The 72,089-nt window shown below is 36.0% G+C and overlaps 2 protein-coding genes across 2 annotated transcripts; both read right to left on the reverse strand.

The window, feature by feature from the left end:
• Positions 1-13,966: 13,966 nt before the first annotated feature.
• Positions 13,967-18,587, reverse strand: LOC134804721 (uncharacterized). The gene is made up of 2 exons (XM_063777888.1): positions 17,599-18,587; positions 13,967-14,497 (listed from the first exon to the last, which is right to left on the reverse strand). Exons 1-2 carry the CDS (start codon positions 18,565-18,567, stop codon positions 14,480-14,482), a joined length of 987 nt encoding a protein of 328 aa, XP_063633958.1. The 5' UTR covers positions 18,568-18,587; the 3' UTR covers positions 13,967-14,479.
• A 45,935-nt stretch (positions 18,588-64,522) lies between these two features.
• Positions 64,523-65,998, reverse strand: LOC134801173 (uncharacterized). The gene is made up of 2 exons (XM_063773723.1): positions 64,819-65,998; positions 64,523-64,713 (listed from the first exon to the last, which is right to left on the reverse strand). Exons 1-2 carry the CDS (start codon positions 65,996-65,998, stop codon positions 64,523-64,525), a joined length of 1,371 nt encoding a protein of 456 aa, XP_063629793.1.
• Positions 65,999-72,089: the final 6,091 nt, after the last annotated feature.

Consider the following 72,089-nt stretch of genomic DNA (forward strand, 5'->3'; position numbering starts at 1 on the left):
ATGCGTTACATTATAAGCTTTCAGTTGATACCAAAATTTTCAGAATCGGGTATAGAATTACAAAGATATTGGGTGCGGACGAAAAAATGCAAAGTGATGCGATACTTTTGCACGCGAGTGTAGTAGTGGTGGTTCAAGTGCTACAGCTATTGCCTACTTTCCAGCTTGGTTTTAGACCATCTATTGCCACATTTCCGAACAGTGGCGTGAAAAATTTAATTATTTATTTCACACCAGCTCGGAAAGGCTTACTTTGCACTTCAAAGACTGAGAGCAAAGTTTCATTTTATTCACAAGTGAGGCAAAGGAATCAAATGCAAATTTTGAGTTGTTTTCTTATGTTTGCTGGTAGAATTGACTTTTAAATCATAAATATTTAATAAAATTCATTTGTATTTGATTTTGTATGATATTTTTACATTTAATATTTGCTTCGGGTTGGTGTGGTGAAACATTTTGTGTTTCACTTGGGGCAAATTTTGTTTAACCCTCGTGCTTTGAAACCCTCGCAACGCTCAAGATTCCATGTTTCGAATGTTTTACTTGCTCAAGTATCAATATTAGCACGAGCGGTTAAACAACAACTTTGCCCCCTTGTAAAATAAATAACTATTTCAATATAGTCAGCTAAACTGAGGTACAAATTCAAAAACTCACCAGCAGTTTAGCTTCACGACCTTCCAGATGGAAAAACAGCATGCCAATGACTTGAAAATTTGCCTTGTATAACTGACAAAGCAACCTGCCTGTGTGGTGGGAGTGTAGGAGCGAGGGACGTATATGCTAGAAAAGGGCAATACGACCTACGATAGTGTTGCCACTCTCAATTAGAAATGCAATGGATAGTTGTTTGGTCGGATACCGGATATTCGGCCCGACCGTCGGCCAAATATTCGGTATCCGACCGCCGAATCTTCGGCCGGCGGAACAATAAAAAAAATAAAAAATCATTTATTTCAGACCTTGGTTCATACACTTAGGGGCTGTCCATAAATTACGTCATCGATTTTTGACGATTTTGGACCCCCCCCCCCCCCCTATAATCATCCAAAAATCATGCTTCAAATGACCCCATTTCCTCCTACTTCATGCTACCGTCATCCGATGTCCAGACCCCCCCCCCCCCTAATTTGAAATGACGTAATTTATGAATAGCCCCTTACACCAAAAAACTAATTAACTACAAACTAAATTTAACAATACCTACATTTCGGTTTTTAGGTGCGCATTGTGCAGGTTTTAACCTGTTTCGTGAAGAACATTGGCGCGGACTCATTTCTATGTTCGAAATGAGTAGGTACCTACGCGTGCAAGTGAGTGGATGTTTAAATTGTTTTGAAATAATAAACGAGTAATGTACAATATGACCGTGACTGTTTCTTAAATCCAATTTGTTTACTCTGAAATCAAGCAAAGTTACTATCCGGTATCCGGCCGGGTATATTATTCTGAGGTTCCAAATATCGGTACAGTTGTTTAATTGTTGCTTAATTTGGAGATTGACCCCAATTTCATTTCTGATCAAATCGGTCGATTTGATTATTCCGTCTGGACTTCACTTAACAGCCGTAACACATTACCGCGCCGTTCAGGGTCACGGTGCGCCAAACCATAGCCTGATGTCATGTAGGTTGTATAATGTACTTAGTCCAAAATTATGTTATTTACTAATTATGTTATTTATATGCATTAAACGTTAAATCTGAACCAATTCGATTACTATTCTATAGTGAAACACATTCAGCTTGACTAGAAAAAGCGCGGCAAATTTAAAACATGTATAAGTAAAAAGCATCTGAGGTTTCAATAGCGCTCAGAGACCTGACTTTTATCTCGATATCGTAATTTTCTAGCGACAAATCCATTATCTATACAAAACTGTCGCAAAAATGTTATCGCTTGTATATCGTGGTACAGGATAGGATGGAGCCATATACTTTACTACTTGCTTGCAAGTATCGTAATTAAACAGTGCTAAGTAGTTAAATACGCGCAATGTATTTTTATGTCATAAATAATGTATTTATTTAATGTTAATTTAGTATTAATTATAGTATGTATATTGTTTTATCCACAAATATGAATAATTGTAGTTAATTTACCAATAAAACATAATTTATACGGCCACAAATAAAATATTAAATGCTTCTAAAGTCTGTTTGGTTATTTCTACATGGAAACGAAGTCATTTCAAATTATAAAAACATTAACTGAACACCTTATTGCCGCCTGCAGTCACCGCTCGCCGCTCAGCTATCCGCTGTCGTTAATACCACGGCCTTACGTTTTATGACACTGAGTCGCGTCAGGGGAGCGACACGGTTCGGTGCGCTTGCGTTCAGTCGAGTTTTGGAATATTACTGCAAATTTTTGTTGTTTGTTAATTTGTTGGTTATTGTTGTTTGTTAATTTGTTGGTTGTGGTGTCGACTTTTATTGCCCTAGTCGCCAAATGATGTTACTAGTGAAATTTTAACCGACACCACACGGTAAAAATAAGTTTAACAATAATTACTTAATTAAAAATCGAATAAAAACGGTATTTCTAATGCATAACTTATATTTTTTGCTATTCAATTAAAGAGTACTAACAAAATCCTAACTCAATTAATTAGTGCAAATATTTTAAGGTTTGCGATTCCTGCTCGGCCTTGCGTCGCAAGGTGCCCGGTACCACTGTATTGCAGCATTAACTAGAAATGCTTACTTTGGGGAACATTAGCAACTGTCGTTTTTGATAATTACATTTTAGTGGTGAGGGGTGGTACTTAAATGACCGCTATTGAAACCTAAAGTTTAAACTTATAGGCGCGAAGATTTGATTTCCCTAAGAAAATTTTAATTTCACGTCTTTTTCTGCTATCAAATTGGGTGTGTGTCAGTATAATAGCCCTATATAATTGGCCTATTATTGTATTAAATTTAACGTGCACGCAAAGACGGAAAGCCTGCAATTACGTAAAATTTACTTTCTTATTTACAGCACTCTTGCCCAGATTAAAGCTGATAATTAGTTCGAATCTAGTCTCCCATATTTTTTACGTTCACTGGTACATATGTTTTGACCGAGTAAATAGTAAATATACTAAATACTTTTTTAAATATTCGCGCTCGGGGCGATGGAAGTTTCATCGTTCCGTCGCCCCGCTCCATGCAATGACCAATCGCGTTAGCTCGCTGGCTCGTGCGCGGCAACTTTAAAGCAACTTTAACGTTTTTGATGGTTTTTTGTGTTACGAATCATATTTCAAGCCGATTTTTACAGTATTCGATGAAGGAGAACTCATAATAAAAATCCCATATGATATTGATCTATTACCATTTTTAACCAGGCAATTAATGCACAACCCCATAAAACCTCCCATACGGTATTATTTAGTGTACGATTAAATTGCAACGCTTGTACTTATTGTAATTTGGAAATAATGAGAGAAAAAATAGCCTATTACCATTTTTGAGGACGGAAATATACTGAATTTAATAATAACCGTAGGTTACTTACTTTAAATGTAGGATACAGAATTATTTTTTGTGTGATTCATGCTTAATGTCATAAAGCAAATATTTCTCTATGAGTATAAATTTAAAAAATGTTATTAATATTTTTTACAAACTTTCTGTGATTTTTTATATTTTTACATTTTTTTTTAAATACCTAAATGTAATATATTTATTTGGATTATGTGTCGACGTAATCACTAGATTTATTATCTGTCCCATACACCGAAAATTTCAGCTATTACTAATTATTTCCATTCCGCCATACTAGCCGAGCGTACCTTTCTTGGCCTACTATTCTAAAGCATCTTATCGTAACAGTACATTATTTTCGCAATATTAGATTGTTAAGCAAGGGATGAAATTCACTTATTCCTTACAAGGAATATAAAAATGAAATAAAATAATAGCTCAATTCTCTTCTTTTTTATTTTTAAATGGTATTTGAAACTTGGTACTCTAGCAGTAATTTAAAATATACTTTGTGTAAACTTCATCATCGTCTCCGTCACAATACACTTGTGTTAGGTATATCAAACAAAAAGTTATTAAATGTTCTATTATTCATTAAATGAATAAATTTTATACAAATATAACGCGTAGTTTAAGAGCTGTAATGTAATCAAAGAAATACCACCTTTATTTTTAGCTAAACTAAATACTTTATAATAATGTGGCGTAAAGCTGAATAGCTGTTTTCTTTTCTATTAACTATATAATTTTATAAAGTATTTAAATTTTAGATTTCCGATAATAACTTTGAAAGTTCTGCATAAAAGCCTAAAGCGCGTTAACAGTTTTTCATACAATGCGCTCATACCAAAAGTAGATCCAGACCGTTGTTTTTATAGGTGTTTGATTATTAATAATTATATTAAATATTCCAGTTCCACGGCACATAGTACTACGCAGTACGAGTATTGAATAGGGAAAGCCATTTGTGACTCAGACAAAATTAAGTGATTAACTGCAGCGTGTAGATACCATTAGTATCTGTCGATAGATTATAACAAAACTAGTTTTCTTAACTTCAATTTCACGTTATTGCTTAGTTTAAACGAATTGGATAGAATTATCCGGCTGTCCATTATTAAACCGTCAAACAAACTAGTAGTTTGGTTGATAAATGCAAAGCAGATACAAATAACTGAGATTTGACATTTTCGGGGCATTTAAAGTAGTATGGTTATGTTTATTATTATTAGTTTTGATTCGTTCGTTTTACAATAACACTTTTGCTATTTACAAAGGTAAGCGAGTATAGATAAATATTGTGTATAGCTTGTGTGTACATATATAATAAAAGAATCACCTAGGAGCGATGAAACAAAGGTAAAAAATTAAAGCCCCTGTTGCATGTGTGCAAATATTTTATAAAAACACAATAGCGTTTGTTTAACAAGGAATAGGTATTGAAACGCTAAATTTTAGACGCAAGCAAGCAAAAGATTCAGGAATTAAACCACGAGCGTAATAGTTTTTCTGTAAAGAAGCGCTTTCTTTTTATATCACAGTAGGTATTAGCAAACTTCGTGTTGCTCCCGCAGTATCCTATCGTGCTCGAGTTTGCTAACCCGTGAAATGGCACAATTTCTCAAATTACCATACCCACAAGCCGTACAACCATTAGCTGCAAACTACATTCAATTACCAATATCGCAAACAATAACTCTTGCCTTCAGACCTGCGCGCACGCAATTACAATATATCAAACACACGGACACGCGGACACGTTGCGTACTAGTTAGATTATTTGGCTTTGCATCTAATTTCTACTTCCTATAATGTAATATTTTATTGATATGATAACGGAATTATTCATTCAGAAACAGTAGTTCACAATTTGGAATGCTTTCGCATACGTCATTGGTATGATTGTCCTTGGTTTCTCGAAATATTTTTCGAGACGTGTCATTTTGCTACGTCTCTTCTATGGTTACTACGCATGATATAGGTATTTCTAAAATGTGGTATGTGAGTAGGTTGAGCAAAGAGAAGTTGTTCAAAAGATTCCGTCCTGGACGGCATAAATCACGTTCACATTGATTCGGATAATTCGGATTAAATATGTTATTTCTAACCAAGCAATTTGCAATTTGATATCTTTACATACACTTAATCTTTGATTTTAATTACAGCCAAAACACCCCAAACGCGTCGTTTTCAGATTCATTATTGATTATAATTAAATCACGCGATCTTCAAATTTATAAGCCGACGACATAACTGGTAATAATTAACCAATTTGTGTCGTTGACAAGAGGAGAGGGGATAAATTAATGTTATAAATTATAAATGAGTTGGATGATGAGCCTGATGTACGCAAGTTTGATTTAACTGATGGGACCAAGCGAAATTATACCCTTAGTTTATTGAATTATATTTGCTGGGCGAAAGTGACAATTTATAGAAAAATAAAAGTAATTCCGAATTTCTGACAATTTAAGAGGTAGGTAATTATTTTAAAAACGGAGTAGATTTTTACCGTGTATCTATATAAACTCTTCTGACATTTCAGCACTGTTGCAAAAACCATCTTAGTAGTTTAAAGGATGACTCACCTTAGACCGGGCCGTGTCCGGGCTGGAGCTTCCGGCGCTTCGTTTTCTATGAAAATCATCACGTGATCATCTGTCATAAAAAGTAAGCGCCAGAAGCTCCGGTCCAGACACGGCCCGATCGGCCCGGTCTAACGTGAGTCATCCTTAACTGCCTCAACTAAACTTGCCAACTTTTCTCAAAACTAAAACGAAACTAGGAAATAGTACATTATTGTCGAGGCTCGGAAGTAGCTACTTGCAGGCTGAGGATTCGTTTTAAACGGACGACCTTGGGAGTCCGTTTAATTGAATCCGAAGCCAGCAAGTAGCCTTCCAGCCGAGTCATATATAGTGCTTTTCTCAAAAATGGTGCAAGAAATATAAATATCATAGAAATATTTTACAAAAGCAACTTTCTTACGTATATATTTTCACAGAAAAAAGTAGAAACAATTGAAAAAATTAGCTTTGCCGCCTTTTTATTTTTTTAATAAAAAAATAGAAGTGTATTTTTCTGCCGAAAATACGCCAACCTATTTGAGACAGCTAAATAGTCGCGGTACTAATCATCTGTTTGGCTGTTTAATGGGCCTGTGCCTTCATTTGATATGGCCATTTCAACTTTTAAAAAGTTTGGAACTCGACAAATAATGGAATTTGTATGCAACATTGCAGTCCCAAAATCGAGACTGCAATGTTTTTAACTTTTTAATTTTTGACTGACCATAAACTACGCGCTTCGCAACCTATTTTTTAAACGGCAAAGTCGACTTTGCCGTCCATTTTTGAGAAAAATCTGTTACAAGATAGCGTCACGTATCAATCGTCAACTACCCTCTGCTTTTACCCTTTTACCACACGTTTAATAAAACGCGTGTTGTCGCTGCGTCATAAATCGTTGCGCCGAAAGTTTAGCATTTTCCGCGCACGACGTATGCGCCATGAATAAGGCATGAGGCAATTATCCTGAAGGGGCGTAGACTAACTGATAAACAAAACAGAGTGGTCTAGATTTAATGTAGGCACAATTCCTAGTTTGTCTCTAATTTGGTCCATGACAAATACCAACTGAGTTACTACTGTATTCGCACACTTTATTTTACATATTTATTTTGAAGAATTTTCCTAAATATATAAACCTACTTACTTATTTATCGTTTAACCATTTGCTTGTACTCTTATCGTTAAAATTAGTTTACGTATAGCGAAATTTAAAACCATTTGACGTATATGTTGTCCGGTTTGCAGTTAACCGCAAACAGACACTGGCCATAGGTTTTTTTTTTATTTAAGTAAATCTGATTTTTAAATGTTTTTCTGAATTTGTTTAAACTTGACACTACTTTCCCGTTAATGTACAGTCAACGGTAAAAATATGGGTGTAGACAACTTACTCAAAAATATGTCCCATAGTTCTTAATTCACTGACATAAGAGTTATGGGACATATTTTTGAAATGATTTGTACACCCATATTTTTACCGTTGACTGTATGTATGTCTAGAAGGTAACTAATCTTTGACCAATACTTAATGTCCCTGTGACTGCGGAGCAATCTAATGGTTCAGAGCTTTAACAACTAGTTCATGGGGCGAGCTTAGCCTGTTCGATCTAGAACTTATTTCACAAGCATTATCGAGCGCATCTCAGAAGTACCAGTATTCGTGTGACATCTGATTTCAAATGCTTATTACGGATCTTGAGGTCAAAATATATTTGAGAAAAGTTCAAAGTAAAGACGGAACGTTTTGTGAATGATGTGGCCAGATCTCTTAGTTGATTCCATTCAGGATTAGAAAATCGAAGTTGTGACTAAAATTTGGAGAGATTTGCAGTTGAACGTTATAGCTGCCCGATGTGGCTGTGTGTAATACGAGTACGAGTATATGCGACATCCGAATTCGCTTTAATTAAGCTATTCGAAGCTGTATACGCCAAAGTTTTATTTTACCTTATTAGAATCTAATACAAATAAGTTGACTACTTTCTAAGCCAGATATAGGAATAATTGCGTGACTGGGTACTATGTAGTTATATTTTTAAAGGTTACTTCGTACGTCATACTCCGTTTCTTAGTAATAAAAATAAGGGTGCTCGGAAAATTAAACCAAATACGTGATATAGCGGCATAATCAAAAAGCAATCTTCTCCGGAATCCTTAAGAAAATGAATTTGAATATAAATAGCCCGTTTCGTGACGTGTGCTCCCTATAAGAGTTTTTACATAAGTTATGTAGGTAGGTACATAGGTAGGTAGGTATAGCTTATTCCTTGAAGTTTTCTTTGAATCATGTATGGCTCGATTACGGCAAGATCATTTCTTTGTACCTACATGTGAGTAATCTAAAGTCTCGTCTAATACATATTTGCGATGTAGAAGTAGACTCGTATTTAATGAAGTAGCTTTTGTTTTAATATAATTCTTGTTAAACTAGGATTATTCAATTTATTTTCACATTGCGAGTAACATTATTCAATTGCGATTAAGTATTTAATCAGTTTCTTGTTTTTTTTTGTAAATATGTAATACAACGATATACTTCGCAATTTATTTCTTCATTCGCAAGATATTAGCACCTAAAGAATGAGAATGGCCATTAATGTCTAATGTTGTTTTTATGGCACACAAATTCATAAACATCTACACAACTTCTGCAGCCAACAGAATGCTGAGAATTGTTTTTGCTCGCTCTGAAGATTACTTTAAAGCCTTAGATAAGGGAATGTTACGCATACCTGTTAATTACATGCAGTTTGTCCTAACGAATATCTCGCGATGCACTATGCGAGCAACACTACGCAATATTACACATAGTATATAAACGACATACAACAGATTATTTAATTTTCGAGAATCCTCATACTCAAATAAAAAAAAATGTATTTATGTTTCTGGCCAATTATATGAAAACTGGATTAGCAATGAATACTCAAGATGTAGTTTTAGATCTTTTGTAGGTAGTGTATGAGACTATGGTTTGTCCGGTGGGTGGTATCCTATTGAGTTTCTATTGAAATATGGCGTGATGTAGGTACCTGCCTTCCAAAGATTCGTTTATTTAACCTTTTTATTTAAACTTTATTGAAGAAAATATAATCGTACAAAGAATGCTATACGGCATTCTCTACCAGTCAACCTTTGGCCAAAGCAGAGAACTTGTAGGCGATGCAACATTATGATTGATTACCTATACAAGATAATAAGGTATATATTCGAATTTATGCCGTAGTATCTACGTTTTTCCCTCAAACTGACAAACTCATAATCCTTAAATACGTATCAGTAAAGTGTTAATACTTAAGTGCCACTTATAAAGGTGCAAGCTTCAAGATCATAACTAAAATGCATGTAAGTGGTTCTAACGCATCTACCTGACAGTTCATCTAGCAACATAGTTCGGTATCTTGGTAATTAGGGACACCTGAGTCAGATAAACGCCTTTAATTACCTCCCCCTACCACTTTCACAATCTTTGTACCTCCTCACCACCTCGCTCGCCTGATTGCAGTGCTTTAAGACTACGCAGGCATTAAGCGTTTTCAGAAGAAGGTTTTTGACCTAAAAATCATTAATAGTACATTGTGCAACGTGGGGGGTAAGCGAGATTTTGTAAACGAGGTCTATAATACTCGAGTTTACAATATGCTTACCCCCGGAGTTACACACAATGTTTTTCATCACACTTGCGAAGAAAAAACTAAATTTTAAGCGAAATAATTCTTAAATACGGTGATATTTCAAACATTCGTCCGCCATATTGTCTTGTTTTGGCAGGTTAGGATTCGAAGGCACAGACCCACCCGGATTCAGCCATAATTGAAAATTGTGTAAAAAATAATTTAAACGACTATTAAATTAATCAAATTAAATATTTTTAAACATACCCATAAAAATAATTTATAAACGTCAGTATCTTCAATGTAAAACTCATTTAAAACAACTTTTTTCGTATAAATTAGTAACATAATTAAAAAAAAAGCCATAACTCACTCGTGAATTATAGCTTTTTTTTCAGAATCTATAACTCCCGCGGGAACAATATAGGCCTTTGTCCTTCAGTACACCTGCTTCATGCAGATAAGATCTTTTTCGAGCAAGTGTGATGAAAAAATTATTGTTTCATACCTACCTAAACTCGTAGCTAAAGCCGTTTCAAAAATAGATATTTACAAAGGCATTATTTCCGATTTTGTTTGAGAAAATAAAAGAAGCTTGAAAAGATTTATAACACAACTTATATACGAACTTCTATGCAGGGCGGGGCGGGGTAAGTACCTTTTCTCTCAGTGTGACTACAAAGTTGATATAAATAAAGGTAGGTATTAATTAAACATCTTTTGCCGAAATTCGCAGAGTGACGAAAACCCAATGTTTTGTTTTTTATTTTTTTTAAGCATTATGAGTGCAAAATAACGACCTACATATATAAAAAGATGGTAAGCTTTTATTCAAAAATACACGTATAACTTTGTTTAAATAGAGCACCAATAAGCTTTACCTTGTTTTTCTCTCTCTCTCCTTCACGTTAACCGTAAATTACGTTAGAGAGCGTTTACGAGATAGGTTATTCTATCCGACCGAAATGTTTTTATAATTAAAACATATACTTGGTAAAGCAGATCTTGTCAGTAGAAAAAGGCGGCAAATTTGAAAAATGTAGGCGCGAAGGGATATCGTCTCATAGAAAATTTGAAGTTCGCGCCTTTTTCTACTGACAAGATTTGCTTGACCGTCTATATAATTAAGTTGTTTCGCTTTTACCGTAGGTGTGGTATTATAGTTGATAAGTTGATTTAACATGGATTCTAGATTTTCTGACAAAGTATTAGATGAATGCTCCCATAGCTATATGCTATATGTACCTATTGCTTAAAATTCGACGTAGTTATAAAAAAAGTTAATCAATATGCTGTAACTGGCACTTGGAATGTAGGTACCTACTCGGCCGCTCGTAAGGTACTTTTAATTAATTATTTTTTTTTATAAAAAAGGGAAATTACAAAGTATTATTGCTACTTATCTGCAAAACTGCACAGCAGTTTGTGGCAGAAAACTTATTCTATTCTCCACCATTGTAAAGTAAATTATTACTTAGATACATAATGTAGTAGCTGTGGAAGTGTCTGCTGTGACGTATGCCATATTAGGTATTTACTTACATGATTGTTAAAAAAAATTAAAGCAAGATTTAATGGGATTTATTCTAATCTCCACAGTTACAAACGTAATTGTGTTTACTGTTACAATTATTGTTGCGCAAACGTTTACTGCTGGAAATTAGATATTAAATAAGGGCAATGTGGCTAATTCCGTCATATGTAGGGGCTATTCCGTCCACGAGTGTGTATTTATGTGATTTTCAATCGTAGGAAAAAATCCATTTGCTTTTGATTGCTGAAACTAAAAGCAATCGCTGCTTTGTCGACGAAATTAACAATGTTGTTCGTTGTTCGAGAAAAACGCTAGTGGCGGAATAGTCCCTACGACGGAATAGCCACATTTACCTTACATAAATATTTTCGATGATGAGTAATCTCGTAGTTTTTCTCTGCCGATAACAATTACAGAGCGTGGGAAAACAAAACAACGTACAACACGAGGTTCAACACAAGCACACCCGTGACAGTATTAATACATGTATTGAATACCTAGGTATAACGTTTTCCACGCAATACTAAAACCGCGCTCATATTGTTTTGAGAAATGTTTTGTTAAGAGGGAAGTATAGCACGTGATCGTCCATACAAAAAAAGAAAACGTTTTTCCACTTCTAAATATTTTCCATTCTCCATGATTTTTAGTATGTTAGGTACTGGCCCAATGAAAAACTAGGTTTATAGGTTTTCCTTTTTTCAAAATTTACAATGCAATATATTTATTTTTTAATAAAAAAAAGTGAAATCTATATACCTAGAATATATTATGCTGAAGCGATCGTAATCAAACTCAAAGTGATAAGTTAAGATTTAGTTACTGGAAAACGTTTTCTCCCGAAATGGAAATTGTATGAAAGAAATACCCTTTGTCAGTAGCTATACTTCCCTCTTAAGTATACATTTGTGTTCTCATTTAGTTTGCTAAACTTATTATTTGTTCACACTTTGTAAATAAGTATAATAAGTCGGGGGCGATCTAAATAAGGCATAGACCATTTTGTGAAATAAGGTATTGAGTCTATTCTCGGAGCAGCCGATTAACGTTTAGTATTAGATTACTAACCTTTATTTGTTCCAAATAATATTTTTAAGTGAATGTCTTAATTTTTACCTCCTACGTTTGATTCTATAAGTATATTTCGAAAAGATTTTAAGGCTTAAAGTTTTGATAATATAGAATAAATACATATACTTAAATAAACATCACGCATATAAAACATACCCTATATCTCGCGTGTTCCACGCCATTGACGCTTCCAGCCATCGACTCGGTTACAAAATATTGCCGTTTCGTATCTTAATACACTTTGCACTCGCAACTTCAACACAGTTTCATTAACCAGTTAGCGACTACGCAATTTATTACTATACGAATCTAATACTAAGCATTTCAAGCGTGAAAATGAGAATGAGTGCAGTAGGTATCGGTCGATTTAATTTTGTTTAAATTATATGCAAACTAACAGACGTTTAAACTTTAAAGCTTACATGTCTCTTGACTTTATCTATAAATTATGTCGGAAAATACGAGAAAAGTCAGCCCCAAATGGTTGTGTAAAATACGAACCACTATACATATATTATAAGAACTATGTTGATGAAGGTTTTTCAAATTCGACCCAATACCAAAAAAAACGGTTTAAGTAATATTTCCATCCCAATCTTCATAATTCCTCAAAAGGTCGACCTTTCTATATTTCGTTAGTTCCTTTTTATGCAAAAAGATCCAATTTCGGGTCTCAATCGGGATAATACGAGGAATGATCCGAATTGAATTCGTTTTGCGACAAGCGAGGCTTAGGCCCCGGCGAGCGTCCAAAGGGCTGGAGGATACAATTCAGCGTTTTCTTGCTCCGTTAAGCTCCTACGATTTTTATTAAATTTGCCGCGACAGTGCGTTCGAAGATGAAGGTGGTGTTGTGTGCAGAGTTTGGTACTGTATTGAAACTAATACATTACTCCTCAAAGATACAATACAATAGTAAAACTTTCCGCTAACTAACCATCGAAACGACAAGTAAGTTGAACATAAGTATGTTAGGTACATAATTTATACTTACGTTATATTACCTACTGGGGGGTGATTCGAACTTTAAAATCTTGTTAACGTTTTATGGTTATGGATATTGTTAACGTATGTATAGGGATGCGTCAATAAAACTACGTGCTCGGATCAAGACTGAATCATATATTTCCAGCTCTTACCCACATGCATATTAACAATAATCACAACCTACCCACAACTCCCTTTTTTTACTTTTCATTTTACAATTTCTATATTTGGCTCAAGTTATACATTAAATCATTTTATTGACTAAAACGCAATAACAAATATAATATAAGTACCTACTCATTCTCCTTTTACACAAAAAAAAATTTGGTAATTATATGTAAGTTCACTCAATTTTTTAGTGCAAAATCACAGTGAAGGCGTCAAGAGAAAAAATAAATAAAAATGTAGGTGTTCAAAAATAGTAATACTTAAATTACTAATTAACACTAATCAAATGGGTAGGTACTTAATAGGTAATATGTATTAATTTCACTATTATATATTTATGTTAGGTTCTTAAGTACATATTTAACTAATAAGTTGAAAGTAATTCAATGTGCATTGCTAGAACAAGTTCGTATTTTTTTTTTTATTAGTTAATAATTTCATATTGCACAGTAAGTAATCATTCCAAACTATTGAACAATATAGGTAGGTAGAATACAAAACGGCATATCGTTGCAATACCTACACAATTTTCATACTTATTACATAAACACTATTTAATATAGCAACAACATTCATTTATTAACATTGAAATGGAAGCATCAGAAACATAATATGTTTAATTTATTCCTTAATTATTAATTACAGAACAATGAGTAATAAAACATCATGCAACACCTTATTAAATTGAAACTCATTCTAGTTCATCAGGAAATAAACGAAAATTTACAACAAAATTTCATAAGGTACAAATATTAAAACACATTTATAAATTTCATAATCATGATAATCTATGATAACATGCCTACAGTGCCTACATTTTTATTATAACGACTAAAACATTCCTTATATACCTACGATACAGGTTTTCTTTACACAAATAAACCCATTATCTGTATTGAACGGTTTTAATCTTATATGCTGTATGAAAACAATAATGAAGTGTCAATGCAAGTTGAACCTTATATAATGCTTCATGTATATAGGTATAAAATTGTTTAGTTATGTTATAACAATCCATCTTCTAAACTGCACATACTATTCGACCCGGCTGCCAATTAATACCAATCAGGAGGAATCACCACCCTGCCAGAACGAGTGACATAATTGTTATTATTTGGTACATGTTCGGACACCGGGGTCGTGTAAATAGCAGCACGCTGCGCGTGCGACTGAGGCTGCGGGGCGGGCGCATGCGCCCTGGCGTTATCATTATCAGCCGATATTGTGATATCGTCATAAGGACGGGGACACACAGGTAACTCCGGGCGATATTCTGAATCTAATATAAGATGACGCCTGTTTCTCACCAAAGTACCACCCTGCATCAATTGAATTAAATACGATCGGATACCTTTAATATGTAAAATTGTGCCACTAACCCATTTCTTATCTACTCTAACTTTAACTTTTTGACCGGGCATTAATTGTTTTAAATCACGGGCCGTCTTGTCGTACTGCTGTTTTTGTTTATTTTGTCTCTTTTCTAACTCTGCCGTGACATTAATTTGGATTTTAGGATGAAGAAGTTGGGGTGCATATGGTACGATTCCACGAAACTTTCTGTTGTTCAATAGCTCTGATGGAGATGCTAACTGATCAGTGATGGGGTTCGTTAAGTATTCTAACAGTGCTTGTCTGAAGTCGGTTTTTTCCACACTAGTTTTTTTAAGTATATTTTTCACTGTTTGTACGCTCCGTTCGACTTGCCCATTGGATTGGGCATAACATGGAGAAGAAGTAATATGTTCAAAACACCACTGCTGAGAGAACAGTTTGAATAGGCTCGAGGAAAATTCGGGGCCATTATCTGACATCACAATGTCAGGTATACCCTGATGACTAAAAACAATTTTTAACTGCTCAATAATATGGCTAGACAGTAAACAATTTAACTCTAGAACTTCCAAGAACTTACTAAAATAATCTACTATCAATAAATATTTTTTCTCCTTAAAGTGAAATACGTCTACCCCAATTTTTGACCATGCCCTGTCCGGTATCTCATGTGGTATCAATGACTCCTTTCGATTCTGGTTTTTAAAAGTAAGGCATGCTTGACAGTTTTTAATAAAATCCTCTAGCTGGCTATTTATATTTGGCCAAAATATAGATTCACGCACTTTTAACTTGCATTTCTCTAACCCTAAATGCCCAATATGCACCCGCCTTAACATTTCCTTCCGCATAGCTACTGGAACAATAATTCGATCGCCCTTCCATGCCATACCATGCGCGACCGTCAATTCATCACGAAAACCCCAATAGGGTTTGACCTGATCATCGACATCCTGCTTATGCTCTGGCCAGCCGTCTGTAATAAATCTTATAAGCGTCTGCAGCTCACCGTCGTCCTGGGTCAACTTTTGTATACGTACAAAGTGCGAGTCAACGAGCGGGTTGCTAAGCAGTACGGCACACACCTGTGCGCGCGCGTCCAGCTGGTCGCGCGGCACCACATTTGGAGTACTCGCCGGATCCACCGCACGAGAAAGAGTGTCCGCCATATACATATACTTGCCTGGTTTATATACAAGTTTAAAGTTGTAGGGCTGCAAACGCAGGAGCATTCTTTGCAACCTAGCTGGAGCAGAGGCGATCGGCTTACAAATAATACTTACCAACGGTTTATGGTCGGTTTCCACTGTGACATCACCTCGACCATAAATATAAGTATAAAATTTTTCACAGGCGTATACGCATGCGAGTAGTTCTTTTTCTATCTGCGCATATGCTTGTTCAGCTTTCGTTAAAGATCTCGAGGCATAGCATACAGGCAAATTATCCTGTAGTAAACAAGCACCTAGCCCGTTTTTACAAGCGTCAACAGAAATCACCACGGGTTTTTTTAAACTATAATACTGTAAAACCGGTACACTCGTCAAACACTGCTTTAAAAGATTAAAAGCTTTATCATGCGACTCCGACCAATGCCATTCGATGTCTTTTTTAAGCAATTGTCTAAGCGCATGATTTTTGTCGGACAGATTCGGTATAAAATTACCTACATAATTTATCATGCCCAAAAATCGTTCAAGGTCCTTTGTGTTTTTTGGGCAAGGCATATTTTTTATTGCCGACGTGTACGAGTCGTCGGGATATATGCCATTCGGGGTAATCTTATGTCCTAAATATTTTATTTCAGACAGACCAAACTTGCACTTGCTTTTATTTAATTTTAAATGTATCTCACGACACCGATCTAATACTTTTTTCAACCTAGCATCGTGCTCCTCTTTCGTGCGACCGTAAACGAGTAGGTCATCAATAAACAAACAAACCCCTTCCATATCATCAAACTGCTCGTACATTTTTTTGTGGAATACTTCTGATGCCGAAGTTATTCCAAATGGCAAACGCAAAAATTTGTATCTTCCAAAACTCGTATTGAAGGTAACTAAATCGGTGCTATCTTCGTGAAGACGAAGCTGCCAAAATCCTTGCTTGGCATCAAGGGTGCTAAAAAATTTCGAACCTCCTAAATTGACAGACATTTCGTCCAACGTCGGCAATTTGAAATGCTCACGTCTAATCGCCTGATTCAAGTCCCTCGGGTCCAAACATAGCCTTATGTCACCGTTAGCCTTCCTTACAACGGTCATACTATTGACCCAGTCCGTGGGCCCCTCAACTTTCGCAATAATCCCATCACTGACCATCTCATCCAATTTATTCTTAACACTATCTTTCAAAGCTACCGGCAATTTTCGCGGTGCGTGTACCACTGGCCTAACATTTCTATTCAATTCAATCTTGTACACTCCCGGCATACACCCAACTCCTTCAAAAACATCCGAATACTCCCTATACACATACCGTTCTATATCACTACCGGTATTACTTTCAATATCTAAAACCAATTTGACAACACCTAACTCCGCGCACGAATCCCTACCCAATATCGGTTGTGAAGTAGTGTCCACAACAATAAAGTCTAAGATATATATACGATCCTTGTATTTTGTTTTTAAACTACATTTCCCTACCACCTTGAGGGAATAGCCCGAGTACGCGCTCAATGTATCACCCGTTGAGGTTAAATCGTTCTTATGCATACAAATTTGACTCAAAAAACGAAGTGGTATTATATTTACATCCGCCCCAGTGTCCAACTTAAATTTAATATTTCCTTTTTCGAACAACAAATCAATCCACCAGACACTCGCACTAGTACAGCAGTTTTTTACCTGATCATTGTTTTCCTCAGCTCGCACCTCGTTTACATTGCACATACGCGAAAAATGGTCATAGCTGTTACACTTTAGACACCTTCTGCCGATGGCAGGACACCTTGAACTGCCATGAGGCAAACCACACCGCGAACACGACAAATTAGCACTGCTGTTGTTAGCACTATTGACATCACGCACTTGTCGATTAAACAGCTGATTTCGCCGCGCAGGACTCGGGCACGGGGTCGCGGGGAAGCGGGCGGGGGTCTGATAACGGCCACCGCGCCCCCGACTTCTCGCCGTTCCACGATGCGCCGGCGCTCCTCGGTGACTTACCCCCCAAATTTGACCACCTTCACTATTCCAATTGTACTCCGTATTATGCTTAGGATTATTTTCCACAATATGTGCATTATGTTCTACAGACTCTTGCTTTATAGCCCCCGCTTGCATCTTAGACATCTGGGCTAAATTACAAATATCTAAACATTTACTCAGCGTCAGATCCGGCTCACGTAACAACCGTTCCCGTAGTGCGTCCTCTTTTATGCCGCAAATCAGCCTATCTCTTATCAAATCCTGCATTAGCGTGCTAAACTCACAAGTGGCAGCCAGCTTCCTGAGCTCAAAAGCATACTGCTCGATAGACTCACCATCATTCTGACACCGTGTAAAAAACCTGTGCCGCTCTATAGTTAAATTTTTCTTCGGCAAAAAAAACTTATCAAACCGCGCAATCAAACTCTTCAAAGTCGTGCATTCCGATTCAAACTGTTGGTACACTTCACGAGCCCGTTCTCCAATAACGTGCAGCAAAATACTAATTTGCACCTTTTCTTCCTTCTTCGATAACTCACACGCGTCGAAGTAAATATTAAACGCTTTCTTCCACTTAGTCCATTCTACAGACAAATTGCCAGAGGTCACATTGTCAAGGTTATTATCGAAAATAAAAGGCGGCGGCGGCGACAAGATAGATTCCATTGCAAACAGTCTCTGATTTTATTTTTATTACTATAAACTCACTGAACACACTCAACGAAGATTTAGTTAATAACGGTTCTTTTAAATCGGCTGCGCCATGTTAACGTATGTATAGGGATGCGTCAATAAAACTACGTGCTCGGATCAAGACTGAATCATATATTTCCAGCTCTTACCCACATGCATATTAACAATAATCACAACCTACCCACAGATATGATCTTCATCCAGAAATGTCACTGTTGGCAGCTGACAGATCATCGCCCTCCTGTTCGATTTCCCATAGAAACTTTAGTTTTTTAGAATTTTGTTTTAATAGGAACCTCGTTCATTAAATAAAAAGAACACGTACGTAATCAACAGCAGGTATTTTATATGCTCGTATATTATATTTGTAAGCACTTATCAATTTATATTATGTTCGTTCACTTTGAATGTGTATGTACTTTATTTTGTTAAACAAATAGTTCATTGAACTAGAATAATAATTAAAAACTACATAGCTCACTATAACACTAGTGTAGTTTGGACACTCTACAATAAGCACAAAATTAAGCTGCTTTACCTTATAGTTCATTCCCTACTCCTCGCCAGTAAGATGTCGGTACATCGCCACGATCGAATATCTCCATCCGCCGCTGGCCCTTTGTCTCCGGATTATTTCGTTACACATGCGGTAAGGGCCCAAATGTCGACGCGTTCCATAAATTTCTTGACAACGTTATAAGGAACTGATGTTGTGCTGATTTTTTGTACGTAGGTAAAGATTTATCTCAGTAATTTTATCTTATCTTACTTATTAACTTAAAGATTTGACGACATTTTTTATTGTATACTTACCTCATATTTTTTCAGGATCCCTGAGTTTTCGAATGAGTGGCAATACTCATTTTTCACGACATTCCTCCTTGTAAACATCCGTGTCATCTTGTAGTCATACCCGATTCTTTGCAGTATTTGGACACAATTGAAAGTTCCTTCGTTTTCCTATTGTATTCCAATATTTACTCCATACTATGGACTGTATAGATGGCTTAATACAGGACACAATATTTCAATATTTTTTTCTGAGCATCACAAACTTGTTTTCATAATCAACTGGTCCTTACCTAAAGCTTTTCAGCGAAATACTAACGTAAGTAAAACTTTTGTTAGAAAATTTGTACAATAATATAAGCGTATTAGTAAAATTGGAAACGGTACCGTCACGCGGCAGCCCTACGCCGAGTATCGCAGAGCGACCGCAATAATCGCGGATATCTGACGCTCTAGATACCGATGTATATCAAGATCAATAAGGAAAACCCATGGTATAATAATATACTCCGCCTGGTACTCTATTCCGAGATTCGCGTATGACCTAACTGACACGGGCCTACGTCATCATGCTGTTTACAGGTTCTCAAACTTTAAAATGTGGGAGAATTTTAACCAACGGTGAAAATTATTTTAACGGCATTAATTTTAAGTTATTCATGTAGAAACATAGTATCATAAAACAAATATAATGTATTAAATTAAACTTTATTTATCTATAGAAGACAAACGTCTGAAAAACTAATTCACAGTTACACATTAATTACCAAGCTTACGACGTGAAAAGTTTGGAAAACACTGCGACTGCTGACACTGAGCGAGAAGGAAATAACAATTAACACGCGTTCGACAAGGATGACGGTCAGGGCATGAAGTTATCTAGATCCGAATTGTCAAATGTGACAGCGCTATCCTGTGTTGCCAGTAATGTAAACAGAATTACCCGAACGTCTGAAATTTATTTCGTGAATCGGAAGATATTGCTAACGAATAATTAAAAATGACGTGTTATTGTAAAATTTAAGATAAAATACATATAAATGAAAATTATAATATTATAAAGAAATATTTTAACTTATTAACCATAGGTATAATGTACCCATGTAACATGTTATGTTGAAATAAAGTGGCAATGTTATTGTGACGTAGGCCCGTGTCACTCTGGGAATAGAAGACCATGTTTTATTAGACCATGGGAAAACCCATTCGCTGACGCTCATTTCCTTGCAAGATTCGTGTAGGGCATCATGTATTTGAGCCTTTAAGCGTTAGCATAGCTTAAAAAAAAACAACGGGTTGCACTCCGGGAGTGCCGGCAGAAGTGAAAACTCAATGACATTGTAACAGTTTTTCGATCAGGTCACGTGTCCGTCTTACGAATTTTCAATCTGTCGAATGTGTCGGTCACGTGACAGTGCACAGGGCCGCTAAAGAAGTTTTCACTTCAAAAATTAGTAAATACTGAGGCTAATAATAACATTTATTTATTCGTCACCGCATGTGTTAACATAAGTTTAAAAATAAAGGCGGTGCATTAGCTGACAGGCTGACACTAAACTCATAATATATTAATCTCATTACAAATAACTGGTCCAGACTTGATACGTATTGTTGTTGCGACTACCAGGCCAAATGTGATATTTCTTCAACCAAAAACGTCACTTTTGACACTGACAGATCTGTATCATATCGGAAACAGATCTAATAACTAAAACTAGAATTGGTCTGTACTCCAAGTAAGCCGCTTAACAGTCATTACTGGTGCATGCATCGACCTAACTTGTTGTTTACCAAGTGTGAGCAAAAGAAATTAGTAACGGCTCGATTCGGGAAATGAATTAGAGATTCACTAGATATTTTATTTATTTAGAAATTTGAATGAGGCAACAAGGCCCATATTACAAATACCTTAGAGACTAAAATACATATGTATTTTATAAACTTAAAACTAAACACTATTTTATTTAGTCGTCAAAACAGCGTGGCTCCGTTGCATCGGCTGCTCTTGTGTCGGATTCGGCAGTTTGCCCCGGAACCTCCGAAACACGACACCTTTCGGCCAGAAGTCGGCAGCGGTCGCGGCACGCGCACCACAAAAGAGAGATATGAAATAGTAAAGATATGTGACGTGCCATGGCAAAGGGTACCATATGGCGGCTGGTGCTTACGTCTCATAGCGCCGCGAATTAATTGGAGCGGCGTTAATAATAGCGTAAGCGCCAACCGCCATAAGGTACCTTTACCCGTGGGACGTCACATATCTTTACTATATCGTATCTAGTTAATCTCTAATTCATTTCCCGAATCGCGCCGTACGTCGTGGCGCGATGTGATTCGTGCAAAACTTAGGGCTTATGCATATGCAACTTCCGATTAAATGCTTGTATCCACTTTTAAAGTAACTGATGGTTGTCCACAGCCTGTCATTCTGTGGAGTTAAAAATAAGTCCTATGATTTATTATGCAGCTTTCACAAAAGCGAAATATCTTTGTCATTTATTTTCACTGACATGGCTTCTATTATATTTGCTAAATTGCATGGCTATTCACAGAACTTAAACGCGCATAACTGTAGTCTCTGAAAGTGTATAATGGTTTGTGAGTATAGTCAACAGTGAGACGGATGGATTTCACTTTGCGGAGCTAATGCATTCGGGGTCGATGCACTACGAGTGATAAGTGAATTGTCCCGCAAAAGTGACATGTTTGTTTGGGATTTGATGTATTGCATCAATACTTGTATTCTAAAAATGTCTTTAGTCAATATAGTTTGCCGACGCATGACCTTCAGCCTTACCACGAGCTTGTCACTCACATGCGTGCGACTAGCCTGTTGTAACTCTCTATGCATCACGCTCGTACTGGCATATTAGTGCGAGCGAGATGTATGAAAAGTAAGCTGCGCAGACGTTAGCGAACATGTCAGTGTCAGATCAGTGACAAGCTCGTGGTAGCCGTACGGCTACAACAACAAGTACTTGTTAGCACTAAGAAATCATAAGATTTCCACCAGAAATTTGCTTGTAATGCGTGTTTATTACGAAAGCGGAGACAATTTTAATAGGCCTACTCGTATTCAAGCGTAAATAACAACGTAGTCTGTAGAAAGATTATAAAATAATGTCATGTTTTCTTCCATTTTCAGGTAAATAATAAAGGCATCTATAACATCGAGTTTATAAATCAGTAAGTCAACAAACATATAATTAAAGTGATTGCTGTGAACTTATTAGTCTCATTGCCAAGGCGACGTTTATTTTTCCCGAGGTAGTCTAGTTTGAACGGCTTGTATTGAATCTACGTGTACTGAATACTGAGGCGATATACGTACGTCATACTTTTACCCCGTGATTTTTCACCAGTGACGTCAGTTCGATTGGTCGCCCAGTCAGATCGCAAACATTTGGAAAGTCAACAGAGACAATCCGTGCTTCAGCCGGTGCGTTATGTGTTTGCTCTCTATTGGGCAAATGATTGGTGTTTGGATTTGCTGAAGGTACGCACCGAGGTACCGCATAAAATAATGTATTTAATTAAAAATAACCACATATTGTGACTGTCAATCCTAGATTTAGATAGTTACGAAAATATTGATCAACAATCGCTCGTAGGTACTTGTAGGTATGTACTTTCAACCCGTAGGAAGAAATACGGCCCTATTCGAACTTAAAGATATGTCAAATATTTCGGCTAGATACGATATGGATTAGATATGTCAGTGTCAAATGTGACGTTTCTTCAAAGAAAAATGTCACTTTTGACACTGACATATCTAATCCATATCGTATCTAGCCGAAATATTTGACATATCTTAAAGTTCGAATCGGGCAGATAGATTAGGCAAACGAAACGCAATGAGGCTCTATGCCTTGCTTCGTTTATGAGGCCTGTGATAGACAAAAATGTCCTTTCCAAGTGAATTGCTCTACGTCGTAACGCCTTTTCTCGCTCGCATACTGTTCTGTTTAAACAAAACTACCACTCTGTCATTTCGCAAGTCAAATTGATGGTATTTTATTTAAATTACTTTGGAACGCATCGTCTATTTTGTTGGGCCGCTTGTGTTTGTACGCACAATTGGACAGGGATGAGGGATACATTAATATTTATTTTATTTGTAAGTATGATCATTCGAAAAGGGTTCCGTTATTTTTTCAAATGAATGTCTTCGCACATTGTTCTATACTTTATCTCACAGGCCAATTCGAACGTACACTGATATCAGAATTACATCTATGATGTCATTCAAATATTATACATTTTGCTCATACTTGTCCGTACATGTATTGGCGCGGGTGAGACGAACGATAACTAAATAATATGACACACATATAACATTCTAATGTCCGATATGGCCTGCCAGATATTAATGTGAGTTAATATTACAGTGATATTTAGTTTGTTACATGCATCATTCAAGCTTGCCGGGAAACTTTAAAACGTACCTTAAAAGATTACATAATAAAATATGTAGGTATTTTGCACAAAGAAAATAAAACTGTCGCTTGTTTGTACTCGGTACCCTAAAAATAAATAATATTTTCATTGAAAATACGGCGTTTCACGAACAATTTCACTTGCTTTTGATGTGAGGGCAGCGGGGTGGGAAATGAGGAAAATATAGCGTTGCCGCGTGATCTGGCGGCCACTTCATCGTTGTCGTTGATGTTGAACGCAACTACAGACTCAGATGTGGGATTTGTGTTTCATTCTCTTATTTTTCAGTTTTCTATAATTACATTAATTTTAAATAGTGAACTCCGGCAAAGAGCGAACGGAAAACGCCCGAATGTGGGTATCTTGTTTTTTATCAATTGACTTAAACGAATTTGTTTTAAATGACAAAAGTCCGTCGTCTGGCGGTACCCCCGCTAAAAAAGTAGGTGACAGTCACTTCCCATGTAAACAACGATAGTTATAGCGAAAGAAACAATTATTAATCAACAATGCACGACAGTGAAGGAATTAGAGAGTAAGGCTTGCAAATCACTTCATTTCACAAAAACTACAATCTTATAAAAAAAGTTAATATTTAATGGAATAAAATAAAATTCATATCTAGTATTAACGATATCTACGTAAAACATTTTATTGATATAAAAGCTCATTTATTTGCTTCATGTGTCATCGTTAGCGACCAGAGAAGTCGAGCAGGAAATAAGCTATAGACTGAATCAATGGCTATTTTGATGGCCTTTTGAACAAGTAAAGGTTTTGACGAGAAAAGCGCTTATATCATGGAGCTGCAGAGTGTCGTTTTAAAGTACCTACTCTAATAGACAATACTTTTATTTTACTTAACGACTACTAACTTACGTACTCTTTTGACTCGACCGGAAATAAATACGGAAAAAATTGTGTCTAAAAAAAAGGTTTAGGATATGTCATGACTAATTAATAATTATATATCTGCCCTCCATTTCTAACCCATTATGAAGACACCAATAGATGTTTTCAATCAATACCTTCTTATAACTTTTTGGTCATATACTTTTATATAAGTAGGTATTTATTCTACTAAAACATATACATATATACCCATACGTAAGTAGCAAGCGATAAAATATTACGTAAAAATGGGCGCCTGAAAGTAAAACTGTCAAGAGTTTCAGCTTTAGGAATACTTTTGAAAACCCTTTTTAATTTCCTGTTTATTTTAAACACACCCGGTTCATTTGCAAAATCTGTTTATGACAAGACTGACACAACTTTCAGATTTTTTGCAAGGGTCTAATATTTTTTAGAAAGATAAATATTTGAGCAAAATATGTAAGGACAAATTACTGAACGGCTTTAAAGCAGAGAAAAAAAATACTAATTTACAACGAAGGTATTTAAATACTTGAGTTATTGTTAGGGTTCCGTACCCAAAGGGTAAAACGGGACCCTATTACTAAGACTTCGCTGTCCGTCCGTCCGTCCGTCCGTCCGTCCGTCCGTCCGTCCGTCCGTCCGTCCGTCTGTCACCAGTAACCGTAAGTCCAGCATTATCCTAGACACGATTGATATCCCAGCACCCAAAGGAAAATATTGTTAACAGGAATGTGCCAACAGGACCCGAAGTGGAGAGTCAGGAAAAGAAACACACTAGGCAAGCTTGTAGGTTTCAAACGCGGAGCTGTCCGTTTCTAAAGTCACTAAGATGTGAGAAGCGCTTTAGCTTTAAGAACACCACCGAGGAAGTGAACTATTATAATAACCATAATGGTTATGGCGTACCTATCTATAATTCATTTTTTTTTAGCATTAGAAATAAGGTAAACAATCTTGATGTGTCTTTTAATTGAAAAACACATTTTAAAAATAAGTTACAGCAAATATGTAACAATTATGAATATACGATCATTTATATTTTTCTGCTTTCATAAGCAAATATTGTGCCAATAATGGATGGCATGTGTGTGTACTGTGTAACTGTTTATGATTTGACAAATTGATTTGAAAAGCTTATTTCATAGTCCTCGATGAAGTCACGACCATATTTTATTTTTTTGTTTACAAACCAATTTTCTTTCCAGGGTGATATTTAATTGTCCTACGCCGCATGTCGAATAAAAAGGAAGACAGAAAATACTTTTCAAGGGTAATAAAGAAGATTCTTACAATTTCTCTATTGTGGTTCTAGATGTTAATAATATATTAGGTTTAATAATAAGAAGTCGAATATTGCAAGAATATATAAGGCAAAGCAATATACTATTAATTTAAATATTGTTTTTAGGGTTCCGTACCCAAAGGGTAAAACGGGACCCTATTACTAAGACTTCGCTGTCCGTCCGTCCGTCCGTCCGTCCGTCCGTCCGTCTGTCACCAGGCTGTATCTCACGAACCGTGATAGCTAGACAGTTGAAATTTTCACAGATGATGTATTTCTGTTGCCGCTATAACAACAAATACTAAAAACAGAATAAAATAAAGATTTAAATGGGGCTCCCATACAACAAACGTGATTTTTGACCAAAGTTAAGCAACGTCGGGAGTGGTCAGTACTTGGATGGGTGACCGTTTTTTTTTTGCTTTTTTTTCGTTTTTTTTTTTGCATTATGGTACGGAACCCTTCGTGCGCGAGTCCGACTCGCACTTGCCCGGTTTTTTTAAACACTTGAACTGCAAAGTATATTTAAAACGACTAAAAGCTTTAGGTACCTACTTATTTTTTTTTATTTTAATTAGGCAACAAAGCCCATACAAATACCTTAAAGACTAACATACATACATATAATATTTTATAAACTTAAAACTAAACACTATTTAGGTGACAAACATGAGTTCACGTAATGATTTGTGTCTGTCACGCGGTTGGGTCACATTTCTCATCTACATTATTTTAATTTATAGAGCCATTGCTCAGCTGGAAGTAACCCGGACTCGTGTTCTATGAATGTTACAAAACTAGCTGCAAATACGAATTTGTTATGAGACTTTTTTGTATATAAACACTTGTTTTAAACTTGGGCTCAATTCCATTTGTTTTGTGATTATTATAATACTTTCATACGAAGTGGCGGTGATATCAGTTAAATAATAAGTAAAGTTTGAACGAACAATTGTAATGAGTAGATAGGTAAATCATGCATTCATGAACATAATTTTAACTACCCTAAGTCAACTCAACTTTTAGTTATCCTGTAGTAAAATCAAAGCTTGCGTTTTGTTTTGCTTTCCTTTATACGAGTGACGGATTATTATTACCTAACCTCTTATTCAACAAAATCGGTTTTGCCCACATCTTCTTCTTCTTCCTCGTTCCCTCAATGCTGAGGATCGCGACCACATGCAACATGTCCCCACTGATTGCGGTCATAAGCCAAGTGAACTGCACGGTGCAGGATGCCGCCACTCGCCTTCTTCATGGCGTCAGACCATCTCTTACGAGCCCCACCCCGAGCGCGTTTACCATTCATTCGCCCCAAGATGATACACTTCTCCATATCATGCATTGATGATGTTATAATGATGATCTTATGGTTTTGCCCACATATATACTCGTGAAGGTTAACTCATAATCCTTGGCTTTGCCTTTGTAGTGGGAAATAGATCTCCGGCCGGACCACTCAGAGAGATTATAGTAACCTCGAATACGCTTGCTCATTTACCATTGCACCAATCACTATTCGACTAGGTATCTTATCGTTCATTTTAACACCAATGTATCATCTGGTTTGGTAGTATCACACAGAGTGCGGTCAGTAAATCAAGCAGTGAATGGAGAGGATACAACCGAGTGCTATTGTAGCGGTGTGATTTACTGCGCGCCTGTGGTTTATCGCGGATGAAGTATGTTTTTCTTCTCTATTCGTGAATTAAGTGATGTTGGTACGGCTGTATGCAAAGTACTTTCTTATTTCAGGTATTAATTTTATGTTTTTTGATAAATATTCTTAACAGATAGCATACGCTGGTTAAAGAAACTTTAGTAAAAGTTTAGTTACAGTACTGTTGCTTCGTTGAATAGTGAATTTAATGTGTTCGCTGGAATAAGTGACCACTGTATTTTTTTGTACACACAGCAACATTCCTGGCTATACATCAGTGGACCTTATTACAAAAGGCATAAGGTCCACCGATGTACACTTAACAGTGTGGGCGACTGTACTACCTAATGAGTTGATGTGGTAATGTTTATCATGTCGCATTCACGAATGATAAAAACTGCATCTTCTCAAATACTACATTTATTTTACTTACCTACTAAGTTATATCCCCGCTGAATAATATACCTAATGTACGCTCACCAATTTAAGATAATAAAATTATTCACATACTTACAAAGTTCTTATTGAGGAAAATCTTTACTGGTACTGCAAAAACGGCAAAAACCATGCAGAATAATATTTCGTAGAAACTGGAATATTTTCGCTAGCACAAGCAATATCATGTATCTTCGCTAAATCTGAAAAAGCGCTCTATTCCCGCAACCATCGACGCACTCGTAAACTTATATTTCTTAAATATAAGGTTAGTTCTCTTCCGAGCAATAAAGCGGTAGCTACACCCGCATACAAAATAAAGTTGTTTTAGTGCTTATCTTATGATACCGTTATTTTGGTGACTGTATAAGCTGTCTACAATTTTGAGACCTTTTGTAAGAAATGGTACACTGGTTGGATCCAGTATATCCAATATAGTCCATTGCATATCTCGTGGGTTATTATTCATTATTCATTATTAAAATCGTGGTTTAAATGTATGAGCGGAAGTTTCTTGGATTTTTCTGTACACTGTATTATATCCAATAGGAGCCCGATGCCCATATCCAGATAATCTAGAAAATAAATACTTATTTTTTGATGTTACATTAGTCCTCTCCGTATTTTATTTATCAGAAATACTCTGTTGGCATTATTTTCACAGTAGCGACCGTCGATAAAGAATCTGGCGCTGTGGCACGCTCTGTGGCGCGATATTACCGCGGCCAAAACGTGGCATAAGTACCGCCAAGTTGTATAAAATAAAGTCGTGGCGCGTCCGCAGTTACGGTAACACAGACAAACCGACAGTAAAGCGCGGTTATTGGAATACAAATGCGTAAAACGTTGCGCAGTCTGTGGAAAACGCCTTTTTTGTGCTGCTATAAAATGTTATAACGCTGTTTTTAGAGTTCTGTGGTGAAACTGTTCTTTTCTATCTTGTCTTTTCTTTCTAATTAAGAACAAAACGTGTTGCGGATTTTACGACTGATTGTTTTGTGACTAAGCGCCGTTGCCGGCTACCCCACCTCCCCCCTGGAGATCAAGTATTATACAATGTATGGCTGTATGCCCTTCCGCTAGGTCTTCGGTGATATCGAGTCGATATTATCGACTTCCTCAAAATGAGATATCTTATCATTTACATTTCTTATTATCTCAAGACTAGTAAAGTTTAGTTAAAGACACACCCCATCTTTCAAAACATCTGCGAAAATTACTTTTGAGAAATATATTGTCTGCCACAAGACCCAACAATGTTATACGGAACCTTTCTAAGAATAAATAGTATCGTGCAGAGCTCTTCTCCCAAAAGGGGAATGCTTGTACTGTTCTCGTTTTACCATATTTTTTTGGGAAGATGGACTAATACTGATGTACAATCAGCTGCAAAATTATTTGACAGGACAAGTATTCTACGTTGTCTGACATAGTACAAAGTTTATAGAACAGATAAGGCCGAAGGTTATAAAAAAAACAAGAATTATTACCAGATAATTTTGAATTCTTGTCTTAAAGGTCTCTGCCCACTACAGCGTATCATACCATGACCGTGCTATGAACGTATCAGACACGGATTGTAACGCGACACGGACTACTATGCCCACTACACCGTTTCCACATCGTTTCATATCCGTCCGTAACGGGTTTAGTGACCGTAGTATCCGCGTATCATCCCCGTAGCTGTGTTCAACTAAAAAAAGGGTACTTATATAAATGTAATACTTAGTTCACATCAATTGTTCAGATAATGTGAATACTTTGCAGATATACTCGTATAAGTAGGTACATAAATAATCTAAAAATAACAGTAAGTATTCAATATATTGAAGTACCCTCTAGCATTTTGAATAGATTACTCGATAATAATACCATAAGTATATTAAGACGAAAGTGGAGGACCCGAGCGAAATCGCCTTTTCATACAAAGGTAGTCCTCATTTTCCTCTCTAAATATTAACTTTTTTGAAAATATTTTGACTCAATTTGTTCCCCCTGCCACCTACGTTTGTCCATGGAGAAGCGGCCGTCCCCTTTCCTCTAGAAGTCGTCTATGATAATACTTATATGTATATTGAAAGTACAATTAAACAAAATGCCTACGAGACTATTTTACTTCCTCATCAATTTAATTTCACTCAAGATCTTTCTTGGTACTATCCATATATTTAGGATGCTTTAAATTGTATATAAATTCGTATTTTCGGGCAGTCTCAATTAATTTTTCGTCATCCATTTTAATATTCAAATTAACGTGCGTGTTCTAAAACTGACGGAATTAGACTGGCAAGAGCGAGCAAGAAATATGGTAACGCGTTTATAACGGGCTTAGAACGGTCACCATACGCGGTTATAATCGGTCTGTTCACCGTTTCGCCGCCTGCACGCACCGTTCTGACAACGTTGCGTGCCATGCACGGAGCGTTTCGGCACCGGCAAAATATCCTCGCCGACAATTTTTGACGGTCCGTGCATGGCACGCTACGGGTACGGTCGGTGACGGAACGGGCTAGTGGGCATAGTCTCATACTTTTTAATACAAAGATATTTTTTTTTGCCTGACACGTTCATAGCACGGTCATGGTATGATACGGTGTAGTGGGCAGAGACCTTTATAGCATTATTAATGAAATAGTATTTAATTTTAAATACTGTTGTAGGATGTAGCTGACCGTGCCCCGTTTACCAAGTTACTTACTTATATATTTTGTAGATATTATATAGGTACCGCATTACTTTGTTGATGCTACAAGTATACTTACTAACGTTGTATTTAACGAAACAGGTCAAGGTAAAACAAGAGCAACTTAAGGGGTTATAAAATGAAGTAAAATATGCAAATGTACCTTCATAATAAGGGTTCTTAAAATGTAAGGGTTGAAGTTGGAAAACGCGGCGTAGCCTAGTCTTGTGATAACATCCCGAAAAAAATTAGATCTAAGTACCGTTGCATATTATCTAATTTGACAGTACTTATAAATTTTAATGGTGTAAAATCGCGTATGCAATACATATTGTATTCACACTAAGGTACTTTGCGTAAAAATGATATCGCATCTCTCAGATTCCCAGTCTACAAATCAAATATGCTCAGCGCAGGAAACGCATTAGCAGGGAAAGAGCTTCAAGAGCATTTGTCACGAAAAGTAAAATTTTAAGATTTCAGCGAATACGTTTGCATTACGTATTCCGACGAAAAAGGTAGAAAACATAGTAAAAATTAAAAGACCGAAGGCTTGAGGTTAGGAAAAATGCCTAAATAACAACCCCAGGCGTTATTAACAATAATAACAACCAGAAATTATACTCAAATAGGTTCCGTTCACTGTAAATAGGTATCTTTTGTTAACGTTCGGAAACATAAGAGACAGCTTTTGATTTCGATTGTTTTACCTGAATGTGTGTGGTTTTTAATTATCTTTTCTAAATATTACAAACAAGTAGGTACTTCTTGTGTTGTTATTTAGCTTTCTGAAAAATAAAGGAATACGAAGATAGGATCCTATTTTACTAAACTTAATTGTGTTTGTAAATCTTGTAGCAGAAGGGCTTGCTTCATATTTACAACGCGAATATTTCCCCGGGACATAAATTCGACATATTGTTCTGCAGCTCTTTCTCGAAACCATAACTTATCCCGGAATATGAATTAGTTTAACGAATTGAGTCTTGCTTTGGCCCACAAATTTGTTAACAACACCAAGATCTACTGGGAAAATTTTAAATCAAGTGCTATGTTAGAACAACATTTTTTTCTCTAGATTTTTATCATAGTTGTGAAGGTTGTAAAATGAAGTAAATATTTTTGGTAAAGGTACCTTTTTTCTAAATAATAGAGGGTAACACCGCGCATAATAACCAGACTCGTACGGTAACATAAATGTTTGTAGATAGAATATAAGAATACATCAGTTTATTAACTATGTTGTTCAAAATTAATTAGTTACATAATTGGAATCCCTCTTGTACATATTTTGGTTAGTACAATGTATGCATGATAAGTAGTATACATGTACGCATAAGCATCATCATACATGTACAAACTATTGCAGACTATACACGTACGGTAGGAACAATTTCAAATCTGGTTTTTGCTATTTCCGCTACGTCAATATTTCCGGAAATAAGGTTCACGGTAGCAAATCATAATCCTATTGTTTCACAAGATATAGTGGAGCATGTATGTAAAAGGCGTTACCGGAACGATTTATCTGGCTCCCAAGGGTAATCTGAGCTTTGCTCCAATATGGGCTCTTATCGAATACAGAGGTCAAAACGGCCTAAGTGACAAAACCATAAAAGCATTCAAAATCGAAAAGCACTATGAGCATAAAACTAGAGTGACGCAAATTTACGAAAACTAGGTTTGTGAACCTTTTTTAGTTTAGGCTTTTCTGTTTCTTCGTTTGATGCGATGAAGCTATCAGAGGGCGTGTGTATCTCGTATATTAACTGCCTATCCTGATTTATATATTATCATAATGGTCTGCCCTCCAGCTCGATGTTTATATTTCCCATGGGGTTATGGAGGATCAACGCTTTTTTGTTTTAGGGCAATTTAAAAATAAGATGATTTCAGGAAGCGACGCCAAAAATGGCGATAGTTGATTAAACTTAATTTTTTGCTTCAGTACCAAATTGTGCCACGGTGACCACTATTAAGCGTCGGCTGCCCGTCGATCTGTCAGCAGGTTGAATTCCATGAACCAGAAAGAGTGTGAATTTCTGTTGTCAATGTACGTGTCAAAAGAAAAAAAAAAACAGAGTCCTCAAACAGAAAGTGATTGTTTGGAATCTTCTTCAGTGGACTTTATCTTATGACCATAAATACCAGGTAGTGCTGTTATAAATACATAAAAATATATAACCAAATTGAGAACCTCCTCCTTTTGAAATGTTGAAGTCGGTTAATAAAAAACATACATAAAAAAAAAACATAAACAATTAAACACGTGCAAAATTTCCTTACGAAACAACATAAATCTTAACTAATTGTATTCAATTACTTACATAATATAAAGTACCAATTTAATGTAACAGTTTATGTTTTATTAACCATATACAGGATGCCAATCAACATGTATTTTTTTAATATGCCAACAATATAATCAGATAATCACATTAAATGCGGTACTATAAAAGTTTATTTTCTAACTCAACAAGGACAGTCTGTCTTGTCCCAATCTGAACTGCGCTGTCATCGGGACAAAGAGCGTAGCCGTGTTTACATGGAAAAGCGGTCCTTTCACCAAATGCTTACTGTAATTTTTACTGCTGGTGGTGTGGGTGTTTACAGATTTTGATAGAACATATACATATTATGAATACTTACGAGTACCCCAGTTAAATCAAGCCCTCCGGTCTCCCCTATCTAAAATCATTAAGTATCCATAACATGAGCCTTAGTAAGCTTACGTGGTGGGACTAGATCGATTTGTGTAAGGTTTTTATTTATGCGAAAAAGTACTTGTTGCAACTTGAAGCCATCAGCAACAGTGACTACAAGATTGATTTCCGGTTCTTTTTTTAAGCAAATATAAAGTAGCATGGATATATCGCTGACATTGTGTACTGGCCTGCGTGGGTGTTTTCATTATGAAATTCAAATTTGCTTGTAGCCATTGTGTTGGAAGATTTATTTCATGTGTTGAGTCGTTATGTATGAGTATTGGACTTTGGACTTCTATATTTAGTAGGTAGATAATTGCCACATTTATATTAGCGGTAGGTCTTCAACCATTTTTAAGAACGAGATAAAGTTGTTACTGAGCCAAGTTTAGTACCTAAACTACAATAGTAAATTGGTTCATATTACAAAATATTACAGTACAGTGAAAAAAACAAAACAAATTGAGTGCTTAATTATCTTTTTAACACAAAAACCAGACAAAATCTCAATACTTCACTATAAATACTAAATTCATAATATGACACAATTTACATGAGTAAATAAACACTAGCATTGACATTAATTTCTTCAAAACGCCTAAACTACAAGGCGCAGTCGTAAGCGCCTGGATTCAAGTAATGCAAATATTATTTGCACAGAACTGATGCAAGTAAAATTATTTGCACAGCACTTACACGATTACACATGAATATTGTTTAATCACCCAAGGGTCCGTACAAATAATAACGATTATATAGATAGTGAACTCTTCAATCCTTATGACCACGTAACGAGACAACTTAAGTAAGGACACACTTGTGATGGCCACAGAAACAGCGAGAGAGTAACTATCAACATTTTACTAGTAAGTAACATTTACCCATGATATCTAATAAATGTGACTGCTGCAGTGTTGAAGCGGGTGTCATTGTTAATCTCCTTGATAAAAAGCGTGACGGCTTGTTTGTAGGTATATTGTTGTTTTTACCTGTTGATTACAGGACAACCTGTAAGAATGTCAAGTTTAATCATTACACGAAAAAAATACTTTGTGAAAAAACCTTCTGTTATGCGTGATCCGAACCGACTTGATGTTTGACTAGCGGTTTGACCGGAGGTGACGCTTACACACATACGATCGAGCAAGTGCCAAGACCATTGATATTTTAACATTTCTGAACTTACACTCTCTGCTTATCGTCTGCTGCCTGGCCCCACACGCAATGGGTTCGATTCTCGCGGCGAGTAAATATTTGAAGTGTGCGGCTCACGCACATACAGACGTGCGGAGCTAGTATCGATCAGGCAAATACCGTGGCTTTGCTTCCACGCGCACTATATCAAGAAAAATAAACTTGGCAACTACAAAGTATAATTTGGTCGAGACTGCAGCCGGCAAAAACCTATATCGTACTATTAAAACAAAGAACAAATGCAAAAAAAAAACTAAAATCAATATATAAATAGAAGACTGTTTTTAAACGTAACTTTAAGTAAAAATACTCTGAGAAAGTTAAACTGGTAGAGGTTAGTTTACTTAACCTATAACTCCTCCCACGCCGCCCACATCTTAATTACCGCAGGATTGAACCTGCACCATAAACCACAATCACTCGCCGCCGCACGCAGCCTCTGACACAATATTTAAACAAGTAGTGAACTGTATTGTTCGAGGACAGGAGATTATTTTGAAATGGTAAATTATTTTGCATTATGGGCCTGATTCGGATTATGACATAGACATCTATTAGACATCTTGTAGACATCATCACCAAGATACGATAACGATATGCTTAAGATCTAACCTGTCAAATTTGACATTTGCGCGATTCTGGAGATACTCTTGAACGATTTCCACAGGATATGACTTAGAGATCTAATTCACATCTAATAGATATCTTACTCTATCTAACGTAAAAGTGACATTGGTTGCCCGAATTGCGCTGCAAAAGAGAACTAGTTGATATATAAACTATAACGTATCTAGAATGGATCTAGTACGTGTCGTCTCTTGTGAATATCTTGAAGTTCGAATACGGCAGTATGTATATTTCTTTTATTTGACGTCATTGCTTATGCGCTGACGACATGTATATATGCTTTATGAATAAATGTTAATGAAATTAAATTATGGATATGTAAATAAACTGAAAATCATACCTATGTATTTACAAAATACAATAGGTACTTTAATTTTGCTCAAAAAAAATTATCAGCTATAGTTGTTATATTCGATAACATTTTTTACTCGTTCAAACTAAATTAATGACTAAAATTAAAAAATATTCGCATTTGACATAGCTACTTTTCACAAACATGGTCAGCATATCCCGCACTGTCATCAAAACAACTGGAATATGGCTGCAGTACAAAATGACCGGGTCACCGCCCACGCCGCGCCCGCGCAGCAGCCAGCGTATTGTTGCACCTCACAATGGTGGGGTCAGTGCCGGCCCTGATTGTCTGCTGGTACTCTGTACTAGCCATTTTACATGACAAGGGCATGGGATACATTCACCAGGTTTCGAAGTTTGCTCACTATAGTAACAATACCTTTTCAAAGGTTTACCTTGTTGTTTTTTTATTAATTACAATATAACATGTGGTAGAGTTAGACCAAGAAAAGTCTGCAGAGATTTTGACAGCACGCGCAGTGCCAGTGTTTTTTATACGTCATAATTTTATAGAAGTTTGATGTTTAAAATAACACCTGCACTGCGTGTGCTGTCAAAATCTCTGTAGACTTTTCTAAAGGCTAAATTATTATGATATATTTATATGATATCGGTAAGTGTATTTCAGCAGACACAACCTTGTAAGATGAAACTCACGTATGTCATAGCGTCAGCTGGTGGCGAGGGCATTAAACTGCAGTTAACAGCCGCTGCTGTTGACCGAGAAGAGGAGAAAAGGGGTTTTTGCTCAAGAAACTTAGTGGGCTCAGCTAACTATCAGTAATGTAACGAATGCGTACAGTAAAGGGCCATAAAGTTTGCACATCGGTATTTAGAAAGAGAATATTGGAGGCAACGAGAATGAAAGAGACAACGCTCTACGAAGCCGAAATTCCGATGTGCAAACTTTATGGCCCTTTACTGTACCGTAATTTAAATAGGTACATAATTATATTTAGTGGGATGATATTGAAATTTAGGGAACTCTAAGGTGCTACCGTTTGAAGTTAAAACTTGTACCAAAGAGAAGAATGTATCGCTCGAAAAGATGGCACCATACCTTTGGCCTAGTCTTGAGTAGATGGCGATACTTTTCGAAATTTAATAAATTTAACACATATAAGTGAAAGAATAAGGATCAAAGTCAAATGGCGTTCTAAAAATTTTAATCATTTGTGTCCAAAGATGGGAGTAAATATACTTACTGACTACATAATTTACTTTGACAATCCGCCTCTATTCCAAATTCTCTTTGCTTGTGCCTACACGATGCTTCAGAAGTTCAGATTAATATTCAAGACATTAGTAATAGCAATGTCTCAGTCTTAGGGGAGGGGGGCCCAAAGCGAGCATACTGCTCAAAGCGAGCACTGGTGCTCACCTTGAAAATATAACAGCAATAGCGGTGTGACTGCGTGGAAAGATCCGCCCCGCCATGCTGTGTCTGCCACAATTGGCCACCGCCACTGTTAGTGACCGTGCGCGTCATAGTGACCAAAATTACGATTTGATAAGTTCAGATATGAAAAATACAAGGTATGTATCGAGTGTTTTGTGGATTTGTGAGGACGTTGTTGAAAAACGTTAATTGTATTAAGCATTGACAGTTATTTAGCTTTCTGTTTAGGTAAAATATTCATGAATGTGCGCGAAATATTTGAACGTTAGGTTTGAGTACAATGTGGGTTTGGTCGAAAAGGCAAAGCGGGCAGGGCAAAGTGAGCATGTGCCCACATACTTCAAGTTGTAGGCACTTGAAAACTGCACAACTTATATTGGTATTGAATAATTTTACTGTGACGTCTGTGACTCATGACAAGAGATATAAGATAAAATAAATATTTGTATGATGAAAAGTTTATGTTTTTAAGAAGAAGAAGATTTTTTGTCAAGGCTGTGACAATTTAAAGTATCTATGTTGTATGTTTGGTAAAACGTACCATTTATTGTTAAATTTCTTACGTTTTGACTCTGATTAAAGTCTATATCAAATCATTAGAGTTTTATTGATGTGATCGACGTAGTTTCTGTCCTTATCTCCAAATAAATATTGTATGGTTATTGCATGAATTAAGTGGGCTCATTTTGCCCCCTTTGTGCTCGCTTTGCCCAAAACCTGTGCCCGCTTTAGGCCCCGCCTCGGGCAAAGCGAGCAAAAGTAAAGTTTTCGTAATTCGTTATTTTTATTAGTTTTCCTAAACTTTGCAGTATATTGAAGTATGTATAATTAAACACTTTAAACTCTCGCGTTTTGTACACATATTTAATTACACAAACGGGTCTACCCGACCCGTTTGTGTAATTAAATATGTATATTTAAACTACGATAAATTCAGCTTTAAACAGCATTCAAAGTTAAGTGTTACTGATTTTTTTTAATACTTTTTTCGCAGTTCCTCTTTAGGTGCTCGCTTTGGGCCCCCCTCCCCTATACACAAGACGTAAATACCCTGAAGGACTAACTATTTAATAATTATTTCTTATTATTTGAATCTGTTACTGATATGATATTATAACCGATAACCACCACAAATTGATAACAAGAAATTACTATCTAAACAGACCTCCTACTCTAGGTATGTCATTCTCGGCTTTAGACTATCGACAAACATGTAAGATTCGTGTAACAATAACAAGGTAGTTATACTTACAACCATTATTTATAAAATCTTCATAGGTGCTCCTCTTCTCAGTGTCAATTTAAGTTTGAGTTTGAAGGTACCTATTATTTATTCACCAAACACTAAACTGTAACGCCACATCTTACAATGAATTTCTTCAAACACTTCCAAGTACAGGAGATACTTAAGAGCAGAACCTACAATGCAACACAAAACCACAAAAGCAACAAAAATTCTCTATATCAATAAAACTAAATCACAAAGGCACGTGTTTGGAGATACGAAATAAACGAACGCACCACAACGAGCTCGGCAAATTTACACTGCACTCCACTCGCAACACTGACTGTTTCACTCATACTCCTTTACAAATTAAACGCAGGCGGGGACCGAGAACACATGCAAATTCAGTCTGTAAATTAATCGCTCTAAAGCCTGATTTCAAATTTCAAAGTCGCAATTGTAAATTGGTTTTTTGAATTCACTTCTCCAAATTCGGTAACTATTACTATGCTAACAAATGTGAGCTTTATTTACATGGCAGTAAAAACGATTATGACAGCAAGATTAAAGATTGAGGCGTGGGCAGGACTTAAAGGGTAAACGAGAAATTTATGAAGTGCTCGCATGTAAATGATGAGTTTTGGTTTTCATTTTTCTTGACTATCGTATTGTTTGTTTATCGCCTCTGTTTGTTACAGTTGTGTTACTTAATAATTAATATACTGTCATATTCATTACCTACTACATGATTTATAAGGTTTCTAATCGAATTCTTAATTGAACATACGAAGATATATCTTCATAAAGCTTATATCCTATATTTAAATTTAAACTATACAACACACGAAATATGTATATACTTACATATGTTCAAAAAAGTTCTCGGTCGCGTGATCCGACAGTGGTTTAAAATTAATTTAATATGTAATTTCAAGGACGTATTATTATTTATCTGAGTATTATTATTTATTAAAACCTTTCCTTAGGAACGTATTTTCCAAGACACCTACATAATTTTACACCCTGTTTTTGTATTTATTTCGTAGAGCATTTTTTGCTCTATTTAAAATAATTCTAATAAGACTTAAAGCTCACGATATTTTAAATAATTGTCAAGTAATAAGTTAACGAAAATAGTATAATTACAGATCGCATTTCAGATAGGTACGAAATGGTTTTGTGTAACTCAATGCAGTAACTAGGGTAAAGTAAGAATGAGCCCAGTTAGTGAAGTTCAATAAAACTATCTCGGGAACGCTCGGACGGCGATATTCGATAGCGCCAGAAGTTTCGTAATGAACCGCTGCAAGGAGAAGGAGCTGAGCTGCAACTATCCCTCAATTACCTACCGTCGCTACCGCGCATACAGCCGTGTTAAAGTTCTCTCTCGTCATTAAATTAACAAATAAATGCTAAATGTTCATGGTCCGCATAGTAAAATATATCATTGTGTAGCTGAGAAAGTGACCATTAAAGTTCAGTTTGTTTCAACAAAAAACTCAAAGTGGATTGGAAGATATAGAAGAAATAATATTGAAATTGTTAACCAACCGTCAAGAAAACTGACCTACGACAACTCGCAGCGCGCCCGCGATGCATGAGTCACACCGCGCGCAGATAACGTTTACCAGTGTTGGACGCTTTTCATTGCCGCTTTAAGGTACATTGCTGCTCATATATATTTTTATACACATATATCTTCTTCAAATACACAAAAATGATTTGCAAAGGATGTAGTAGAAAAATTGACAGAGGCGAACTCCTTAGTTGTACCGGTTGTGCAAAAAGTTACCATTATCGTTGCGTAAATATAACTTCGGCCTATTTTCGAGAGCAACAAACAACCCTAGAGCAACACTGGCTTTGCCCAGATTGTGACTCTCTTACGCGACGCCGCCGAAACGATGAAACGCCGGTCAGGCCTGCGGGCTTAAGTAGAAGCGTACCCCAAATGCTAGACACCACTGACATGTCATGCGATGAAGCAATGAACAGCAGTGGGGCAGGCGAGGACACACAGTTTCCTACCAATGTAATGCAGACGCCTACCTATTCTCTCCCACGACAACGCGAACAGCCAGAGCACGATAGAAGCGTAACGCTACAACAACTAAGCGAACTACTCGATAAGAAATTAGACCTACAGAAACAATCCATTATCACGGAAATAAATGCTCGAATAAAAACAGAAATAAGGACCCTTATTCAACAGGAGATACAAGGCCCTATCAACAACATCAAATTAGAAATGAATCTCAAAATGGAGAATATCACCGCCAATCAGAACGCTTTAAGGTCAGAAATCGATACCTTGAAAAATAAAATCGGCTGTCTTGAAGCGGAGTGTTCCTTGTTAAAGTCCGGAGCAGGCCCACTAAGTCGCGAACCCGCTCTACCTGTGGCCCGGAGGACGGATGCAGAAAACAATAAGAAATTCGTATTGTATGGTGTGGAAGAATCAAGATGGGAAAACAATAATGAACTAGAAAATCAAGTTATAAACCTCGTTTCTGAAGTACTAAATGTGAACTTGGAAGGCTACGTTGAAGACATTTTTCGAATTGGGAAAAAAGGATATCGCCGACCACTTGTGGTTGAATTAATAACGAAAAAAATGACTAAGTACATTCTCCATAACTCGCGCCCTTTTAAAAATTATGGACTAGCTATATCCCCCTACTTAGACGCCGAACAAGTTGAGAAGCGAAGAGAAATGAGAAGAATACTCATAGAAGAAAGGCAAAACGGAAACCATGCTATAATCAGAGACAACAAATTAATTATAAATGGAAAAGTACATGTAACAAACAAACAACCACAATGTTCTATGTATCTGGAGCCCCAGAGCCAAGACCCGGTTCGCCAATCATTGCAAGAAATAATCCCGCCCCCACTAGGACAAAATGACCAGACTCTACCATTGGACTCCCCCACCCCTAATCTGCAAAATACCTCTCAGGAAAATGAACAAACAACCACTACAGCGGAAAGTACCGAAACACAAACGAACTCTACCTTTCGTGCCTAATCTGCATATTATACCAACCCTTAATATCTTCTTACAAAACGTTCAAAGCTTAAAAAATAAAGTTGATGTACTAGAAAGCTACTTAAAAGATGAAAAACACCAAGTTTTATTCCTATCAGAAACATGGACTACAGAAGAACAATGGAGGCTAATCCAAATACATGACTACGAGCTTGCTGCAGCTTTCAGCCGGCGTGAGCATCGAGGAGGTGGAGTAGCTATCTTATTGCATCGCGGTGCTGATTACATTGATCGGCCAGACATAACTAAATTATCTATTGAATATATTGTCGAATGTTGTGCTATAGAACTGAAACCAAACTTTATATTTGTAGCGATATACAGAGCCGACCGCGAGATTGAAGTTTTCTACGATTTTCTTAACCATCTATTGCTTAAGCTAAAACCATGTATCCAAAAAAAGTGTGTAATAATAGGCGGTGATTTCAACATAAACGCTCAACAACTATCTAGTGAATATAAAAGACTAACTGATACAATGCTCGAATATAATCTGCATCAAATGGTTACTGAACCAACCAGAGTGACCGCCAGCAGTTCCACGTGTATAGATCTTGTGTTTACAAATTATAAAAACGCCAGTACGCGTGTCATTGATTGTGGTATCTCTGATCACAAAGCCATAAGCTGTGACTTTCCGGTAGATTACTTTACTCCAACTTCACCAAAACCTGTTCGAATATGCAAGAGAGAATTTACAAACGAGTCAAAAATCGAATCTCTCAAATTTAAATTAAGTAAAGTTATCTGGAGCGATATAATTAAGCCAGAACAAAACATAAACTATAATTACGACTCTTTTGAAAAAACCTTGACATTAATATTAGACAACTGTATGCCTTACACTTACAAAAAAATATACAGTAAACATAAGAACACCTGGCTATCAGACGGCTTAAAGATATCTTGTAGGCATAAGAGATTGCTAAAAATTCTAGTTAATAGCTCGAATAGTACGGTACTTAGAAAGCATTATAAACTATATTCTAAATGTCTGAAAAAAAGCATTAAAACATCAAAAAAACTTAACTATGTGTACAAAATGAAAAAATCGACAAATAAAACAAAAAGTATGTGGGGCATCATTAAACAACTTACAAAGCGGCCATCAAATAGAAAACATAATAACATAACGCTTAAAACAAATAATGAATCAATATCATTAGCACCCAAAGTCGCAGAGGCTTTCAATGAGTACTTTTCAACAGTCGGTATATCGCCCACTAGCGCCACTGTCACCCCACTATCAGGACCAAAAAATCATTCCCCCACAGATCCCGTCGTGCGTTCAATAAACTCAATGTTTTTAAGCCCTGTTTCAGAAGAAGAAATATTTAAGACAATACGAAACATGCCAAATAAATTAAGTTGTGGCATAGATGACTTTCCCTCTTTTCTAGTAAAAAAATGTGCTACTGAATTAACACCACCGATAACACAACTTATAAACCAATCTTTTCTGGAAAAAACCTTCCCGGATAAACTTAAAATAGCAAAAGTTATACCAATTTTAAAAAAAGGTGGAAACTCTGAGGACCCCAGCAAATATCGCCCAATTGCGCTCCTACCTGCCGTTTCCAAGGTGTTCGAGAAGGTAATGACAATCCGTATTTACGATTTTCTGGAAAAGTACAAGCTTCTAGATGAAAATCAACATGGTTTTCGCAAAAACAGCTCAACCACCTTAGCAGTATTCAAGTTTGTACAACGCGCTCTAGATTTCATACGACACAAACATTACGCTGTAGGACTCCTACTTGATATGACGAAGGCATATGATAGGGTCTCTCACAACATTTTGCTAAAGAAACTGGAGGAAATAGGCATACGAGGTAACGCTTACGGCTGGCTAAAATCGTATCTTAGCGACAGAAAACAATACGTACAGATACGGCACTTTGACGAACAAAATAACCAACTAACTTTAGTGCAATCTAACATGAAAGTAACAAACTGCTCTATCCCCCAGGGCAGCGTGATCGGATGTTTACTTTTTATCATTTATATTAATAATCTTCCAAAATCGACGAATAATTTCAATATATTGTATGCTGACGATGTGTCCTTCCTTTTTGATTGTCAACATTTAAGCGACGCTAATAAAATTATAGAATCTTATCAAAATACTACTTCATGGCTCTCAAATCATAATTTGGAAATTAATAACCTTAAAACAAAAATTATACAATTTCATCCATACCAAAAGGAACCCCTAGACCTGTCTACAGTAACTAGCACTTTAAATATAGAGGAAGTAAAGCATTTCAACCTTCTGGGTATCACTATCGATACTTCGTTTAACTGGCAAGAACATATTTCAATGATAAAATCAAAACTATCCCAATTCATTTTTGCCTTGAATTTATTGAAATCTAATACACACTCTGAATGCGCTAAATCTGCATATTATGCTTATGCCTACTCGTGGCTGAAATATGGCATTATTTTATGGGGACACAGCTCAGAAGCGCACAGTCTATTCGTAAGCCAAAAGAAGTGCCTTCGAATAATTGTAAACGTTCGCAAACGAGCTGCATGTAAAGAACTCTTTATTAAAGAAAATATGCTTACCCTCCCCTGTCTCTACATTCTTGAAACTGCTGCTTTTGTTAGGAAACATATTACATTGTACGACCATGTAAAAAGTGCCCGAAGACAGGATAAACTATTGTTGCCAGCAAAACCAAATTTACAAATGTTTAAAAATAGCCCTCATTATAGATCTGTGATAATTTACAACCAATTACCAAAAAGCGTTACTAGTGAGCAAAAACCGCAATCTTTTATTAATAAACTTAAATCAATTTTAATACGAAAGGCATATTACACAATCGAGGAATTTTTATCAGATAATGAATTAGAGTAAATATTCGTTGATTATTTTAATTTAATTTTATTATTTATTATTGTTGGGCTTTTATGATGAACTAAATATATAAAATAAGTAGTAATGCAATATGGATGATATTTAATTAAAATTTAATATTTTGTTTATTATTATAATTTATTTTGCAATTCTTAAGTTTAATAGTGTAATGTATAATTTGTAAATAGTTACTATTAAGTAGTATTAAGATAATTGCAATGCCCTAACGGGGTATCATGTACCTACTCTTCACAATGTTTTATACCATCCTCTGTAATGAACATGATCGCAATAAATATATGAATATGAATATGAATAAGATGAAGTTGCTACGTAGTTTTCCTCAGGTACCTACAGGTTAACTGGAAGAGATCTCTCTTAGGGATAAGTTCGCCCTTATACTATATTTATGTTCTACCTGTTGTACCTGTATTCCTCTCTTCCGTACAAAATCAAAATCAAAATCAAAATATACTTTATTCATGTAGGCCTAGCAACAAGCTCTTATGAATCGTAATTAATCTTAATCTAATTATCAGAGCAATTTATTGATGTTAATATTATTCCATAATAAAATTGGATTATTATACATATCAAATTTAACACTAAAAATTTCACAAAAGGATCGTCAAACATTAAAAAGATTGTATAAAAAAATACTAGTCTAGAATTTCTAGAATAAAATCTAAATGTCAAAAAAAAAGCATAAGTAACAAAAGAAGTAGATAGTATTACATCGGAATATCCATTTCCTCATCATTAATCAAATATACCTAATAAATAAATAATGATTTCGAATAACAATTAATCCCACGTTGTAATATCATTCATGTAGTCTTGTGTGGTATAATAAGCTTTAGAAATAAGTTTACGCTTTACATAATTCTTAAATTTATTAATAGATAATTCAGTAATATGGTTTGGAAGTTTATTATAAAATCTTACACAATTACCCATGAATGATTTTTTAATTTTATGGAGCCGAGTGAAGGGCACTGCGAGCTTATGTTTATTTCTAGTATTAATATTATGAATTTCACAATTTTTCCTAAAATTTACAATATTTTTATGTACATACAGAATATTCTCATAAATGTATTGACAGTGCGCTGTCATTATGTCAATTTCCTTAAATTTATCTCTAAGTGAGTCTCTATGGTTCATTTTGTATATTGCTCGAATAGCCCTCTTCTGCAGAACAAAAATGGTATTTATCTCTGAAGCACCGCCCCAATAAAGTGTTACTTACCTAGTTGCTAGGTTGCTACATAGCTGCTGTAGAATACAGCATGTGCTGTAGAACCCGGTCATGGGAAGACGCTAAAAGGCGTATCACATGAGAAACATGTATGAAGACATGTCTACTACAGTACAATGATGTTATCAAAGTAAGACTAAACATGAAAAAAATACTAAAATAAAATGCAAAGGATTACTTTTAGAAACACTATCGATAATTAAGTTTATTTAGTTTAGAGATAGTTTGTATTATTATTTTTAAGCTAATTTAATGTTTTATATTTATTTAATAGTGTTGTAATAAATCTTTTCCAATTAAAAAAAAAAAAATAATAATAATAAGGCGTAGGGATGTGACGACCCCATCGCCCGCTGGTTTTACCAGTGCAATCAGTCAACGCAGGGCAGCTTGTGGCGAGCTGTTGGGGATTAGCGACCTCACGTACCCGAGTGCTCCTGGAGAGTTCTGTTACCCGCAAGGAGGGTGGGAGGGACAGGATTCTCTGCCTCTGGCTTGCCTTAGCCGGCCGGCCAGAGTGGAGTCGTTAGAGCTATAAGCTCCAGGGGTGGAAGTGAAATATGCATAAGACGCGAGTTGGCACAGTGGCTGTTAACAGCCACTGGGTAGAAAGCGGCGCACACCTCTCGACACCCCTGAGCCGCTCACACCGGTGTTGCCCTTGAGCCATCCTAGATGTCGCTTTTTGTGGGGGCCCATCTTGTGAGGGCGAGTCACCGTCTGCCGGAAATAAAATTGCATACCGTTTTATTAGGCAGGCGTCCGGTTTTTTACCCCATAGCTCAGTTCTTAGTCCATCGCTTTCACCCAATAACCTAGTTCATTTTAGATTCCATCAACTCTCAATAGTCCTTACACCCTGGCGGGTGCTGCCTCTGCGTGCGTCCCATGACACGGGCAAGGGCAGCCTCCGCTCGGTGTACCCCTTACATTTCATTAAAGTGTCAAAAGGCCTCTACGTGTTGGCTTCGGCTCCGCGCACGCCTCCCAAAGGTCCGGAACACCATTGTTCCGTGCTGGGAAAGACATACAAATAATAATAACATCATAGATTTATTCATGAATTAGAATAATGTAATACTGAAGAGCATTTACTGATAATTATCAGTACACATGTGCTTTCAAATCCTAGTTTCATTGCGGTTGAGATATTTGTTCGTATTTGTAGCAGTGGTTTCAAGACATAATTATAAATACATTTTTATTGTTACTAATCGCTCAACGTCTCATTTTGCGCCGCGACCCGAGCTAGTGTTAACAACAGCGTTGCGTGTCTTACCAAGAATTATAAGTTCCACTGTTTCATTAGCCCCCGTTTGTTTAATAGCCGGGGCAGATTGAATGCCCTAATAGGACCTTAGTTTAGAATCTAATTTAAGGGCTGGTTAAAGCTTGGCCACGTTAATTTGATTTAAGATTAAAAATCACGTAATATAATATAGAACCTTGACTATTTATTATTTAACGTTAGTGAACAATGAACATTTAAAGCAATAGAACTGGAAGATATTATTTAATGTTAAATATAAAAGTTGTTTATGTGAAGTAAGTTTGCAAGAATTTCTTCTTGATTTGTAACTATTTACTCGTATGCTCAAGCGTTAACAAACATAAATTGACTACTCACACGAAATATTTTTAATATAATATTGCATTTAGAGTCTACGCGAAAGAGAAGAGTCGTGGAATGTATGGGGCCCAATACAATCCACGACTCTTCTCTTTCCGAATAGACTCTATACTACATATATAACTATAACATTTTAACTCTTAGCAAATTTATTGTTAAATTATATTGTCAACTCATTGATCAAAAATAAGCCTGCCACATTCATATTATGTTCCAGAAATAGAAGCTCAATTACTGTGGGACCAAACCGATGGCCGGTTTCCTTTGTTTGCACTCATTGAATTATACAAGCTGTGGGGTAGTTTGGACTGAACGTTTTATACATGAAAGAAATATACATTTTTCATGCTACTCGGATTGTGAAATTCGATAACGCACTGATTTTGTATCGCAAAATGTGCTTGCCTAGTGTATTTTGTGTTACGAATATAAAAATATAGGTACTTTTAAGAAATGATACACTTTAATAATATTTACGAATAGTTATGCCGTAGTCCTAATAATCTCCGTAATGATAACGCAGACCAAAATTAGTTTTTGTTTCAAGGAAAATATTACTCAATAGCTTATTTACATCTCTAAATTTAAAGCATAAACTAAAGTAAGAATAACATCAATACTTTGCAGGATTAACTGCCATCAAACGTTCATTATTCCATTCTCAAATCTCATTATTAACAACTTAACGATCACTTGTGTAACTGTCATTGGGGACTGTATCACTGACGTTTCTGGATGTAATCACTACTGTTCACCTAGCGCATACTCGTATATCAAACCAGTGTAAGTGTGAATTTAAATTTCGAATTACCTACGTGTCAGCGAAGATCACTAATATAATGGTTACCCCAAGGCGTTATGCTCAGTAACGGGCACTAAGACTACATTTCTTATGCAGGGGTGGCGCTGACAGTTTCATAGGGGTTGCGGGGATTGTTTCATAATTATCGGGTTGTTCTTTTGAAAGGGTTGTGTCCCTTTTGTTGTGTTGTACGAGCCGGGATTTAAAATTATTATTGTGACAGAATTCAGTCCGGTTATTGAAAATCGGAAGCAAACAATCTAAGCGAACTAAATATAAGAGAACCTACCTCCCCCTCGAGCTTAGAGGAATAGAAAAAACCTCTAGAATATCGCTAACCATGTACTTAAAAGAATACCTCATTCATTGGCTTTCATTGGCTCTTACTGGCCAATTTTTGCTGATAAAGTAGTTACGAAATAATATTAAAAATTCATTTTGTTAAGAAAAGCGAAAAAAAAAAATTATACTTTTTATTACCTATGACCTGTATAAGCATCATTATACGCTTGTAGCGACAATTTTGTCAAGTTCATTGATCCGGACTATTAGGGCAGTCGTCCACAATGCGGCATCCGTTCTCGGAAGGCGGATGTCAAGGATTACCTCTCACAGATTCTGCATTGTCTGTGTTTACGAAGACTCCACTTAGTTTCATCTTACACAAGTTTGTCGTATATGTTTACGCTAGAACTTTAGTTGTTTGATATTTTTAATTTACAATAGGTCTTAAAAGTAGAGGAATTGAAGTGAAGCAAACAGTTGCACTCTAATTCAGAATTATACATCAATGGCTCGATAGAGATGATCCACGTGAAATTATTACATTAAATATAAAGGTTAAAAGTTGGGGTGTGCAATACTCAGTACCTAAAAAAGGTAGAACATACTGCGCATATACCACAAGAATCGTCTGAGTTAAGAGGGCTGTACCTACGGGACCGCCAATATGTGTTTACTTGTTTAGCGCAGGTCGTTTTGTATGCTCCGTCTAGAGAGAAGCCATGTGATCTGTGGCGGATGTACACGCGACTATTCTTGTAATGGACTCCGTCCATTAGCCATAGATTTATGTGTCGTCTAGAGGCTGGCCAATTGATCTCATCTCATCTCGTGCGTTTGTAAAGAAAACGTGGCTTTATTGGGAAAACGTATTGTGTTACAACTTCATATCCCATTTCATGTAGGTGGTATGGATGGTCATGGTACATTCTTATTTCAAAGACAAATCTAATGTAAACAACTTTACAGGTACTGAAAATATTTTAATTATTATTGAAACTGATAAACTTTTAACCATTAATAAAAACAAATCAAATGGGTAATCCTCACAAAGGAAAGCTATTTGCACAGTTTGATTTGCAAACTTTAATTTAAAACTTTCATTTGAAATTTGAATCAGCCCATAAATTAAGGGAGGTATGCGATAAATTAGTTCTGTGGTAATTTGTGACCTTTTGTCTGATATTCTCTCATACGGACTGCATGGATGTATCCTGAACCAAGTCAACAATGATGTTAAAAAACTGAAAGTTACTAACATTTCACGTGTTCTTTACCAACAATCAAGTCCACGGGTGGTTAGAACCAGATTATTATTTTTTATTTATTTTTTGATCTACGATCAATCACAAACATTGTAAATGGCTACTACAACGTTATTTTTATGTGTAAGTATATACATACTTAACAAGCCAAATCCTTGCCTAGTAGCTTTTCAACATTTGAAGAAAATGTTACTAATTTCAGCATTTTACCTTTAAAGGGGCCCACTGATTAGCAGTCCGCCGGACGGTATCGGCCTGTCAGTTAGAACAAAATTTTGACAGTTCCGAACAACTGACAGGCCGATACCGTCCGGCGGACTGTTAATCAGTGGGCCCCTTAGCTGGTAGAAACTCGTTTCTACTGATTAAAATCATTATGCTCTACCTTGGAACCTCACCAAATATTCGTTCTGGGCATATTTGGGTTCATGAAATATAATTTACACCGATCGCTGTAGGTACCGTAAACCGGGGTTACTTTGATTTGCGGGTCGACTTTGATAACAACTTCCCTCCGCTACTAAAGTGCTTGTTTTAACGAATTGAAAAATACCTTCGCAGTTATTTTTTCCTTATTGGCAACACTGATAGTTGCTTAACCACGTAGTAATCGGATGCGAGTGTAATTATTAATATATCGTGTAGAAAAAAATAATAATGCCGGGTACGCTTTTCTTCCTGGTTTTCTAGGTTGAAAAACTTTGACTGTATTTGTGCCAAATGTATTAAACATGTAATTTTATAGTGTCTTAGGTTAATCAGTGTTTATTCGTGACTTTATAAAAAAATACCCGAATTCGACAACCTACACATGCGCACGTAGCCGGGGAATCCATGCGTCGGGGTGTCTTTGGTCACTTATACGTGGTGAAATTGATCAAAATATTAAAGTAACACCATGAATTATTTTGGCAGCTTACGATTTTTTAATGTATATTTTTCAATAGTTATATAATAAATAAGTATCGTTTGAGTCAGTGCAAGAGGAAGAGGATGTAAAATTATAAGTTTGTATGTAGGAGTTGATCTCCGGAACTGCTTATCTGATTTAAAACATTCTTTTACCCTTTTTTATTGTATGGAATTAACTTTCTGGGTGGAAATTGGCTATATTTTATCCTGCGGCTTTGATTTAGGTTTATTATCATACGTGCGTGAGGCCACCAGACCACCAGGGTATTAATTCTACAATAAATAATAATGCATATTCTTTTATAGAAACAATGCCACAGATTACCAAAAAAAAATCGAGTAACGAAACTACAAAAAATACCAAGAAGAACAACTCAATGATGCACTTGAAAAAATAGTGGCGGGCTTAAAATCTATTCGTGCGCCATGGAAAACATACAATATTTTATATAGAACTTTATATAATAAGTATAAAGGCAACATATCAAAGGCACAGACCAAATTTACTGAAACGGAAAAGCTTGCAATTCAAAAATCTGTTGCTAAGTGCGATGATAAGTTAAACCCCTACGTTATTTATAGTAAATGATCTAATAAGCGCTTAAAGTTATTAATTTGTATCATTTGGTATGTTATCAAAGTAACCCCACAACTTAAAAATATATATAACTTAAAAAGTACTTAACAAATTTTTATTTTTTTATTTTTACGGGCTTATTAGCGGGTATACTTTAGATTGTCAGCAAAAAAAGTTGAGGTTTCAAAGTTACCCCATTCTCAATATAACTTTGATCACGTTGTTTTTATTTTTTTCTGAAAAAATTATAAGTCCTAATTTTTTTTTATTTGGCAGGCTAAAAGAAGAGAAAAAACCGATTATTATATTTTTATTTCATATTTTTACGTATATTAGGATCGTCAAAAAATGGTCCCAAACTCTAAAATTGATCAAAGTATCCCCGGTTTACGGTACCAGTAGTTTTAGAGATCGATGCAAATTATACTTCCTCAACTATATCAAGCTATCGAGTACTAACTACTACCGTGGAATTTCATATCCAGCGCTTTAACCTACAGTAGGTCACTCACAGCGCGTCCGGGGTCCATCCGCCGGAACTGCCCCGTTACGGCGGCACTGGTATTTGTTCACCGTTGGCACCCCTGTTGCTACGCTGCGAGCGTGCCTCTAATTGCTCTTTTGGCAATTGTACTGGCATTTGTCTTTAAAATATTCAGTACTCAAATTGTACTGTAATCGGATTTGTGATCATCGTGACTTAAATAATATGTAAGAAAGAACCAACTTCAGCAAGTATGCCATAACTTTATGGTGTCAGCGGTTATAGTTCACCACGGGTCGCTTTTCGAGAGAACCGATCATCAAATCCTGATCTGACAATCTGACCAAATATGACTGTGTGTCTGAAATAAGTCACACATGATATAACTTACAAACTATTAAATATTGCTGCTAGAATTAGAAAAGTGTGACTAGTGAATAAGTAACAAAATAGGTCACAAAATAAACCATTTTTTCCGCGTTTGAAATATAGGGCTGTCAATGCCAGTATTATAGTAACAGTGCTCATAATTTTTCTCCAAATTCACTGACTTTAACTACAATATGCATAAAGTCTTGTCAAAGACTTTTTAAAATAATATACATACAAGTTGAATAAAAACATTATAAATAAATACCTTAAATGTACATTCTTTATCAAAGCAGCAATTGTGACCTTTTAAATTTTAAGTGACTTAGTTTGCCTGATTTTTGTGTTAATACTCGGATAAATTAGACGTTGCTTGTTTAGACATTTAATATTTTCCCAATACCTCCATCTCATAAATCTCACAGCAATTATTTTGTGTCGCCACTATGACAGCAATTTTATAAATTCAAATAAAGCTAATAGAGGCTGGGCTGTAATTTATCGCACAAAAGTGGCTCGTTAAATATTTCGCAAATTGGTGTACGAACACGATTCAATTACTTTGCAATCGTTTATCACGTAATATAGATCCGTTTTATTTGCCAGAAGCTCATAAATAAAATGTATTAATCCCAACATCAATCAATCTGCAAGCATATTATAGAATTTGATTACAACAATTTTGTTACACAGCCAGCAATCATTATATTTGGTGACCTGGTCTGGATCTTAACACAAATGAAACAGAAAAAAAATTACGTTAATAATAATGTCCAGGTACATAACTCATCAAATAAAATCTGAGTGAATAAGTCATTCACAAATATCTGAACTCCGGTCATTCCTTATTTATATTACAAATGTTTATTAAGACTGTACATTAAAACCGCATTTTTACCGTGAGGTCTATTATAATTGACATGCATTCAGATGAAATGTGAACAATATACTTAGCTAGTATTTTAAAGTTTCATAATGCCTCCGTGTGTTGTTGCTCCGATAACATGGTTACCGACGGACGAACGGACTTTAAGTCAGAATAAATGACATTCTGTGAATGACATTGTAAATATAGCATTTTTGGTGCAGCGGAGTAGTGTTAACGGAATTGGTATAGGCAATTCCAACTGAAATGGTAAATTAAGGTTAATATTAACGTAATTAACGCTAATTAATCATTACTATCATTAGGGTTGAAATTGTTTATACCAATTCCGTTAGCACCACTCCGCTGCACCGAAAATGCTATAAAATTTACGATGTCTGTTGATTAAGATGTTTTGCACCAAGCGGCTCGTATAGTGAATACCTAATACCTACCATTTTTAATAAATTCAAGTTACTATTCGTGCCATTACACACGATAAGGTTGAACGGCCCAGCGCGCAGATACCGCAGGATTAAGATGCGGCCCGCTCCCCGTAAATTAGCGCTTATCAGGACATTTTTCAACAATTATGCGCGCCCGGACAAGAAGTTTGGACCAGGGGTAATTTGTTGTGGTTTTATTTAATTAGCTTTTCACTTTAACTTGTTTGAGCTCATTTCGAATTATAATGTCTATTTTTAATTTTCCCGATCGAGGCCCACGAGGTAATACGATGAGGACAGGAAGCAAAAACCTAAAGATACAGCGGCAGGCGAAAGCTTTGATACTATTTTATGAAACAAAATACACAAATAAACTCAACATCGACGAAGACGGATATATACCTAATTCTGTTATAATAATTATTTACGTGAGGTTTTTTTATAAATTCAATGTGCCTGTGTATATTTTCATTTTTGCTGGAACTAATTATGGATTTAAATATGTAAATAAAATCGTGTCAACCCTATAGCGCCACATTTCCTTGCGCCAAAACACTTCCCGTACTTGAAGCTTCCCGGATCTAAACACTTACACTAGCTAAGGTAATGTGGTCTCTAGTTAACATTCCTACAAAATCAGCATCAAATATCAACTTATATTGGTCTTCTCTACCAAGCAGACACAAGCACGGAACATTTTAGTAAATGTAGGTACTTAATTTTACTAAAAGTGATAAAGTGTGATTAAAGTTATGATACAAGATTGGGTTCCATGCTCCCTATTTAACATGTATGTAATTATCATGCATAAAAACCTAGTAACTGGGTTATAAATATAAACAAAACAAGTAGGAAGATACTTTTAAATCATGCATTTTGGAAATAGTAGTAAATAATGCACCTTAACTTGTTTTTTAACAATTGGATGCCTTGAAATATTCTTTGATTGTCACTATAATTTTACTTGTCCCTTTTTACAATATTTTGGGTAAGCAAAAAGGTAAAATATGAGTTGGATTTAACATTACTCGCAAGCTTTAAATCTGTAATTGGAAGAAAAAATAATACAACTAAAAAATTTTTATAGTGCCAAGAGCGCGGTGCTGTACATTTTTCACAATAATTAATAAAACGATACGATTATTTAAAACTTTAATGAATGAAGTGGGTGAATGTGAATAATATCGTTCTGTTGAAGCTATCCCATTCCAATCATTCATCGCCCACTTATTGAATTCACTCATTCAATGCCATAGTGATAAATCCCATTCATTCACTTCACCACCAGATAAATACGTTCTCCGGGAACAAAGCGACAGCCCATAATACCGCATAATACTGCATAATGCCGTATAATCCCGAATAATTCAAGCGAAACTTCGCCTGTCCAAATCTAGTATCGGTTGATACTGTTGCCGGAGCCAAAAAGACATTTCCATTTTAGTGTAGATATCCGTACGAGTGTTAAGCTAGGTGTAGGTACGCTGTTCACTGGAACAAAACTATAAATGACCTAAGCATAACATGACTGTGATTCGGCCAAATTATGTTCCAATGTATGGGGAAGACAAACAAATTATAGCTAGCATTAAATTAATGTAGTATGAATACCTTTGAGTGTGGTGCTTTACGCACACACCCGTCCCAGCCCCTCCCCCTGACGCAACCCCCGCTTTTAGCATGAAATGTGTCTCGGTTGACGGTTTCTTTTTAATTTTTAAGAAAAGTATTAGAGTTAGGAAAAAAGTGTCAAGGTAAGAAATAATCCTTAATAAATTCTAAACAAAAACCAAAAAGGTAATATGAAATTTGACATGAACATTCAAGTAACATATATGCATGTCTGGCACAAGTTATCGTTGCTAGATATTGTATGACAAAGAAACTATAGGGTCCCCTTGACCCATAATATGGTGGAAAAATTTGCTGGCTATGGATGAGGTCTTGGTGGCTCAGATGGCAGAACGCTAGAGTATCGATCCAGAGGCCGTGAGTTCAAGTCTCACCCAAGACAGTAATTTTTCCACTTTTAAATTCATTCTTAACTATAGTGAGTAGAAGCTTTACATACAAAGTTCTACTCGCTCTATTTTCTTTACTAAACTAGTACCACACTCGTATTACGTAAATGTTCATGCCAAGTTCCATGTTCTTCAAACGCGTCGTGTTAAAATGATAGCGTAACTCTGATTGTATAGGAGCGGATTTTTAAACGAATTGAAGTATCACACAATATCACACACTTATATTCTTCACTTCATAGGCCTTTCAGTCTATCGCAGACTATACAAACACTGTCAGATTGAAGATTGTATAATTATGCATGGATGCATGTCTGGATCAAAACAGGTTAATTAGAGTAAATAATTAAGTACGTATTTGATGTAAAAGTTATCTTATGCCAGCCGCTAAAATGTACTTTCAATACCTACTAGTATTTTCAGTTAAACGATTCGTTGAAACGTTTCATTCCGACAGGGTTCCTGTGCTTCGAATTAGATTAGAAAGATGGATGCAATCGTTCCCGAAAAGCGATTAAACCTTTGACCTTTTAAGGTCTTACGCTAAAATTCAATTTGGCTACAAATAGGAATTTCTCAAATATTATGTTACTCAGAGTCTATTTAGTCAGCCCACTAATTAATACATCTGAGAATATTCCTAAATTAATCCGCAAAAGCTTATTTAATCTTAATTCATATAATAAGTATTAAATTTGGCGTTACGGTACGAGTACTTGTATAGCAATATTTTCGGTGTATGTATATAGTTCCAGAATTTCCCATGACTTGCAGAATTAGGCACCTACTAGTTATAATGAGATAAAGAAAGGTGTATGATTTATATAAAAATAAATATTTTTAATGGTTTTTTGAAGGTAGTAACTAGTGGCTCTGTGAGCTGTAGACCTCGCGATCAGAGCTTTAAATAACATGGTGCTAAGAGCTTTAAATATAGTAAATAAAAAAAAAAACAATACGAAATTTATGTGTAAAAAAATACAAAAAGTTATAATATCCCAGCATACAATTACTGGGGATCGAACCCAGACCCTCTGTGCAAACAGAAAAAGCGAACGTTTACAAACTGAGCCAAATAATTCTTAGATGGGTTGACGAAATTTAGCTATTCCTTCTCAAATTAAAATTAGTTAAAATTAAATATCTCAATACCTCCGAAACCAGCGAAATAAATTTTCTGAATTTTTGGCCATTTAATCTATAAACATATCTCAAAAAGAAAACACTCGTATGGTACCGATACCACTATTTGTTTAGGCGCGAGCTATCACGACTCCGCCATTTTAAAAAAATTCAAAAATCCGGACGGACAAAAAAATTTTATTTAGACATAGAATCCAGTCACAAAATTTCACAAGATTCGGTTAAGAATTGCGACCTGTAGAGGAGAACATCCGGACATACAAAAGCAAAATGCTCCAGTCGAAACGTAGACCTTCGCTACGCTCCGGTCAACTAGGTATTCTGGAAATATGGTATTTTCCGAACGAACGATTTTATATTTAGGTTTTTGTCCCCGTGAAAGGGCCATCGCTGCTTGAATACTTTGTCACCTTCTACAGAAATGTTGTTTATAACCGACTTCAAGATTTCGGGGTTCTCAGATGGTCGGAATTTTTGTTTTGTTTTTTAGCTTTGTGCCCTGATTTTTCGACGGTGACTAAGCCGATTGGAAAAATGATTTTTGGTTTGAAATAGTTTATTTAGTTAGGCACCTACTTTATTATGCTCCCTTACATTCCACGACTTCCGACTTCTCTTTTTTTTTTTATACCACATCGGTAGCAAACAAGCTTACGGCCCGCCTGATGGTAAGCACATGGGATGGTATGGTGGTGATGGTGATTACCTACATATGCGGTAACAAAAATATAATTGCTGAAGACATGATCCATAAAGATCTTACAAAAAGTGGGAAAGTGCGGAATAGGCGTTTCGCGAAAAAACCTTGCGGCCGAATGGTGGGGGGAAACTCAGATTTATTTCCGCACTCGTCCCTTGAGGGGTCCCTTATCGACTCGCCTCATGTTGATGTATGACCCTTGCTAGGAAAATCTGCTTTAAGATATTTCATTTAGATTATCCACTAGTATTCGCATTGGATTAATTGCTTGTAGGGGATTGGTGTCCTAATAAAAAGCAATGTTGTTTGCGGTAATGAAAGACAGAGACTAGAGTAGAGAATCGCAGCGAGAGAAAAGTCATTAGATATATTAAGTTTCTGTAATTAAGCGGATCAATTGGTACAAGGGTGTCATCGTTATTTATTACGGGGATCGGGAGCAAAAATCAGGGAACTGAAAGCGACTTAGGTAATGATATTTTTCTGAGTAACTATGAGCCTGATATCTACACATCTACATTCTACAACCAATGAGATAGAAAACTGGTTTAAGACAATTAGAACGAAGGGTAATATACAAAATGTACGCAACATACAATTTCAAATGTGTGGACTTAAGTAGACTTTTTCTGATTTTGATGTTCTATGACTGTGTTTAAACTTGTCATACCTAGGTACATACCAAACGTTGTTCCAAAATACGTAACTCTATTCTTATTTAACAAAAACAAGTTTTTGTGTTCTGAAAAATTGGATTTTTGATACATTTTCAATCGCCGTCTGTAATTTCCAATAAGATGGTTTTTAACACATGCACTGCCCCCGACGCACATGTGCGTCCACCGTCATACAAGTTTGTTCCTAGGCAACGCCCCCTGGCAGTGAATGCGTTAATAACAGAAATTGTATGTAAAATTATCCGTCTAATTGAAAATAGAACGAAATAAATACAGAAAAAATCTACCATGAAGGAAGAGTCTATGTTTCGTCGTATACTGTGTACCTAGGTGCAAATATTTACCACTACTAGTATCAAGGCGTTATAAAAGTTGTTAGTTATAAACAATGTTGCATACTTGCACTGGTGCACTGGAGCTGCATTATCAGTTTTATTTCAGAGTGAGTTAAAGAATTTGTCGGACTGCACCACACTATCCGCACCTGCTCGCTGTGGAGTAATTCTAAAACTTTCTGCATTCAAGAACTGGTCAATATCGGCGTCTCTACAAATATCTTTGAATGTCTATTATCTTCATAATTCACTAAAATTGTATATTGAATAATGACTATACATAATTTGGACTTGCATTTGTCTTTTCTCAATCATTTCAATGCAGTGTTTGGTGCATAAATAAACAAAAGGTTTGTTCGGATCAGGCCAAAACTTTTCTATGGGTGCAAACAATCTTTCAAAACCAAACATTTTAGTTCAGTGTCATTAGGTTTCGTAAAATATTAAAATAGCCAGATACGTTTTATTGTAAATTGTTTAAGCGCATTGGAATGATCTAGTGCTATAAAATTTAGCATTTATGTTTATACTTAGAACTATGTAGGTAGGTAGACACGATAATGAAATAACAGCCGATCGATGTTAAAAAAAACATTCCAGCACTCTTGATTGCTTTGATTCTTTGCACACTACCTGGAACGTACTTGCTAAGTAGGTAACTTTTATATTTATTATTGATTTGTATGATTTTATCACAATTCATGCACATAGGTTTATTCAATAAATAATTATACACAAAATTTTAGTTGACTAGTAGAGAATGCTGTTAGGCATCCGCCATTTTTATATTTTTTTTTATTATATGCAAAAAAGTAAAGTTTAAATATATAAATACAGTTGTATGAGGCAGTGTCCTATCCACGATGCTCGAACGTGTTACCTTTTATCCATAACTAGTCTCTTATCTCCTCTTGTTTCTTTTCTTCGCTAATATTGTACAAGATTAGAACTTTTCGCTCTACGTTTCTTTTTACAAACTTTAACAGACAGGTACGGAGCTAATATATTATGTATTTCTAAAAAAGATTCGGTTTTACTTATTCATAAGTTTCGTACATGCGTAACCATAGGTGTGTATAATATGCTCACCTTTCTGTACTAGTATAAAAGTATCCAAAAGAACTGTGTATAGACCGACAAGAAATTGTAGAAATTAAAAAGTGGCAACATCGTAGTGTCGTCCCTTTCAAATCATTTTAAGAAAACGGACGACACTACGATGTTGTCATTTTTTAATTTCTACAATTTTGTCTATAGTAAGCAACATAATCTAAATTAAATAAATCGAAGGATTTAAAAATGTTTGAGCAGGCCGAGGTAAATGGTTACACGTTACTAGAAAAGACAAATTCTAAAACACCAAATCTAAATGTAAAGTAGGAAATATGCAAAATAACGCGGCTTTACGTGCCAAAAATGCCAATGCTCTCAGGGCTCTATTACTTCGAGGATGTTCTAAAAGACGCCGTTTAAGCCAAATTGCTCGGCCTACGACACGACTCCATTTGCAAATTAGACAACAACTTGCATACTTATGAAACGATATTTTAACGTTACCAGGAAATTACAAAAATGTTTTAAAACGATGACTAGGAGACGAGATGTATACATAATCCAAATAGGAATATTATTATGTTTTTTCTTTATTTTTTAATTTCGAAAATAATATTTATTTTTTGGAATATTGAATCTTTGGTGTCTTGCTTTTATTAAACAATAATATGACTGAACATAGAATCTTAACATTGAATTAGTTGAAGTACCTACGTTTTTGTAATCTTTCCAAATAGAGAACTGCCCTTTATTCAGATATTACAAAATGTACACGGTTTAATCAATTAGACATAAACTTTAAAATGTGGCTCAGATTTTAATAACATAAAACATTACGGGACATTTAAGGAACTAAACGATCCAATGTCGTTTGTTTCTTTAATTACGTGTTCAAAATTATACGTCCGATAAATGTACGTAATCAGTACAAACGAATTAGTGGAGCCGAAATGATCTCTGACCCGTCCGACGCCAATCAATCAACCTGATCCCGCTAAACACCGCATTCTGATCTCCAAGCGCCGAAATAGCTTCACAAAAATAGACCTAACGTCAAATCAGATAAGGTTTTTATAGCTTTGATACTTATAGACACGTTTAGTTTTCACATTGACGTGATTAATGAAATAGATGGAGCGGTACACGGGAAAGTGTCTAATCGGTACATTGATGTATAGGCTGAAATAATAGCAGCACAAAAGAAATAAAAACGTTTATATAATGAAGATCGTTCACTCGTGACACTTGATACTAATGGGTCTTTATGTTTCTTTGTGCTCTGCTTTATGGATAACGTACATACATAGTCATTATACACAACAACATAAAATACAGTTATTAGGTTTTTATGTGCCCGAAGTATGCCAATATAACTGTATGTTCAGTACTACGTAGGTCTGTTTCAAAAATATCATAATCGTAGATAACTGTAATTGATAGGTACCGAGTTGAAATAATTTTTAAAATTTTGTTTGATCATGTAACAGTTTCACTATTGCCCAAGGAGGTGAAATGTCCCATTTTCTGTCGAAAGCAAAATTGTTAAGTCACCTAGTAATGCCATGAATGAATAGTACCTATTCACTGAATACGTCTTATTTAAACCATAGTATGGAACCACGGTAAAAAAAATCGGTGGTGGCCGAGTGGATATTACGCCCGACTTTCAATCCGGAGGTCGCGGGTTCAAAGCCTGGCACGTACCAATGAGTTCTTCGGAACTTATGTACGAAATATCATTTGATATTTACCATTTGCGTTTCGGTGAAGGAAAACATCGTGAGGAAACCTGCATAGTTGCATACATCCGCGAAGAAATTCAAAAGGTGTATGTGAAGTCCCCAATCCGCATTGGGCCAGCGTGGGGACTATAGCCCAAGCCCTTTTGCGAGTGAGAGGAGGCCTGTGCCCAGCAGTGGGACGTATATACGCTGAATGATGATGATGGAAACACGTTTTTAATAATGTCTCAATGAGCAAAATTTACCCTACAGGGCAAAAATGTTCGATTTCGAAACAGGTATATTATTGTAAGATGCAATTTAATTATGAATTTTGTGATAATTACTGGATTGCAATTGAATGGCGTAGGATTAAATTGTGTGGGTGTGACTTCACACGACGCCGAATGCATTAAGGTAAGCGTCCACAGATCAATCAGTATCACAGGTTAAATAATCGTATTACATTTTAATGCCTGTCATGGAGATTAAATGTATCAATTTTATATTATCCGTTCGTACTATAGTAATCTTTTATGCGAATAAGTTCACTTTTGTGTTTATTCAAAATATAAATTCGTAAGTAAGTAGTATCATCTAATAGGCGTAGTTTCATCTTTTGGTCGGGAAGTTAGATATGACAGTTGTTTTCATGAAAACCGCTCTGCGAGCTCCTATTATAGGATGCAAACAGCTCTAAGATGTGGTAGCGATAACATTTTAGTTTACACGGATAAGGCTAATTTTCGTTCCTTTATAAGAGCTGTAGGAGTACACGCTTACCCTTATCGAGGGATATTACGCTACGGGATTGATGGATGGAGCGGAGCGCCTTTATCAACTATTTACGAAACTATTAAAGCCTCCAACAAAAACATCTCCGCATTCGCCGACGCATTAACAAGAGAGGTATTTGCATAAATTTGCGTTAAGTTAATGGGGTCCCCTGACAAGTTTAATCTTGTCTTTAGAATTTATTGCCGTCTACTGTCGACTGCAACCTCCTGGCCTTTGCATTGGCTGAATAAATATTGGGCTTTGCTCTAAACCCAGCAGTCAGAGCAATAATTTTGGGAACTCACGTAGGGTGAATGGTGAAATTACGACAGTTCAAATACATTTGAAAAGAACGGATGCAAACGGTAAGGAATTATTCCATGCTTTTGAAAGATGAATTTGATGGAAGAAATATTACAAGTTCCAATGGAAAATGTTTTCAAAGTAGAGTTGCTGGTTGAAAATTAGTTGGCGAAGCAGAGTTTACTGTCAATTAAATTAAAAAGTTAAAAACTTTTTGACTCAATTTCTGCAACAACAATGTTACGTTGCATACAAATTCCACCATTTGTCGCAGTTGAAACTTCAACGATCAATATTAGTTTTCATTAAAAATAACCTGCCATATGCATGAGAAGTTTTAAAAGACAAATTATTACTGTTGTGCTGGGTAAAGATAAGTGGGTGAGTGCCAGTCGCGACTAAGACGGCTGGAAACGTTTTCTTGATGCGAAAAGTTACAGGAAATTTTCTATAAGAGGAAATCCGCTGACCGTTGAGTTAAAAGCTTATGTGCACTAAGTCACGAGAGACTGATCAGATTTTTTTATCTTAAGTTTTTTGTTTTATATTCATGTGACAGACATGATATATTATGGTTATGTACTTTCATGAAACACGGACGGATGTTGCAGTCTTCATATTGAGTCGTTTCTTTATTTTGTTTACCTAACACAATTTACTGTATTAAAATATTGTAAATGGGCGTTTTCAGAAATAAATATTGAAAACCTGATTCTTTCGCATCTGGACGTTCTTGGGCTCATTCTACTCAGAATCGACAGCATTCTCCATCCCACCATTAAAAAAAGATGTCCCAAAATGTCCATTCCATTACGTCACGTTTTAGTATGAAAAAGTTTTTCACTTGTAAATATGTGCGTGACGTACAACAATGTACAATTTTCATACAAATTTTTGGGACATTTTATTTTATCATCAGAATTGAATATGCTAGTGATTCTGAGTTGAAAGAATCCAAAAACACCGGGATCTGTGAGAATCGGGTTTTCAATATTTATTTCTGAAAACGCCCAAATATTAGTTTCAACGTGTACGACAGTCATAAATTCAAATATTATTTTATTATGAAAATATAAAACTTTATTGAATCCCGCTTTTATGGCCATTTCTCATAACTTCTTCCAAACGTTGTCTGGCAACTCGCAATTGTATCGCGGCCCGCGGGTCGTAAGCTCGACCCCTGAACTGAGCTGCACCGGGCAACTTTACAAGCCGCTGGATACTTCAAATGTGAAAACTTCTAAACTACCCCCTTTCTAATCGTGTATCCACTTGTTTTGAAAGGTGAATGTTGGGTTATTTTGTTAAAAACACACGCAATACGTGTTTTTATAATCAGCAACAGAAGTAGCTACGCGATCCAAGTACTTTTAAATGATTACATCTACTGATGGCTCTATTTTCTATGGTACAGTACAAGACTTGTGCATTAAAGCACTTTAAAAGAAACTGATACTGAAAATAATATGGAAAAAACTGAATTAAGTAATTTTATTAGTTCTCTTGTAGTTGTAGTTGCATTTAATATTGAATATGCCCCGGAATACGTATGGTTGCTGTAAGTAATTACTACATTCCTCTTATTACTATATCTGATTGATAGAGTCGAAAAGTGGTAAACCACTTTCTTGGCTGACTGTACATAGTTTTCTGCTTAAATATTTACGTAGGTACGTTAATCATAAAATCATTAATTCGTCGCTTGTAGTCGATTGGTGCAGCTGGGCAGCTCATTTGAGAAAATCCTGTTAAGGACCAATGGGAAATATTATTTTATATGATATTAAAAAAACTGTCAATCTTTTGCTGACTTAAAAATCTTGAATTATCCTCGGTTTATATGGATATTGGTCGACGTCCACACTTAGCGCAGGCCTGCGCCTAACTACAGGTACATGTACTAAAGGTGTGTCATAGATCAGGCTTGTCGCGACGCTGCTGCGGCGTCTGTAATCTAAAGATTAAGCTGATTAATGTTAACCACGCAGTTAAATTAAATGGCATTAGGTGGAATTACCTGGTAATTTTGGTTTGCAGTACTAATTATGTTTATATTTGCATTAAATTAAAACAGAATACAATAAAGCAATTGATGCTAGTATTGCCTTATATGTATTTACCTTATAGCAATATAAGCACAGTAGGTAAATAGGACAATTAGCTCATAAATATTGTACGCAGACGTGGCTACTTTCGTAAGAAAAGAAGCAAAGTGATTGCTACTTAAAACGTATATTTTGATGAAGTACGACCAATAATTTATTGCTTATAGATCAGTATCATCGGGTATCTGTATTGACATGTTTTTTTTACTAATTTAATTATAATATATTGTCATTAATTTGCATAGATCACATAGGTGGCTCTCAGTTGTTACGAATGTTTGTGGGTTTTACCTAAATAGCAAGTGTTAGAGACCTTGCTGAATGCTGGATCATGTAATTGTAATTTTTAACACAGACCATAGAGTTAGTTTTCTGTGTTATGACTGTATGACTAATTTTATTTTGCTATACTAAATATGGACAATTGCTGTGAATGAGTTGAAATTTCGACATATCTAAACCGTTAAAGTAGTTAGATCGTCTATAAATTAATAACAAGAATTCTGGAATAGAAGATACTTCAGCTCTCGTAAGAACTCGAAGTGATATTGTATTGTATTGTAGTACGGGCGATTTTCCGCAACTCGACGTCCTGCGCCTATTTTGCGTGATAGGGGGTGGGCTAGTCCTGCCAGCCCAGCTCCTCGAGGAATCCCACCAAACCTTTGATGTTGAGTAGGACCTCGGGGAGGTCTCTCGGAGATCCGAGATGTTTTGCCCTGTATGGGGCCACTCCGCTGCATTCCAACACCACGTGAGAGGCTGTTTCTTCCTTCTGCATGCATCCACGGCATAGGGGACTGTCTGTGACACCTGTTATAAAAAGATGTTTGTTAAAAAGTCCATGACCTGTTATGACACTGGTTACCATCCTCAGTCGAACCTTTCCTAGTTGAAGGAGCGTCCTTGTGAGCTTACCGTTGATGCCAGGCATGGCTTCTTTGGCCTGTCTGCATCCAGTCTGGTTTAGCCAGTGTTCTGTGTGTAGTTTCCCAGTGCGTGCCAGCAGCATTGAGCGTACCTTGCTAAACGGTATCGGGAGAATCGGTTCCGGGCCAATCGCCCCCGCACCCGATCCTTGTCTGGCAAGCTCGTCCGCAGCATCGTTACCTCGGGATCCACTGTGTCCCTTGATCCATTGTAAGGTGATCTTGTTGTTCTGACATACCTCCATTAGTCGTTCGTGGCATTCCTGTATAAGTTTGGATGTAACTATATGGCTTTTTAGGGCCATTAAGACTGCTCTACTGTCGGAGAGTATGCGGATGGAGGATCCTACTACCTTCCTTGCAGTGGTGGCAGCCGCCGCGTTTATGATGCCCATACACTCAGCTTGGAATACCGAGTTATGGGCTCCTAGCGGAGTGGTGATTGACATGTTCAGGTCTTCTGAAAAGGTACCAGAGCCCGATCCGCTGTCTGTTTTGGACCCATCAGTGAAGATTCTCAGCTCCCGGGGATTGAGTCCTTCATAGTTGTCGTCCTCATATAATTGTATTTTGTACCTTTTGTCAAAGATGGCTTGTTTGTGAATTCGATCCGTGCCCGCCCTGAGCACTGGAAATTCGTTGTATACCTTTTCCAGGCATGTTGTGTGAAGAGCTCCTGTGATGTTAGACCATATGTTGAGGGTTCGCAACCTTACCGCTGAGAGACTGGCCTCTTGCTGTATGTGTAGATGCAGCGGTGGAAGGTTTAGCATGACCTCCATGGCTGCAGTCGGAGTGGACCTCGTGCAACCAGTGGTGGCCGCGCATGCGAGCCTCTGGAGTCTTTGTAGCTTGTCACGTACGTTGCTTAGGTTTGTTCTTGGCCACCAAACCAAAGCTCCGTAACAGAGTAGGGGGCGGATTATAGTCTTATAGAGCCAAAGGGTAATTTTCGGATTGAGTCCCCACCTCTTACCGATCATCCTTCTGCACTGCCAGAAGACTACTCCCGCCTTGTCTATACGTTTGTTGATGTGATTGTTCCAGTTGAGTTTACTGTCGAGAGTCAGCCCTAAGTACTTAACTTCATCGGTCAGCTGTAGTTCAGTCTGGAAGAGTGTTGGTCTGGTAAAGTTGCCAAGTGCCCTTTTATTGGTGAACATTACCATTTCTGTTTTGGTGGGGTTAACCGATAGGTCAAATTCTCTACACCAGCGTTCTAATACGATCCGAAGAGCCGCCTGGGTGAGGTCGCTTACTGTACGAAGTGATATTAATTCACCACGGAAAGCACGAGATTCGCGGTTGTGCGAATGTGCGGTCGCTTTGATATGCGTTACCAACACACCATACGTTACAGAAACGTCACTTAATTGCAAACCGCAAGTACTGTTTACTTATGACCGGCAACCAATTGCTTCAGCTGTGTATTGCGGGTGACCTATTTTGTACTGAATGGAAATTTTGATGGGATGTTAATTTCATTTTTTTATAGGTACTTACGTTTTTTAATGAGAAATCAAGTAAAGGTAGGTATCAGCTCATTTGTCAATGCAAACAATCTGCTTACAGTTTGATGAAAATGATCACTTTAAACTAGTATTCAGCCATAAATAAAAATTACATGCTAATGAATTTCTTTTGATTGTCACTCTCTGATATATTTACTTAGTATTCTGTGCGTATTCGTGAGTGAATAATATTATGTTCGTATTATAGCTTGAGGTTGTTACGCGATTCATTTAATCACATGTATACCCGTGATATATGTAAATTGTAGGTAATTGTAACCAATATTGAATTTCAAATTTAATAAATTCCATGATATTTGGTAATTAAATTGTTTTACATAAGTTATCATCTTATTGTTTATAACAAATATTTTGTTGCTCCCTAATTATGAATACTTAGGTATACTTATTTAGTCTAAAATTTATGTCTAAAGAAATTTAATTATATGTCAATTAAAAAAAGTATTATTAAAATCAAATCCCTATAGGTAGGTTTAGTAACTGGAATATGTTAAATTGAGAAATTTGGTCAATATTGCTAAAGCTATTAGTATATTTAATATGATAGCGTCGAATAGACTCTTTTATTCCATTCATCATGCCTTCCCACAATTTATCAGATCGGTTGTCGTACTGCAGCACCTGAATAGAATCTGTGCGGAAAGAAAAGAGTCGTGAAATGTATGGGGCCCAACACATTCCACGACGCTTTTCTTTCCGAACAGACTCTAACAACTTTAAAAATATTAGGTTGTATGTTTATATTTATACACTTATTATATTAAAACTAAAATAGGCCAATAAGAGTGTCAAGTAGGTAATTTATTTCAACAACAATGACTCAACTGTATCCCACTCTCAGTAGCCACATTGACCTTTTCTTTCACTTCTTCATCCCTTTGTGATGGTATAAAACACAGGGTTGATTCTATTGTGCAGTTATCCCAGGGCTTTCACAATGGGCCTAAAAACTGTCGACCCTTTGGCACCCGCCCGGTGCCAACATATGATTTATGCCCATTCTCTTGGAGAACTTGGACACCGCTTACAATATTCGCCAGTCCGTCAAGGCCGCTTCCTAGTTTTCAATTGAGTTAAAATCGAGCAAGGTCGATGTGGCTAATTCCGTCATGGGGGCTATCCCGTCCACCAGCGTATATTTCTTTGATTTTCAATCGTAGGGATAAAAAACCATTTGCTTTTGATTGCTAAAACTAAAAGCAAGCGCTGCTTTGTTGACATAATTTCGTCAATGTTGTTCGTCGTTCGAGAAGAACGCTAGTGGACGGAATATGCCACATTTACCTTATACCTACGTTACGTCGGTGATGATGCATATCAAACTAGTCTGATGAAAATCGAAGGTGGACAAATACACTGTAATAAAAGGACATTGAGTTTAGTGGCGTTAGAATCGTCTTGATAAGTAGATGATTGCCTAAAGAAAAGTACCCACAAACTGCGATAAAAACTTGTCTTAAACTTAATCGCCTCAAGTTTTATATTTAAACTTCAAAGAGATTTTACCCTTAGCGCATTCACCCCAAGGGTATGGAAATTGCCCGATTTCCTCAATTACTTTATTACCGATTTAATGTATCCGGGTTCCATGCTCTGTTATAAAGTGTTTTTTTTAAATGTTTCCACGAAGATATGAAAAACGATAAATAAGCTCATTAATCGTATTATCTTAATATTCTTAACCATCTAAATGTATAACATTTGTAGTTATCACTAAATTGTAAAATTAAAACAAAGTCTTTAATTGTTTAAATTAAAATCCAGTTAAGTACATTTTATTGCATACCTTTAAAATAAAATCATAAAATATATTATACATGCTCATATACAATACACATAGGTGCATATATACATCAGTCAAATCTTACAAAAAAATGTCCTAAAAAAACAATGCGTGATGTAGTTCTATATTTTTTGTATGTTGTTTGGAGTCCTTGGAGGAATGTGAAACTAAGTTTTGCAAGCAAAAAAAAGTTGTGCTCCCTGCGTAATTTGCAAAAAACTGCAAAAATTTCGGAGTTTTTTCAGTTTTTGCACTTTTATTAAAAAACTATGGGTTTTTGGTCATAACTTGCTATGTAATGTTAAAAGAACATTAAATTTGGAACAATTTAAGCCTATGTACAGCGCCTCATGTTAAATAGTTCATGATATATGGAACTTTAAAAAAAGGGATTTTTTTTCCTTAGAATAAAATTTTTAGTTGTTCCTATATTTCAGGACAAATATCGGCACAACCGCTCATGCTATGAGATATATTGCAATGAATAAAGTTATAGCAAATTTAATTACCTTTCAGTTAAGCGCAAGAAAGGGTCAGTAAGTTCTACAGTTCTCTAGTTATCGTAAAAAAATGAAATTGCTATAATGAGGAAGGCAACTAATGTATTGTTTAAGGCATTGTCAAAATCCGTACAAAAGGCAGTACCATCGTCGAGAGTGACATCTACGATTAGCTTTTACCGGTCTTCTCCGATAGCAGCAGAGCGATGTTAGAGATCAACCATTTTTAAAATGCACTCCCCTCTTAAGCACTTCATTCATTCAGTAATGAAATCAAGATACAAACTGTAGTTTGGCTTGTTTTTAGGCTCCACTTTTTGGTCGTAGCCATTGATTGTAGTCCACGATACCGATTCTTATTTAAGAATTAGTTCTTGTTTTGATACGACCTTGACGATAGTTCACGGTGATTGGCGTGGTGTTGGCGAAACGCACCATAATCACTGGAAGTTGTGTCATTAGATATCTAGCTTGTTGGCGCTCTTGAGTGTACTGTGAGTCGTGTTAAATACAAGATCACGATAATATCCTAACCACAACAAATTGATACATCAGAATCAGCTACCAATGCTACCATTACCCACGCTAAGTATATGTTTGTGCTATAGGCATGTATGTGACTCAGTCTTGCCAAGTTACCAGTATATTATAACTTCTTCAGTGGTTTACCGTATTTACACGAAATATTGCAAATTCTTTTCCAATGGCTGTTAAGGCTAAATGTATGTGGAGCTACTGCTCAGTGAGTTGTCAATCCACGGGTTGTGACTATAAATACCTATTTCAATCTTATTACTGTATAAATGTATTTATAGTCTGGACCAATTAAAAATAAAAATAATTGGACTAATTTGTCAATAGAAAATACGGCAAATACATATTGAAGTTTTTGAGTTACAAATGGGATATTTAAGTACCGATAACTAAGATTTTGTAAATTATTTGGCATAGTACAGCTATGAGTAATTCGTAACCAAATATATCTCAATGTTAACATGATTAACTAATTATGCCAAAAGAATGTCTCATTGCTAGAAAGTAACAAATGTATGCAATCTGCCCGGCTTGGCAGAGCGTGCATCATGTTAACACACACTTATCTATACCTTACTGAATAAAAACTAGTACAAACTACATGTTTCGTTTAGTTCTTCTTCTATTCCCGATTTAGTTTGTCAATCTATACACTTATGCATGTAGTTAAGACTCGTAGTAATAGGATATTGCTAGTTAAAACCCGTGGATTATACACAACACAAACGTATACCTAGAGTGGGTAATGGTAGCTGATTCTGATGTATCAATTTGTTGTGGTTAGGATATTATCGTGATCTTGTATTAACACGACTCACAGTACACTCAAGAGCACCAAAAAGCGACAGCTAGATATCTATTGACACGACTTTCAGTGATTCTGGTGCGTTTCGCCAACACCACGCCAATCACCGTGAACTATCGTCAAGGTCGTATCAAAACAAGAACTAATTCTTAAATAAGAATCGGTATCGTGGACTACAATCAATGGCTACGACCAAAAAGTGGAGCCTAAAAACAAGCCAAACTACAGTTTGTATCTTGATTTCATTACTGAATGAATGAAGTGCTTAAGAGGGGAGTGCATTTTAAAAATGGTTGATCTCTAACATCGCTCTGCTGCTATCGGAGAAGACCGGTAAAAGCTAATCGTAGATGTCACTCTCGACGATGGTACTGCCTTTTGTACGGATTTTGACAATGCCTTAAACAATACATTAGTTGCCTTCCTCATTATAGCAATTTCATTTTTTTACGATAACTAGAGAACTGTAGAACTTACTGACCCTTTCTTGCGCTTAAATGAAAGGTAATTAAATTTGCTACAACTTTATTCTCGCAATATAGATTCTCATAGCATGAGCGGTTGTGCCGATATTTGTCCTGAAATATAGGAAAAACTAAAAATTTCATTCTAAGGAAAAAAAATACCCTTTTTTAAAGTTCCATATCTCATGAGCTATTTAACATGAGGCGCTGTACATGGGCTTAAATTGTTCCAAATTTAATGTTCTTTTAACATTACATAGCAAGTTTTGACCAAAAACCCATAGTTTTATAAGAAAAGTGCAAAAACTGAAAAAACTCCGAAATTTTTGCAGTTTTTTGCAAATTACGCAGGGAGCACAACTTTTTTTTGCTTGCAAAACATAGTTTCACATTCCTCCAAGGACTGCAAACAACATGAAAAAAATATAGAACTACATCACGCAATGTTTTTTTATTGTAAGATTTGACTGGTGTAATACTCGTACTACGAGTACATAGAAAAATAATAGGGGATCTTATCGCTAATACTAGGTAAATAGTTAAGTACTCGTAGAATGATCTACTACCCTAAATGCTCTTTACTAAGTTTTTCTTATAACAGACGAAACAAGGTCGATTGAAGGAGCCTAGGTTTTTATTTTTTTACATAAGTAGCTATAACAAACACAGCAAAACAATGCAGTATTATACATGTATATTAATATCGTAGGTAGGTATTAGCTTGAGAAATATCAATTTCTCTAATGTAATTAGGTATTAACCCTTAATCAAATATCGGGAAATTATTTCCCACTTCATTCTAATTTAAGAAATATTTTTTATCTTTTTAATGGCAGCATTCAGCGATACCAACCATACAGATTTAAAATCTTAGTAACATTTTTAATTTCAAAAATAGCAACACTTTTCTAATGGCCGCCATTTGTGACCATACGTCAAAGTCAATGTCAGTTGTCGTGACTTTTTTTGCAATAACAACAGTTTTTTTAGTGTTTTGAGGTTAAATGCGAAAAAAAAATCTGGTTAGTGCATACACTGAATACCATCATAAACTAGACTTATTTTCCCTGTGTTTTGTTTGAAAAGAATTGTGATAACGCCAAGATTTTAAGGTTTTAGTAAGTGGGAAAATATTTTCCATTGTTTGTTCCTGAACTTACGATTTACAAAAAAATGATACACCTAAATTTTAATTTGTTTCCTTATATAAAAATATATACGCGTTTGTCTGTTACACAAAAACTCTATGCCTTCTTTTTGTTTTCTTTTTCTTGTATTTATTTCTTTGATTTTTGAAGATAACGTTAAAAAAATCATACTTGAATTCCAAGCAAAGCCGGGGGGAGCTACTAACTAGTAAAAAGTTCGTAACCGTATCGGACACCGGGAAACTGTTTCCCACTTCATTCAAAATTTTGCTATTCCGTAACGGATAGCGGGAAATTATTTCCCACCGCAAAACCCCCCTTTCCCCTGCACTTAATTTTTTTAAATATATTTTTTCGTAATCTACGCACCCAAATTACCTAAAAACCATTCTTAGTTTTAAAAATCTCATAAAAAGTGTTCCGTTTGATTAAGGGTTAAAACGTTGAGCAATAAGGTAATTTTAATATTTGGTAACTAACAATTAACCTACCTA

Source organism: Cydia splendana, chromosome 2, assembly GCF_910591565.1.
Source record: "Cydia splendana chromosome 2, ilCydSple1.2, whole genome shotgun sequence".
Taxonomy (NCBI): domain Eukaryota; kingdom Metazoa; phylum Arthropoda; class Insecta; order Lepidoptera; family Tortricidae; genus Cydia; species Cydia splendana.

What these genes read in the sequence shown, in the direction of transcription:
- LOC134804721 (XM_063777888.1), bottom strand. Translation starts at nt 18,567, where the DNA reads ATGGAATCTATCTTGTCGCCGCCGCCGCCTTTTATTTTCGATAATAAC.
- LOC134801173 (XM_063773723.1), bottom strand. Translation starts at nt 65,998, where the DNA reads ATGGTAATGTTCACCAATAAAAGGGCACTTGGCAACTTTACCAGACCA. An exon ending in AGCCATGCCTGGCATCAACG is followed by an intron (nt 64,714 to 64,818) that starts GTAAGCTCACAA and finishes TTTTTATAACAG; the next exon opens with GTGTCACAGACAGTCCCCTA.